This window comes from Equus quagga, unplaced genomic scaffold, assembly GCF_021613505.1.
Source record: "Equus quagga isolate Etosha38 unplaced genomic scaffold, UCLA_HA_Equagga_1.0 270_RagTag, whole genome shotgun sequence".
In the NCBI taxonomy this organism is placed as follows: domain Eukaryota; kingdom Metazoa; phylum Chordata; class Mammalia; order Perissodactyla; family Equidae; genus Equus; species Equus quagga.
This window is the reverse complement of record NW_025799872.1, coordinates 348712-414886: the sequence shown is the minus strand read 5'-3', so window position 1 is coordinate 414886 and position 66175 is coordinate 348712. Positions and strand designations below refer to the sequence as shown.

General features: G+C 55.8%; 1 protein-coding gene across 1 annotated transcript; it reads left to right on the top strand.

The window, feature by feature from the left end:
- The first annotated feature begins 7872 nt into the window (after window positions 1-7872).
- Window positions 7873-36445, top strand: LOC124233910 (lysine-specific demethylase PHF2). The gene is made up of 19 exons (XM_046651200.1): window positions 7873-8055; window positions 10399-10540; window positions 12942-13128; window positions 14321-14483; window positions 15389-15476; window positions 15962-16068; window positions 17152-17243; window positions 18405-18494; window positions 19660-20019; window positions 21046-21165; window positions 21706-21824; window positions 23871-24049; window positions 24188-24258; window positions 25152-25312; window positions 30706-30980; window positions 32412-32507; window positions 33000-33109; window positions 33693-34107; window positions 34819-36445. The coding sequence occupies exons 1-19, from the start codon at window positions 7947-7949 to the stop codon at window positions 34905-34907; spliced, it is 2973 nt and encodes a 990-aa protein (XP_046507156.1). The 5' UTR covers window positions 7873-7946; the 3' UTR covers window positions 34908-36445.
- Window positions 36446-66175: the final 29730 nt, after the last annotated feature.

The following is a 66175-nucleotide window of genomic DNA, read 5'->3' as shown; positions in this document are numbered from 1 at the left end:
CGGCAGGGCCAGGGCAGGGCCAGGGACAGGACAGGGGCAGGGCAGGGACAGGGGCAGGGCAGGGACAGGGTAGGGGAGGGCAGGGCAGGGCTGCGAGCTGGCTTCGGGTGAGGCAGAGGCGCCCACTGGCTGGGGTGGGCGTACAGCTGCTCTGGGCCCCCCTCAGCTCTTCACAGCCAGAAGACAGTAGTTGTTTGTGTGACAAGTGTTTATTTCTCCTTTACTTTTGAAGGATAATTCTCTGGGCACAGAATTCCAAGTTGGTGGGATTGTTTTCTTTTAACACCTAAAGTGTTTCACCCCCTTTTCTTCTTGCGTGGGTGACTTCTGATGGGAAATCCAAGGGGACTCTCATGCTTACTCCCCTGTGGATAAGGTCTTTCCCCCTCTGGCTTCTTCCTTTTTTCTTTTCTGTTTTTTTCCCACCTTTATTAAGATATGATTCATATATCCTCCAAGCACCCATTTAAAGGGTGCAATTCGGTGGTCTTTAGTGTACTCACAGATTCGTGCATCACCACCAGTCAGTTTTAGAACGTTTTCATCTCCCCAGAGGAAACTGATTCCCCCAATCCCCCCTCCCCTAACCCTAAGCAACCACTAGTCTGCTTTCTCTCTCTTGTAGATTTGCCCGTCTGGACATTTCATCTAAATGGAGTCATATAGTATGTGCCCTTTGTGTCTGGCTTCTTTATTTAGTGTAATTTCCTCAAGGTTCATCCATGTTGTAGTATGTGTCAGAGCTTCATTCTTTTTTTATGGCCAAATAATATTCCATTGTGTGGACAGACTACATTTTGTTTATCCATTCATCTGTTGACAACCATTTGAGTTATTTCTGATTTTTGGCTACTGTGAATAATTCTGCTATATAAAAATTTTTATAAAAGGTTTTGTGTGGACATATGTTTTTAATTTTTTAGGGGTAACTCTATATTTAATTGTGTGAGGGACTCTGCCAGACTGTTTTCCAAAGTAGTTGCACCACTTTCCATTCCCACCAGCAGTGTATGCAGGTTCCAGTTTCTCCACGTCCTCACCAGCACTTGTTATCTGACTGCGGTTCTAGTCATCCTTGCTGGTGTGCAGAGGTCTCTGTGATGCTGGGGTTTGCATTCCCTGATGACTAGCGATGGAGAGCGTCTTTTCCTGTGCTTGTTGGTTATTTGTATACCTTCCTTGGAGAAACAGCAATTCAAATCCTTACTCATTTTTAATTGTTTTTTCTTTTTATTGTTGACTTCTAAGTGTTCTTTATATAGTTTAGATACAAGTCCCCTATCAGATATGATTTGTGAATACTTTATCCCATATTGTGGGTTGACATTTCGCTTTCTTGATGGAGTCCTTTGAAGCACAAATGTTTGTAATTTTGATGAAGTCTAATTTAGCTACTTTTTCTTTTGTTGTTTGTGCTTTGCTGTCATATCTAAGAATCCTTTGCCAAATCCAAGGTCATGAAGACTTTTATCCCCGTGTTTTTCTAAGAGTTTTATAGTTTTAGGTCTTACAGTTTGGTGTTTGGTACATTTGGAGTTACTTTTGCGTGTAGCGTGAGGTGAGGCTCTCAGTTCATTTCTTCACGGGTGGCTATTCGTGTGTCCCTGAAGCATTTGTTGAAAGGACAGTTCTTTGTGATTCAATGGTCTTGGCACGCTTGTTGAAAACACTTAGCCGCAGACGTATGCATTTATTTCTGGACACTCAATTGTATTCCACTGATCTGTTTATCCTTAGGCAAGTGTCACACTGTCTTGTTTACTGTAGCTTTGCAGTAAGTTTTGAAATCGGGAAGTGTGAGTCCTCCAACTTTGTTTGTATTTCAAGATTCTTTTGGTCGTTTTGGGTCCCTTGCAGTTCTATATGAATTTTAGGATCAGCTTGTCAGTTTCTCCGTCAGCTGGGACTCTGGGAGGGGTCGTCTTGAATCTGTAGATGAACAGAGTCAGAGTATTTGCCATCTTAACAGTGTTGAGTCTTCTGACTCATGAACATGGGATACTTTCCCATTAATTGAGATTTTTAAAATTTATTTTAACAATGCTTTGTGGTTTTCAGAGCATAGGTTTTGCACTTCCCTTGTTAAATTTATTCCTAAGTAATTTATTCTTTTTGATGCTCTCTAAATGGAATTGCTTTCTTAATTTTATTTTCAGATTGTTCATTGCTACTGTACTGAAATACTTGAATTCGTATGTTGATCTTGTGTCCTGCAGCCTTGCTGAGCTGGTTCATTAGCTCTGTAGGATTTTGGTGGACTCCTTACGGCTTCCTAAGTACGAGATCATGTCATCTGCAGGCAGTCACTTTTACTTCTTCCTTTCCAGTCTGAGTTACCTCCATTTCTTTTTCTTGCCTAATTGCTCTGGCTGGGACTTCCCCTAGAATGGGGAGTATCAGAGGCTGGGCACGGGTGAGCAGGGCCCCATGCTCTCAGGGCGCCACACTCGGGTGGAGTCTCAGTTCCAGGAGTGTGTGCTGGTGGAGGAAGGGAGCCCCCTCCTCTTGGCTGCCCTTGCCAAAGGTTTAGCCTCAGCAACAGACAGTGGGGCAGGAGGGGAAAGACTAAGGTTTTGCCCCTCCAGGAAGAAGGCCTCTGCCACTCAGCATTCCTGTGTCCTTGCTGCAGCCTCTGGAGGAAGTCTCCTCGCTGAGCTGGAAGGGGTGGGGAGGGGGTGGTCTTGTCCAAATAGCACATATTTTTGCCTTTCTTACCAAGTTTTCATAGATTTTTCTTGAATAGATGTTTCTCCATTTTCTGTTTGCTCTTGGGACTATTTCCAGAGACTTTGAATCATTGTTTTTTAAATAATTTTCACCAGTTTCACTGGGGTGTGGTCAGTAGAGCTCTTTACACTGTCCTGCCAGAAATAGATCTTTCTTGTCTGGCTTCTTTCAAGATATCCTCCTTGTCTTAGATCTTCTGCCGTTTCACTATGACATGCTTAGGTATGGATTTTTTGGTGTTTATCCTGCTTGGTGTTGTCTAAGCTTTCTGGATCTGTGATTTCATGCCTGTCATTAGTTTTGGAAAATTCTCAGCCATTATTACTTCAAACACTTCATCTGCTCCTTTCTCTTCTTTTCCTTCTGATATTCTCATCATGCACATGTTACTCTCTTCGTAATTGATCTACGTTTCTTGGTTATTCTGTTCCCCATTTTTAAAAAAATTATTTTTCTTCCTTGCATTTCAAGTTGGGAAGTTTTTGTTGATGTGATTTCAGGCTCACTGATTCTTTCCTCAGCCGTGTCCAGTTTACTGACGTCCATCAAAGGCATTCTTCTGTTACTGTTTTTTTATTTCTAGCATTTCCTTTTGATTCTTAGAGTTTCCACCTCTCTGCTTACACGACCCGTCTGTTCTTGCATGTTGTCCACTTCATCCGTTAGCGCTCCTAACATATGAATCATAATTTTGAGAATTTCCTGTTGGACACCTCCACGTTCTGTGCTGTATCTGAGCCCTGTCCTCGTGTGTGTTCTGTGTCTTCAGACTGTGGCTTTTCTTGCCTTTTAGGCTGCCTTGTGATTTTTTGTTGAAAGCTGGACGTGATGTATTGAGTGATAGGAACTGTGGGAGGTAGTGCTTTCATGTGAGTTTTGCAATGGCCTGACTGGGGACTGGCTGGTTTGCTGTGGCTGAGGGGCCAGACCCATCACGTCCTTCTAGTTTCCTTCCCCTCCTGCTTTCTTTGGGCTTCCCTAAGAACTCCTTCTTAGAGTCTGTCCTGCAGCTCTGTCAGTTATACTCAACTGTTATTATGCAGTTCAGTGGGGTAAGGTTGGGGAGGGGAAGTGTCTGTAATTTAATGGTAAATCTCAGGGTTTAGAGACCCAAGGCTGCACTGCTAACTTTAGAAGCATCTCTTGGCCTTTGCTGTTTCTCTCCTTACCTGAGATGGGAAGCTGGCGGGGCTGGAGCTGGCTGCCTGCCCTGCCCCCTGTCGGATGAGGGTCTGGCACGGTAAGTTCTCCTGGTGGGTAGACGTTCATTATGGAGAACACTCTGAGTGTGTCTAAACATAGTTACTCTCCATTCCCCCTGCCTGAAAAGGAGCAGATCTTCACCAGGAGAAGCTGGTAGAGTTCCTGGAGGTAAAACCTGTGAAAGTGTAGGTCTTCTCTGAGACCGGGCCCCCACGAGCATTTAACTCTTAGACTAGGCCACACTCAGCTTCCACAGTTTGACAAAAATTACCGTTTAAGTACTGCTCCCAGTTACTGCGTCCAGTGGCTTCTGCTTCAGGTAAGGTTATCTCAGCTGTGATTTTCTGTATTTCTTGTCTCCCCAGATTTTGGGGTGGCTGTTTGCCCTATAACCCCAATTTTATGATGATTCTAAGAAAAGTAGTTGATTTTCATTTTGTTCAGATTTTTTCTCATTTTGAGGATGGGAGTAACGATTTCCAAGCTCTTTACATGTTGGAGTTGAAACCAGAAGTTCAGTTCCAGGTTATTTTAAGCCCTTCCTATTAATTGGATTGTGTTTTCATTGTTGAGTTGAAAGAGTCCTTTACATGTTCTGGATACTTGTCACTTATCAGATACTTTCTCCCACTCTACGAGTCGTCTTTTCACCTTCTTGATCGTGTCCTTTGAAGCACAAAAGTTTTGTAATTTTGATGTCTAATTTATGTATTTTTTTTCTTTTGTTGCTTGTGGTTTTGGTGTCTAATCTGAGGAACCATTGCCAAATTCAAGGTCATTAGATTTATTTCTGTATTTTCTTGTAAAAGTTTTATAGTTTTAGCTTTTGTATTTAGGTCTTTGGCTCATTTTGAGTTAATTTGTGTATGTGGTGTGAGGTAGGGCCCAGCTCAATTCTTTTGCACGTGGATATCCAGTTCCCCCTACACCACCACTTATTGACGTGACGATTCTTTCTCCACTGAGTCATCTTGACACCCTTGAGGAAGAGCATTGACCACAGACGTGTGGGTTTATTTCTGGACGCTCAGTTCTGGTCCGTTGATCCGTATGTCTCTTCTAAGGCCAGTGCCACCCAGTCTTCATTACGTAGTTCGTAGTGGATTTCGAAACTGTTTGTTCCTCCAACTTTGTTCTTCTTTTGTGAGACTGTTTTGGTCATCTGGGTGCTTTGCATTTTTGTTCAGCGTTCTAGGTTCAGCTCGTCAGTTTCTGCAAAGAAGTCAGCTGGTATTTTGACAGAGACTGTGTGGAATCTGTAGATCAATTTTCCGTTGTTTCTTGAATCCCACTTTTTCTTTCTATGTTCGATTTCCTTCTTGTTGAGTTACTTCCGTTAGTGGTTCTTTCAGTAAAGGCCTATAGAAAATACTCTCTGTATCCGAAAATGTTTTCATTTCATCTTTATTCTTGAATGTTTCTAATTTTCTAAAATGGATCTCAAATTTTAGGATAAAAGTTACTTTCCTTGAACTCTTTGAAGATATTATTTCGTAGTCTCTTGACATGTCTTGTTGCTGATGAGATGTCTGTTGTCCGCCTGGTTGCTGGGGTTTTGCTCGTTTGTTGTTTTTGGTAAATAATCTGTGTTTTCCTCTGGAACTTTTAGGATTGTCTCCTTGTCTTTGATGTTCTGCAGGTATACTGTGATGCCTCTCGATGTACGTTTTGTTCTTATTTATCCTGCTGAGGACTCAGTGAGATCCTTTAATTTGAGGATTCATAACTCAATTCTGAAAAATGTTCTGTTTTCTCTTTTAATAGCTTTTCTTCCCCATTTTCTCTGTTATTTTTCAAATCTTTCATATTTTTTAAATCTTTCTTTTTTTCAGCCAGCTACCATTTGATACATCCATTGAGTTTTTAAAAATTTAAATCATCATATTTTTCATTTCTGGAATTTCTAAGTTCCTTTTCAGTGTTGCCTGTTCTTTTCTCCTCCTTCCCTCTTCTTTCCCTAATCCTCTCATTATTCCTTTGAATGTGTTTAACATATTTGTCTTAAAATCTCTTTTGCAACCACTCCACTCTCCTCGGTTCTTGGGATCTGCTTTTTTGGCGGACGTGTCTGCTGGCCCACCTCCTGGTGGTTCACCTCCTCTGTGAGCGTCGTCTTCAGAGACGTCGTCTGCGTGGCCGCCAGTCTGCCTGGGCTCTGAGTTGTCCCCACGGGTGGTTTCCTGCTTGCCTTTGTTGGGTCCTCATGGGTTTCACAGTTCCAGACCCGTCCATGGGCGCAGTGACTTTGGATCTCTCACCACTGAGCCAGGAGCTTGGGTTCCAGCTCATCAAGGGTGACCTTCTGCCTCTCGCTGCCTCGCGGCTGCGTGGCTGCCTTTGTGTGGTCCTGACACTCCCAGAGCTGCTGCGAGCGGGTACCACACAGACTCCTCCTCCTGCCTCACCTCCCACTCACTGCTCTGGTTTGTCCCGAGCACCCTGTCACCCTGTGGTCAACCCCAGGGGTCACTCTTTAGTCCTCACCTAGCTGACCTCTTGGCAAGATGTGGCTGTGCGTGCCTCTCTGCCTGAGTTCTGTCCTCGCGGAGACTGTGACCCTGGCTCCCTGGCTGTCCTCTGTCCTCTCCTGCTAACTGCTCTCTCTGAGAGTTTCCAGGACCCTGCTCTCAGCCCACCCTCTGAGTTCGTGGCCGTTCCCTTGGCCTCACAGATTGTCCCTGGGCCAGCGGCTCCTCAGCCCTTCTCCCGCCTCTAGTCCCCCTGAGCTCCTGACGTGTCTGCCCAACAGGTGCATCCACTGGTGAATCCGACACGAACCTCAGACCAGATGTGTCCCGACTCAACTCGGATTTGCCCCCGCCCCACTCCTGTCCCTCTTCCAGCCCTCGGTTGATGGCCTTGCCCCTCCGTCACTTAGGCCCCTCCCTCAGCCATCCACCTTTGCCTCCCCTGTTCTCCCACCCCCGTCTGACCTCCTCAGCCCGCCTTCTCCCTCTCACTGCCGCCTCCTGGTCCAGGCACCACACGCTGAGCCTCCTCCTCCACGGTCGCCCTGCCCACCCCGATCCTGACCCTGTCCACTCTCGTCCACACAGCAGCTAGACACACCTCCTCCTGTCACTGCCCTCTTGGGCTATCTAGTGGCTCCCCAGAGCTCTTGGCACGAGGTGGAAGGCCATAGCCAGCCTTTGCCCCCAGCCACCCCAGCTCCCTCTCGTTCCTCACACGTGCCCCCTTCTCCCCCATCCAAGGCCTTTGCTGGCACATCCCTCCGCCTGGAGCCCTGTGCCTCTCGCTCCTGCTCCTCCGGCCTCGACAGGCCCAGTCTGACACCGTTTCCTCAGTCTCCCCCAGCACTGCTCTCAGCTGTGGCTTTGTGGCCTTGCGTGCTCATCTGACAGCATCCAACTTCCCCCGCTGCCCCGCTTCCAGCATCACCATGCAGGGGCCATTTGGTCCCTGGCACCCAGGGCAGCCCTGGCTCTCAGCAGGGCAGGGAGGATGGGGAGCTGCTGGCCGCAGCAGCCAGGCCGCCCGGGTCCTGTGCTCCACCTGTGCGGGGGGTGACTTCTCCCTGAAAAGGGGTCTGTCCCCACCGGCCGCATCCTCAGGCTCCAGACCCGCCCCGTGTGGGGTCTCAGCCGGGAGGAGTCCTGCTGAGGGGGTCGGTGGAAAGCAAGGCAGGGGCCCTCACTCTCTGCTTCAGTAGGAGAGACGGGGCCATGTGTCCCCATCCCCCACTTACCACGGCCGCGGGCAGATGCCTGGGCCTCCTGGACCTCAAAGTTCCCGTCTGTGATGAGGGACCTGCAGTGTCTGCCCTATGGCTGCCCTGTGACCCCCAGATGTGGCGCTGTGGCGAGCCCTTCTCCTGGGGCTGCAGGAGGCCTGTGGCTGGAGCTCTGCTCCGCGTCTCTGGCCCGGAGGCCCCGTCCGGGCCAGTCTGGGTGTGAGGAGGCAGGGGCTGGGCTTCGTGTGACCTCTGCCCCGCACTTGCCCGCAGCGCGGAGGACGTGGTGGCCCGCGTGCCGGGCAGCCAGCTCACACTGGGCTACATGGAGGAGCACGGCTTCACCGAGCCCATCCTCGTCCCCAAGAAAGACGGGCTGGGCCTGGCAGTCCCGGCCCCCACCTTCTACGTCAGCGACGTCGAGAACTACGTGGGTAAGTGCCCCGCTTCTCGTGGGCGGGGGGCGCTGGGGGAGCCGCGAGGCCGTGTGCATGCCGCCCAGGCACTGGCTGCGTCCAGAGCCAGCTGAGCTCATGAGACTTGGGAGCTCCGGGCTCCCTTCCAGGCGCGCTGCTGCAAAACGGGGGCTGTCTTGGGGATCCCTTGATTCTGCATGAGGACAGTCCTGCCCAGGAGGGCCCCGGCCGTGTCGGCCACTGCCCCTGAGGTCCGTGCTGTGTCTCCCAGCCTCTGCTGGGGCCTGACCTCTCTCTGGATCCCTCTGGGTTCCAGCTGATGCTGTCGCCAGCCCCGTCTCCTGTCCCCCAGCAGCTCCCAGTGCTGTGGACCCTCAGTCAGGACACCGCTGGGTGTAGGAGGTGCCGTGTATGCTGGGACGTTGTCTGGAGAGCTGGCACGGAGAGGCCAGCCCACCCCTGCGGTGACCTTGGTGGGGGGTGGCCACATGGCCCTTGCTCTGACGCCCTCGCGGTTGCTGGGGCTCGCCTTGTTCATGAGGATGCCGGGGTGGGAGGAGGAACAGACCTGAAAAGGCAAATGCCCAGACTGGCCTCGGCCACATGCCAGACAGGAGAGGGCACAGGTGCTGGTACCCCCAGACGAGTTGCTCCATCGCCCAAAGCTTGGCCATCTGCATCTGTAAAGCCTGTGGTGGGGGCGGGTGTGGGACCAAATGTGATCATCTGGGCACGTGGCACCCACACAGGAAGCCATCGCCGTTCCGGACAATCAGGGCAGTCCTCCTCTGGAGCCGGAGCCACCTGGGGTGGCCCTGGGGCTGACTGGCTTGTGACAGGGAGGGAGAGGGGCCCACTTTTCCAGCCTGGCAATGGCCGCTGTCCGGGGCTGCTTCTGCCAGGCCGTGGCACCTGTGTAACAGTATATCCAGGGAGTGCCCACCAGTGGCGGCAGGCATTTTCTAAGCTCTTCCCACATGTGAGCTGGTGTCGTCCCCCTGCAGCTCTGCCGTCTGCGCCCCAGGCTCCCGCTGCACAGGTGGGCCGGGCCTGTCCCCTTGCCCCGACCCCAGCTGTGGCTGCAGGAGCGGGAGGCAGCTTACCTCATGGGGAGGTTAGATGCTTCCATTGTAAATGTCTTTCTTTCTCCTCTTCATTTTTTTATAATGAAACTTTTCACACATACAACATAAGAAGTAAACAGTGAACCCCCACGTGCCCAATACTGGTCACAAAACCCCCTAGTTTGGCTGTTCTTCCGCCCCCCCCCCCCCCCCCCCCCCCGGCTATTTTAAACCAAATCTCTGGTACATCCATCATTTCCCCATGAAAACTCCCGCACGTGCCCCAATGGACAATTTAAAAATATGTATGATCACAGTTCCATTCTTGCACTCGACAAGACTAATGATAATTCCTTAGTGTCATCTAAGACCCACTTTAATTCTCCCCAGTTGCCTCAGAAACACCTTTTGCCTTTGGCTGTTTGAGTCAGAATCCAGACCAGACCCGCAGGCCGCACGGGGTTGAGAGGTCCTTCGGTCTCCTTCTGTACCGCCGCCCCCTTCCCATTCCCGCGTTTGCTGGAGAAGTTCCCACCTCGGAGGTGTGGTGGGCGGCGTCCCGTGGGGTCCCCAGGGTTCCTGCATGAGGTTAGGCCCTTGCTTTGACCTGTGTCCAGGGTGTGGGCAGGACTCCTCCCGGGGGTGGAGCCGTGGTCCAGCCGTGCAGCCGCTTCCGTCCACGGAAAGCCGCGTCCCAGCTCGTGGTCTGACAGCCATGGAGGCTGCTGTGGGGGAGGTTTGCTCGCCCTGCCCTCTCTCCCTCTGTCAATTGTGAGTCTAGAAGTTTCCCTCATCAGTTACCTGCTTACCTGGCACTTGCTTTCCGTCGTCAATGATTTTTACCCTGAGCTTTTCCTCATCAACTACAGAAAACGTAGGAGAAACGTTTTTCCTTTTATTTATCAATTTTCAGAATAATGAGTTGGTGCCCTAGAAAAGAGTTTTTTGACTTTTCATATTTGAAGTGTACATTTGTCCCCACGTTGTTCAGGACGTACTTACACTACAAGTCCTTGTTGTTTACCTGAAGTTGGAGTGTACCTGATGCCCTGCATTTGATTTGCTAGTCTGGACACCCCGGCTGAGGCCCGTGCTCGGCCGGCTCGCTGCTCCGCGGGGTGCTCACGGCGGCCCGAGGGGGCTCAGATGTCAGAGCCCAGTGCCTCAGCGACCAGCCCTGCCCTCGACGGCACCCCTGGGCGAGGGTGGGCGAGCGTCCCCTCGGCGGTCCCGGCCTGGCCTGGGGGGAGGCCGCGCCAGCGTCCCCGGCATGCTCACTGTCCCCGGCTGCCCCCAGGCCCAGAGCGGAGCGTGGACGTGACGGACGTCACCAAGCAGAAGGACTGCAAGATGAAGCTGAAGGAGTTTGTGGACTACTACTACAGTACCAACCGCAAGCGGGTCCTGAACCTCACCAACCTGGAGTTCTCCGACACCAGGTGAGCCGGGCGCGAGCGTCAAGTGTGCACGCGCCACGCCGGGCTGCTGTTTCCCTTCTGAACTATGAAAGTTACTCATTGTGAATGATTCAGGCAGGAAATAAGGAGGAAAAGCCAGGCCCTCCACTGGCCTCCCCACCTGCTCCCCAGAGACCTGCCGTAACAGCGCCCAACCGGCCCAGAACGCACATGCTCATGCACGCACACTCGCACTCACAGCCACGCTGACACACCCACACACAGGTGTCCACGCTCCCACCTGCCCCTGCACTGCACGCACATGCACATGTGCTTACACCCTTACTCACGGTCTGCACACGTACCCACGCACACATTCACTGGCACCTCAGCACAGTGGGGTTGTGCTGTAGCAGCTCTCTGCCTGCCGCAGGTCCCTGCCGTCCCAGCCTGAGCCCCACAGGTCATGTCCCCTCCCGCTGGCCACTCATCTCAGGGACAAGGTCCCGCACAGCGTGCCATGGCTGTCCAGGCCCAGCTAGTTCCAGGTCAGAGGCTGGTCAGCCTCCGGCTCCACCCCTTGACCCTGAGACCTAGTTCTCCCAGGACCACCAGCTCCACCTGCTTTGCCTCCTTATCAAGTCCCGCTGCTCTCCAGCTGGTCCTCTGGGAAAGATCCGGTGTACTCGCTCACCGCTGGGCGTGAGTTGATGATGGTTTAGTTTAAGAACGGCTTCATTTTGGGATCATTTCCACCTTGCCGGCTTCTTAAAAGCACATGAGATAACATGTGCAAAAGGGCAGCTAGGAAAAAATAGTTATCGAGACCCACGCTGAGGACTGGAATACGGACCTATGTCAGGAGCTGTAACAAGATAATGTAATGGGACATTGGGTTTTCTTTGAGCTTCCTGACAGCAAAGGAAAGAGGGAAATAAGGTGGATTATGGTATCTGGAGAAAGCAGCCTCTTCCCTGTGTGTTCACAAGAAGGATGATCTCCAAGGCTGAGTTCTGAGGACTGTGGCTTTGGTGCCAAAGAATACACTGAGTCACAGCACCGCCAGCTTCATCGGCTGCCCTGCCCAGAGGGGTCTTCACAAGGAGATACTGGGGCGAGGAGCTAGGAGGAGAGGGTGCTTTGGCCTCTGGTTTCCCCTTGGGCCTCTTAGGGCCGCCGCTTTGCTGGCAGAGGGTCGTGCACAGATTACACGGGGCCGTTCATGGTCCTGCTGCCAGGGCCTTCAAGCACACTCTGGGGTCCTGTTCTCCATCCGAGAGGGAGGAGGTGTGGTCTCCACTACGTCGGTCTGTCCCCAAAGGTGTCTGCTGGGGCCACAAGGGTCAGGCCTGACCCCATGGGTCATTGGGGCGGCTCTCAAGGGTCCCGCAGTGACGAACATACCCTGTGACCAGGGAGGCACCCACCGTGTGGCGGAGCAAGGGTGATGTTCTTGCTGTCACTGGACACACGTTGTCACCTCTGCACCCTTGCCCACAGAGGCCTCGGGCACCCAACGGGCAGTGGGACACCTCCCCTCACCCCGGGGGCCTCTGGAGGAATCCGGGGAGCAGCAGGCTTGGTGGCAGGAGGACCGGCTGGCTTTGCACCTGAGCGAGGAAAGAGGGACAGTGGGGCTGCGTCAGGAGGCAGAGGCAGCCACCCCCGCCGTGGTGTGTGGTGTGTGGAGGGTGTGAGGGTCCAGGCTGGGGGGCAGGGGCCCCTCTCCTGTGGCAGTGCTGCGCCTGGACTGCAGAGGTCATGATGTGGGGGGCGCAGATATGGCCGGCCAGTGAGAGCCCCTGGGGGACGAGGATGCCTTCCAGTTTGGAATATGCTAGAGACTCAGAGGAGGGCCTGTGGCTGCGGCTGGGGCTGGGTGGCCTGGCCCGTGATTTGGGATGGTCTTGCTGGGTGGGTGCGACCTTGGACAGACGTGTGTGGATCCCCTCCCACCCTAGGCATTGGGACCCCGAGACCTGGCACTGGGCGCGGCTGCAGGGTCACTGCGCGGGTGGCGCGAGCGGGACATCTGGGTTTATGCAGGACAGTGACAAGTAACTGAATCAGAGCCGCTGTACCCGTCTCGCGTCTTCCCTGGGAACGAGTCAGCTGGTCTGGTGGTGGCCCTGGCTGGGAGTCTCGGGCCTGTCCGCCCTGGGGAGCAGCGGTTTCTCACGGGTGCCGGGCGCCTGGACTGTGAGTGGGAGGAACTCACTCTCTGCCTGCGCCCGGCAACACCAGGGTGTCGGGACGTATCCAGTTCTCTTGACGGGGCTGCCTCTAGGGTGGGCGGGTGTCAGGCCTGCTCCACGCCCGTCTTCAGTGAGAGGCCTGCCACGTCCACACCGCAGCTGGGCCCATCCCGCCCTCTGCCACCTCTGTCTGCTCGTGACCAATGTGGGCCCATCACTGCTGACCGCTTCCCTGTCCCTGCTCCCAGAATGTCCAGCTTCGTGGAGCCGCCTGACATCGTGAAGAAACTGTCCTGGGTGGACAACTACTGGCCAGACGACGCGCTGCTGGCCAAGCCCAAGGTGACCAAGTACTGCCTCATCTGCGTGAAGGACAGCTACACCGACTTTCACATCGACTCCGGGGGTGCCTCCGCCTGGTACCACGTGCTCAAGGTGAGCGCTGGCCCCTGTCCTGCCCGTGTGGGCCCCACGTGGGCCTTGGGGGCACACCCCCCCCTTGACCAGGCTGCAGTTGGCATGCAGGACCACCTGCAGTCCCCACCAGCCCTAACAGTGCCAGCACCCGGGGCACGAGGGACCGGACATTTCTGCACAGGAGGGACACAGATGTGTGGCCCTCGGGAGGCGTGGGGGCAGGTGCACCTCGGGCCCAGAGCAGCACCGCTGTGTGGCTTTTTTCTCAAGACTGAGGCTCGTGAAGCAGTCAGGGGGCGCCCACTGGAGTGGTGGCAAAGGGCTCAGTGTCTGCTTGTGTCTGGAAGGGAGAGCAGTGCTGGGGAGACTTCCTGGAAGAGGGCATGAGGGAGCGTGCCCCCCTGGGCTCCGCACTGGAGTGTGAGGGGCGGGCTGGGGGCGGGGGGCAGCGCTGTGGGGCTATCCGAGCGGCAGGGGGCTGTTGGGGGCCCCAGGCTGGGGCAGAGGGAAAGCCAAAGAAAAGGGAGACTTGAAGACAGGCAAGAAAGGGGGCCCACAGGCCTCGGCCCAGCCGCCCCGGCCTCCCCAGACCTGCCGGAGCCAAGTGTGGTGGGCAGCTCGGCTCCTGACCCTGCAAGGCCCTGAGCAAATCCCGCTTGGCCGTCTATCCCTGGGGCGCGAGGGCCTCTGCGGCTCTCTGGTCCAGGGCGGGCCGGGGGCTGGAGGGGACATCGTTCCATCTCTGCCGGGACCAAGCCCTCCCGTGACCAGAGCTTTCCTGTCGCTCCTCAGAGCGGCCACAGCAATCCTCCGTGCTGCAGAGACGTGGCATTTGGGTGGGGGTGGCCCGACCACGCTGGGGTTCCTGTCCCCAGACCTTCCCAACATGCAGACTTCTCGGCTGCAAGGCACAGGTGGCCCCGCTTTGGGGAGGAACGGTGGCCTGGGCGGTATGGTGTTCAAGCCAGAACCCATCACCAGGATCCCCAGTGTCCCTGGGATGTGGTAGGCTCTGTGCCCCTTGGCAACCCCAGGACATGGCCCCTCTGTGCCCCTCAGTGTCCCTGGCACATGATGGGCTCTGTGCCCCTCAGCGTCCCCGGGACGTGGCTGGCTTTGCGCCCCTCATTGTCCCCGGGATGTGGTGGGCTCTGTGCCCTTCGGCGTCCCTGGCACGTGGCGGGCTCTGCCAGTGGCCTCTCGTTGGCAGGGGGAGAAGATCTTTTATCTCATCAAGCCGGCTTCCGCCAACATCTCCCTTTATGAGCGCTGGCAGTCGGCCTCCAACCACAGCGAGATGTTCTTTGCCGACCAGGTGGACAAATGCTACAAGTGTACCCTCAAGCAGGGCCAGACGCTCTTCATCCCCTCCGGTGAGCTCTGTCTCCGACCGCGCCCGCCCCTGGGGTCTCCCGTGTCTGCCCTGGGGTGTGCACCCTGGCTGTCCCTGCTTTGCCCTGGGGCCCATGCTACTCTGCGGTCACCTCTGGGGCCACCTCTGGGTCGTGAGCCCCCATAGCTTCCTGCCTGGCTGTGTTCACGGAGGCCGGGCCGGGGGCGTGGGGTTGCGTGGCCCTGAGAGCAGGTCCTGAGAGCTGGGCCACATGGTCAGGTGGTGTGTGCTGGTCTTGCCATGTCAAGCGTCTGCAGAAGGGGAAGCATGAACAAGCAGACGAACCCCTCACAGACACCACACCCACAGACACTCTGCCACCTCTGGGAGGCTCCCTTTTAAAAATAACACACTCACACCACTGTCGTCACTCCCTAGAAACGCACAGTTAGCCATTCCTTATTGTGAGCAGACGGCCAGTTCTGTTCAGATCTCGTTGTGTGCGGAGGCCCCATGTCCGTCTGTTTGTGCCTCTGAGTCCCTCCCCTGGCCTCCCGAGTCGGTTACTTCTGCAACCTGGCCCAGGCCTGCCTCGGAGGGCGATGAGGGCCGCCTGCCTCTCTGGGGGTGTGCACCTGCATGGGGAGCTCGGGGGGGCTGGGCAAGCTGACCCTGGGATGGGTCTGAGCAAGTCTCCTCAGCCCTGGGGCCTCGGTTTCCCAGTCTGCACTGTGTGGGGCTGCGTTAAACAGACTGGGCCAGCTCGGACCTGGTCTCTCCTCCCTGGAGCGCCCCGCCCCCCCAACACGAGGGCCAGGGCCGAGCTCCTTCCAGGAGCCCCGGGTGGACAGGGGCACTGAGGACTGGCTGGCAGGAGCCAGAGGCCACGTTGGTGGAGAGCGGGATGAGAACCCCATGGAGGCCTAGCCGTGCCGTCTCCCCCAGGCTGGATTTACGCCACACTCACACCCGTGGACTGCCTGGCCTTCGCGGGACATTTCCTCCACAGCCTGAGCGTGGAGATGCAGATGAGGTAGGGCTGCGCCTGAACCCCGGGCTCCACCAGCAGGGTCCCCACCACCACTGTAATGGCACCTCCCCTGAGTCCGGCTGGGCCCAGCCTGTGGGCGGCCCTGGGCATGACTGTTTGCCTGGTCCAGCCCCCATGTGTGTGGGAGGAAGGAGGAAGTGGACTGAGACCTTACCAGGGCCCCCGAGGCGCCTGGTCACTGGACAGCCGCTGCGGCCCGTGGGGGGTTTGGGGTGAATCCAAAGGCTGAGCTGCCTCCTCCTTGGACAGTGACCCAGGGTTCTGGGAGCTGCGGCCCTGGGCTCACCCCACGCAGGGCTCTCGTCCTGATGTGGTCCCCTGGTCTGGAGGCTGAGTGGCTGTGACCTCGCTGCGGCCTGTCGTGGCCTCTGGCTGTGGCATGAACCCACCTGCCTTTGGTTCACCTGCCTTTGGCGTCACCTGCTCAGGGCTCTGTGCCCTGAACAGTTCTTTGCTGTGGCTTCTAGAGCGTACGAGGTGGAAAGAAGGTTGAAACTGGGCAGCCTGACTCAGTTTCCCAACTTCGAAACAGCCTGCTGGTACATGGGGAAGCACCTGCTGGAGGCCTTCAAAGGTACGGCATGCGGAGCTCGGGGACACAGGGTGGGCTCGGCTCTGGGCAGGTGGGTTCCTGCCCTCTGTGGATTCAGCCATCCTCTGTCTCAGGCCCTGCCTTGGGCTCGGCGTGTGGCTCCGGGCGGCCGCCCGCCTGCTCAGGTCAGCGGCAGGAGGGAACTGCGGGGCGCCTGCTTTTGTGGTGTCTCCCTTCTCAGCAATGCTCTTCCGGAAGCCGCTTGTCGTGCTCCAAGCAGAGCTACCAGGGAACGCCTTCTCAGGCCCCTCTGCCCATTGGCTCTAGTTCCAGAGGAGAGGGGGAAACCGTCCATCACCCCAGCCGGCCAAATTTCACTGAAATTCGTCCCTCATTCCCCAGACTCGAGCCTGAGCTCCCCCCTGGCGGAGGGAGGGCCCTGCCCTGGAGGCCTTGTCCTGGGGGCAGCGTGGGCAGAGCCATACCCTGGGGCTGGCTGATGGCTCAAGCTGGGACAACTGCTGACTGATGGGGCTGTGGGGGGCACCCAGCCTCTGCCTCGGACCCTGCTCTGTGGAGGCTGATGGGACGGGCGGGCCACAGGGACCCAGGGAACAGCATGGGCCAGGCAGACAGTTTCCTGGCACGTCAGAGCTGGAGTGAGCTCTCTGGCGGGAAGAGGGGGACGCTCTATCCCTTTTCTGTGGAGTTGGTCCCCACCCCCAAGGGCATGTTTGAGGCGATACCTGCTCTGGGCTGCCCCAGCAGGAACCAGACCCACTGCTGGTGTCCCTGAGCCGTGCAGGGCGACGTGAGGGTGGGTATCAGAAAGCGCTGGGACGCTTGGTGTGGGGTGCAACTGTGGCCTTTTGCCTAGACGGGCAGGGGACCAGGGGAGGGGGCGCTGGGCCGCCTGGGTGAGGGACCTGACGGGTGGACGGTGGGAGGGCCAGTCCTGCCCCTTGCAGGGCGCCCCCCGGGTTCCAAGAGAAACCGTTGGCAGTTGGGCAGGTGGGGCCGGGTGAAGGCTCTGGGAGGTCAGCCCTGATGGCCCCACTGGGCATCTTGGGGGTGGCAGGTGAGGCGGGCGGGCGCCCCCTGAGTGAACCCCTGCGTGTCCCCCAGGTTCTCACAAATCCGGGAAGCAGCTGCCCCCTCACCTAGTCCAGGGAGCGAAAATTCTCAATGGTGCTTTCAGGTCATGGACAAAAAAGCAGGTAGGGGGTGTGCCGGACAGGGTAGGGTAGGGGGGTGGCAGGTGGGGCCATCCGTCCCCAGGGTTCATCCCGCCTTCAGTGGGGAGGAGTGTGAAGAGCGGTGGGTGCACCTGCCCAGGTCAAGAGGGAGCCCTCCACCCGGGGGCCTGGCCTGAGGGGTGGGGGCTGGGAGAGCCAGTGGGAGGAAGGTGGGCGGTGGAGATGGGGCTGCGTCAGCCCAGGAGCACGGGGGCAGGGAGGGCCTGGGGCAGCCACGGCCCAGGTGACCAGGCGCTGGGTCGGACAGGAGAGCTGGCACGCCCTCTCGGCCCTCCAGGTGGCCCAGGTGTCAGCTCAGAGGCTGACTTGGCTCTGTGATGTGGGCGGTCCTTTCCCCTGGCCCCCCGCGCCCCACAGTAGAGTGTTAGCCCCCTCACTGGCGCCCAAACCTCAGCCGCATCTCCTAATGGAGGCCCTGGAGAAGTGACTTCGACTCCCCTGGGCATTTTGTCTAGTTCGTTGTACAGAGAGGAGGGGGTCCTGTCAGTCTCAGGCGCCCTCTGGGGCAGTGTCCCCACCTGGGGGCTCCTCCCAGTCGGGGGAGCCAGCGCAGTCCGAGCAGGCCCCACAGGCTGCGGGAGGCCTTAGCGGGAGGCCAGGAGGGGCCCCTGTGCACTTCCTGCTGCTCTCACAGGCGGGCTGGGCGGGGTGGGCGGCCGGTGCCCTCCGAGGGCCTTCCTGCGGCCTCGTCTCCTCTGGCTCCCAGGCCTGGAGTGGTACGGGGGGTCCCTCTCGCCTCACTTCAGCTGTGTGGCCAGGAAGGACGGACGGCCCACATCCACTCCACAGCTGGTGGTGGCCCCGGGCACCTTGTTCTCTCCAGGACTCGGTTTCTCCACCTGTGGAGTGGGGTCACAGCAGGGCCTCCTCCTTGGGGCTGTGTCTGGCCCGCGTAGACTAACTCCTCCCAGACCCGCGTGACCAGTCCACGCCATGGCGGCCCCTGCCCTCACGCCTGTCTGAGCGGTGATGTGGGAGGTGGGGCACGGCCTGGAGGGACGGACAGTGGGAGTCAGGGGCCCCTGAGGCTGAGCCTGCATGGGGCCCAGTGTGGGCAGGGGTGGAGGCAGGTGTGGCCCACACGCGCGGCTGACCGCTGACCTGTGCCTGGCTGTCCTGCAGGCTTTGGCGGAGCATGAGGACGAGCTTCCGGAGCACTTCAAGCCCTCGCAGCTCATCAAAGACCTCGCCAAGGAGATCCGGCTCAGCGAGGTGGGGCTGGCCCTGGGCCGATGACCCAGGGCCACTGAGCCCAGCCGAGGGAGGCTCTGCCCGTCTTCCCTGGCCCTCCCCAGAGCTGCCCGCCGAGGACAGCCATGTCCCAGATGGCCCAGCCCGTAGGGCAGGCCCGCCTACATGATGGGGCTCTGGTGCCCAGGCCCCTGTGGCCGGCCAGCGGTCTCCTGGCAGGAGCACAGTGGGTGGAGATAGCCGGGGGCTCCTCCGCAGCTGCCCGCGATCAGGGGACTCTGGGGGGAGAGGACTTCAGCCCCTCGAGACGCTGTTTGAGCAAGCCTTTACAGCTCTCAGCCCTCTGTGCCTCAGGGTGGGCCAGCCGTCCCCATCAAGGCGGGGAGGGTCAGGGGCTGATGCTGCCGTGTGACACCGTCACACAGATGGTGTAGATGGATGTGAGCGTGCCCCAGGGACAGTGTGGACAGGTGTGAGCGTGCCCCAGGGACAGTGTGGACAGGTGTGAGCGTGCTCCAGGGACGGTGTGGACAGGTGTGAGCGTGCTCCAGGGACGGTGTGGACAGATGTGAGAGTGTCCCAGGGACGGTGTGGACAGGTGTGAGCATGCTCCAGGGACGGTGTGGATGGATGTGAGAGTGTCCCAGGGGCGGTGTGGATGGGTGTGAGCATGCTCCAGGGACGATGTGGATGGATGTGAGAGTGTCCCAGGGACAGTGTGGACAGGTGTGAGAATGTCCCAGGGACGGTGTGGATGGATGTGAGAATGTCCCAGGGATGGTGTGGATGGATGTGAGAGTGTCCCAGGGACGGTGTGGACGGTGTGAGCATGTCACAGGGATGGTGTGGACAGGTGTGTGTGTGTCCCAGGGACGGTGTGGACGGGTGTGTGCGGGTCACAGGGACGGTGTAGATGGGTATGCCTGTTTCACAGGGATGGTGTGGATGGGTGTGTGAGTGTCACGGACGCTGTGGACGGGTGTGCCTGTGTCACTCGGTGTAGGTGGATGTGCCCGTGTCACTCGGTGTAGAGGGATGTGCCCGTGTCACTCGGTGTAGGTGGATGTGCCCATGTCACATGGTGTAGAGGGACACTGCTTTTCTGCTTGAGAGTCTCCCACAGCCTGGGGCGGTGAGACCCTCCTGGGAGGTGGTGGTTGGTCACGCGTCCCCCTCCTCCCCCCAGACTGCCTCCAAGGCTGCCCGACCTGAAGTGACCACTGCCGTCTCCTCAGATGAGGTCTGTTTTGGGGACCGGGAGAAGGAGGAGCCCCCATCCCCCATTGAGGCCAGCCCTCCTCGGTCCTTCCTGGAGAAAATGTCCAAAAAGAAGACTCCCAAAGCCGTGAAGATGCCCAAGCCATCCAAAGTCCCCAAGCCCCCCAAGCCCCCGAAGCCCCCCAAGTCACTGAAGCTCAAGGACGGGGGCAAGAAGAAAGGGAAGAAGTGCAGGGGGGCCGCCTCCCCCACCATCCCCAACCTGGACCTGCTGGAGGCCCACACCAAGGAGGCACTGACCAAGATCGAGCCGCCCAAGAAGGGCAAGGTGGGTGGCCTTGCCTTCCCTGCCCATGGTTGGGGGCCTGTGGGCGCTGCGGGGGGCTGGGCCTGTGGGGTGGACTGGGGCCGCCATGTCCTCGTCATCCTCGAGACCCAGGGTGGTGTGGTGGGCTCTGCCTCAGCAAGCTCGGCTTGCAGGCAGCTGAGGAGAGACCTTTATGATGAAGGCAGCAGTGAGTCTGTGCTGGAACAGGGTGGCATCACAGAGGGTCACCCAAGGGGAAGAGTTGGCTAAGTCTTCTGGGGCCCAGGCATTGGATGAGACCTGAAGATGGGCCAGTGGAGGGCGGGGGGGTTGGAACAGGAGAGGGGCAGGGCACAGTAGGCTTGCCCAGGGCAGCGCGAGCCCCTAAAGGCAGTGACAGAGGTGGGGCTGGCCCTGAGGACCACCAGTGTGACCTGTGACCACAGGGTCTTAGGTATGGGCTTTAGGGACCACAAGCCCCTGAGACCAGGCTTCCTTAAGTGATTTCCTGCTAGTGGGAGAGGATTACCCACTTTGCAGGGGATTGGCAACTGCTAAGGCCAATGTCACAGGGCTACAGTGGGACACATTGGTTTTCTCTTCCTTAAGGCAAAGAGGGTAGATGAATGAATGAATAGATGGATGAATGGAAGGAAGGAGCCGGGGAGGCAGGGTGGATTGGTGGGGGGATGGATGGGTGTGTGGGTTCATGGATGGGTGGGTGGATATAATGAATGGGTGGTGGATGGATGGGTGGGTGGATGGATGAATGGGTGGTGGATGGGTGGAATGAATGGATGGGTGGATGGATGAGTGATGATGGAAGGATGGGTGGGTAGATGGGTGGGTGATGCATAGATGGATGGATGGGTGATGATGGAAGGATGGAATGGGTGAATGGGTGGTCGGCTGGGTGGATGAGCTTCTGTATGTGGGTCAGCTGGAGGCAGGAGCTCTGTGCTGTGGGCTCTTGCTCTTGTGCTGTAGCCTGAGGGTACCCTGCTGCCCTCCCATTTTTGCTGCTGGGTCACAGCTGCTGTGTTCTAGGCTACAAAGAGCGTCCTGAGTGTGCCCAACAAGGAGGTGATCAGCACACAGAACGACGTGGAGAGGCTAGAAATCCGAGAGCAAACTAAGAGCAAGTCGGAGGCCAAGTGGAAGTACAAGGTGAGATGTGTGCGTGTGCATGTGTGTGCGTGTGTGTGCGTATGTGTGCGTGCGTGAGGTGCATGAACCCACCCTCAGGGAGGGCTGCCTTCATGAGATGAGGTATACTGGGTGCATGTGGGCTTGGTGGCATGAGTGGAGGTGCACACCTGTGTGGCTGCGTGTGCGTGTTTGTGGGGTGTGTGCAGGCGTGTGTCTGCCTGTCCCCAGCTGGGCAGTGCTGTGAAGTTCTGTGAGGGTCTGGTCCTCCACGTGTGGCCTCCGGGGGCCGCCTTCTGAGGGGTTGCCTTGGGTGCACCCCGCCTAAGAGGCTGAGCGCGTTGCCCTCTGAGTTGACGGGTGGCGTTGCTCTTCGTGGCCGGGCCCATGTTGGAGCTCACACTCCCTGGAGCCGGGCACTGTCCCAGGCCGGGCCTGCAGGTCAGGGCTTCAGTGAGCGTGAGTGTCCAGGTGGATGTGGCCAGAGGGGGTCGGTCCTGCCGCCTCTGCCCACTGACCGCCTGCATGGGGCTCAAGGACAGTCCTGGGTTGGCTTTTCAGAACAGCAAACCCGACTCCCTGCTGAAGATGGAGGAAGAGCAGAAGTTGGAGAAGTCTCCTCTGTCAGGGAACAAGGACACCAAGTTCTCGTTTTCCTTCTCCAACAAGAAACTCCTGGGGTACGTGCATGTTCGTGCCAGGAGGGGCTGGTGCTTGCTGGGTTGCTGGCTGAGTCCAGAGTCCGGGATGGGCACCCTGAGGCGGTAAGCAGCATGTCCCAGAGGGAATGGGACTGCCTTTCTGCCATGGGCCTCAGTTTCCTCATCTGCGAGATGGGAGGAGAAGGCCACTTCCAGGTGGTGGAGAAACAGAGCGGACGAGTGTCTGGTGTCCATGCAGAGCCTGACGGGTGGGCGCCTTCCTCCCGAGAGCATGTGCCGAGGCCACTCAGCCAGCCGGGGGATGGGACTGGCCTGCAGCCCCCGGGGTCCTGACTGCATGGCCCTGAGCATGTCCTTGGTTTATCGGGAGCTCAGCGGCTGCGTCCCAGGACCTTTTACACAGCATTAACTCCACGACTGACGTGCTATAGAGAGTCAGACATGGAGGAGAGGAAGGCAGACACGACTCTATAATTGTGTCGCACCTGTGTGTGTGCAGGGCTGTGTGTGTGTGTGTGTGTACATGTGTGCATGAATGTAGTGTGTGTCTGTGTGCATGTACACATGTGTGTCGTGTGCGTGTGTGTACATGTGTGCATGAATGTGGTGTGTGTGCATGTCCACATGTGTGTACATGTGCGCATGAATGTGGTGTGTGTCTGTGTGCATGTACACATGTGTGTCGCGTGCGTGTGTGTACATGTGTGCATGAATGTGGTGTGTGTGCATGTACACATGTGTGTCGTGTGCGTGTGTGTACATGTGTGCATGAATGTGGTGTGTGTGCGTGTACACATGTGTGTGTACATGTGTGCATGAATTTGGTGTGTGTGCATGTACACATGTGTGTCGTGTGCGTGTGTGTACATGTGTGCATGAATGTGTTGTGTGTGTGCATGTACACATGTGTGTCGTGTGCGTGTGTGTGTACATGTGTGCATGAATGTGTTGTGTGTGCATGTACACATGTGTGTCGTGTGCGTGTGTGTACATGTGTGCATGAATGTGTTGTGTGTCTGTGTGCATGTACACATGTGTGTCGTGTGCGTGTGTGTACATGTGTGCATGAATGTGTGTGCATGTACACATGTGTGTCGTCTGCGTGTGTGTGTACATGTGTGCATGAATGTGTGTGTGCATGTACACATGTGTGTCGTCTGCGTGTGTGTACATGTGTGCATGAATGTGGTGTGTCTGTGTGCATGTACACATGTGTGTCGTGTGTGTACATGTGTGCATGAATGTGGTGTGCATGTACACATGTGTGTCGTGTGTATGAATGTGGTGTCTGTGTGCATGTACACATGTGTGTCGCGTGTGTACATGCGTGCATGAATGTGGTGTCTGTGTGCATGTACACATGTGTGTCGCGTGCGTGTGTGTACATGTGTGCATGAATGTGGTGTGTGTGCGTGTACACGTGTGTCGTGTGTGTGTGTGTGCATGAATGTGGTGTGTGTGTGCATGTACACATGTGTGTCGTGTGCGTGAGGCGTGACATAGCTCGTGCCCACACCTGGCAGGGCTGCCCGCGGCCATCCTCTAAGTTTCCGCTGTGACTCGGAGCTGTCCTCCTTGAGAATTGCAGACGTCCCGCCCTGGCCCACTGACCCCTGCCAAGCACCCGGCCTGCGCTGACTGGGGTGTAGGGGGGGTGACGGGGGTGGGGAGGTGGAGCGTGGCGGGCTCTCCCCGTCTGCGGGAGTCCTGCCTGCCCCGGAGGGAGACGAGCTCAATGATGATTTTTAGACCATTGCGTCTACACCAAGGCCCTGAATTTATTTTTCCAGAATAGCTCTGCAGAAAGCCCCGGCTGGTTGGCGCCGGCCCCACCTGGCTCTGAGCTCGTGTGAGGCCCAGAGCAGGCTGTGGGCCGGCCATGCGTGTCCAGGGGCTGGCAGGGGGAGGGCTGAGGCGGCGCTCAGGACGGGCCGGCATCAGGAGGAGGCCCGGGGCGGGGAGGCCTCCAGCTCGGCTGCTGGTCCTTTGAGGCCCATGCGGCGTGCTGGGGCCACTGGCCAGGCCGTGTGGACGCCCACTGACCGGCTGCTTCTGCCGCCCCAGCTCCAAGGCCCTCAAGCCGCAGCCGAGCCCGGGGGTGTTCGGGGCTTTGCAGAACTTCAAGGAGGACAAGCCGCAGCCCGTGCGGGACGAGTACGAGTACGTGTCGGACGACGGGGAGCTCAAGATCGACGAGTTTCCCATCCGGAGGAAGAAGAATGCCCCCAAGAGGGACTTGTCCTGTGAGTGGGGGGACGTGAGAGGGGCAGGCCCAGCCCCAAAAGGGCCATCTTGGGCGTGCGTGGTGGGCATCAGGTGTGGCCGGCCGGGCGCCGCTCCTCCCAAAGCCACTGCGGGACGCCTGTCTGCTCTGCTTCCAGTCTTACTGGACAAGAAGGAGGCGCTGCCCACACCCGTCACGAAGCCGAAGCTGGACTCTGCGCTGTACAAGGTGAGTGCTCTGGGGCGAGCGAGGGTCTGTCCCGGACCCTGGCTGTCCTCAGGGCTGTGGCCGCACGCTGCTTGGTGGAGCGTCTCTGACCGGGCTTTCTGCGTGGGGGGCAGGAGGGGCGTCCTCGTGGCCCACCCTTTCCTTGGGTGTCTTCGTGGGGAGCCAGGCTGGGCTCTGGATGTGGGATCGTGAGCCCTGGTGCTCCGCGCGAGAGGGACGGCAGTTGTGGGTGCATGGAGGGTCTGTGGGTCTCTGCGGGTGGGGGGCCTCTGGAGCTGCTCCTCCTAGCTGGACCTGCTGTGAAGGCTCATCTGATGCCTGATGACAGGGGCATGGGGTTGTGGCCCAGCCTGCTGAGGGTCCTACACTAAGGTGTGGGTGTGAAGTTAGATGACGTCTAAAGCCACATTCAACCCAGGGCGTGGCGGCCGTCACCAAGGAGGCCAGGGTTCCCCTCTGGGTCACACTCTACCTTGGGCGTCCCCATAGAGCTGCCTGTTGGGGCTCCCTGGGGTCCCTCCTGTGTGGGCACACTCTCCTGCCTGCTCCCCATCTGCACACCGGCCCCTCCTGTATCTGCTCAGTGCTGGGTCCTCGTATGCAGTCCTGTGAGCCAGCGCTCCTCTGTGGGACCGTGCAGGGTGTGGGGACAGCTCCGCCCTTGCGACGGGGTCGGGGGGTGCGGTGAGGGTGGCGGGAGTGGCTCCTCCACCCCGGTGGAGAGCTTGGCACCTAGGCCCTGCCGCTGCCGGGTGTGTCTGGCCAGCGGCCCCGAGGCGTGCGCTCCCACCAGGTGAGCTCTTTAAAAGCTTCTGTCACCTTCTCTCTGGGAAGGGAAACGGGAGCCCCTGTGCCCCGGCCACTCCCTGATGGCTGCCCTGTCCCCGCAGCAGAGCGACGACTCCTCTGACGAGGGCTCACTGCGCATCGACACGGACACGAAGCCCGCCCGCAACGCCAAGGTGAAGAAGGACGGTGGGGGCTCGGCCGCGGGCATCCTGGACCTGCTGCAGGCCAGCGAGGAGGTGGGCGCGCTCGACTACAACCCCAGCAGGTAGGCGGGCGCCCGTGGGCTGAGCGAGCGGGTGCTCACGCAGCGGGCACTGTGGCCGTGGTGGTTTGCGCGCAGGGGGCTCCGAGGCCCCACGTCCCAGAGGCTGGGCGGCCAGAGCAGGACCCTTGCCCAGCAGGGCTGGCGCCAGCAGCCAGAGAGCCACGTCAGGGCTGGCCATGCGGGTGCCGTGTGTCAGCGGAGCTCCCGAGCGAGGCACAGCACCCTGAGGACAGGTGCTCCTCCTGGTGCCTGGACAGGGAGGCGGCTGAGGAGCAATTCCAAGGGACACCGTGGCCGGAGGGGCTGCCGCACCTGGGGGCCCTTGCGCAAAACAGTGCTGCATTGGGCACCTGGTGGTGTTGGGGCTGCTTCGGCCTGGGATGTCCAGCATCTGTGTCGTGTCACTTCCCGAATGTCATAAAAGGAGCATAAGAACAATTCCAGGTCCTGTGTCCGGCGTCTGAATCAGGGGCCTTTGACGAGCCTCTCTGGGACCCCAAGGCTGGCTTTCCTGCAGGGACCTCTCCCTGCGGCAAGGGAGGCAGTGGCTTCAGAGCTTGACCAGGTTCCGGATCGCCACACCCACTGGGGGCACGTGGGAACCAAGCTAGACTGTCCTTGTAAAGCCCCAAGTAGCTTTGTGTCAAGACGTGGATTCACAGCCCAACCACAGGAGCCAGCAGCAGCCTGAGAGGGGCACAGACTTCGATTGCTGCAAGCTCAGGGCCCACCCAGTGCAGGGATTGACAGACAGTCCCCATACCCTGTGATTTCACCACAGGTTATATTAATAGAGGTTGTGGGCCCAGTTTGGGGGAGGTGATGGGTCTTGGCCCACCATGAGTCTGTCTGACCACACGTGGACCACTTGGTGTCCAGCTCTGGCCTGACCACGTTCAGGGTGCCTAGAGGGTGGAGAGCACAGCACTGTGACTTTGTGTGACAGATGCGTGGCCTGTCCAGGTGGGTCGGGAGCCCACTCACTGTGGGTGTAGGTGCTGGTCTTTTTCTGGAGGCGCCAGGATTCTAGGTGGGCAGGCAGGTGGCCGAGGACATGTGTCTGCTCGGCTGGGCCTGGCGGCTCTCCCTGCCGGGTCCACCAACCCCAGTTCTCTGACCCGAGAGAGACGGATTCGTCCCCTCTGGGCTTTACGTTGGCTGACGGGCTGGGCCTCATTTCTCCCGTGATGGTCCCACTTAGATTCTCTCTCAATCCCAGTTAAATTTTGGGTTTAAGCATGCGGCCATGTTTTTTCATGTGGAATTTCCACCAGTACCACTGACAGGTAACCAAGGGGTGGGGCCTTTGTGTCCCATGGCCTCCCTGCGCTGGGACCTGAGCCACCAGGGGTGGGCAGGGTGGCTCCCCTCCTGGACCTCAAGACATGAGATTCCCACCATGTGGATGGGGAAACTGAGGCTCAGAGAGCTTGGGCAGCTTGCTCAGGGCCACACTGCAAGGAGGTGGCAGAGGCAGGACTAGACTCTGTCTGCCTAACGGAAGCCGAGCGTGGGGGTCCTGGAAGGGTGACTGTGCTGGATGGTGATGTCCAGGCCGGAGTGGCTTGCCCTGAGGACGACAGGGCCCACCCGGCCTTCTGGCTGCCCACTTGGACCCCAGACCTGCACTCTGCTCGGCCCCCTCTGCCTCCAAGTCTGTGTTTCCAGAATTGAGGTCCCAGGGCTGCGTGGGCCTACAGAGGCCGCATGTCAGGCCGGTCTTGGACAGATGGACAGAGGGCCCCAGAGGCGGGTCCAGGCTTGGTCAGAGGGGGCTCTCGCTGGGCCACACAGCCGTCTTGTCTTCCACGAGTTACCGTCTCGCGTGCAGTGTACTGGTGCGGACGGTGCGGGCGTTTCCTCTCGAGGGTGGAGTGGCTGCAGGGTCCACGACTCTCCGAGGCGCAGACGGCCTGCGGGATCCGGTGTTCTCTCTCAGTACTGGTGCAAACCTAACCCCTCACTGCAGAGATGCCCTGTGGCCTTGGCCTGGTCGGGACCCTGGCCTGAGGCTCCTCCCCTCTGAGGTGCTGATGCCCGGGGCCGGCTCCGCACCCTTGGGGCCAGCGCCTCAGTGACCGGTTGATGCTCAGACCTCGGAGAGGAGCCCGAGACGCCCTGGGACCCCCGCAAGGTCCAGGGAGAGGCACCCCGAGAGGAGGGCAGCCGGGGTGCAGATGCTCTGACCACTCTGAGGCACACGTGTGCCCTTGCACACGCCTGCACACGTGCACGCGTGTCCGCCGGGCCGGCCCCCCAGCCCACCACAGGCGGTTCTTCTCCCAAGTCTCCCATTTGGAGCGTCGGTCAGCTTTTGATGGTCCACTTGCTCTGTTCTAAGTATTCACTGTTTGGGAAAAAACAGCTGAAGAAACGGAGGAAAATATGTTAATTTCTTGTGGATGGTTTACTTGGTGTTTGCCGCTGGGGGGAAAGCAGAGGATTTTGGTATGATAATTGGAGGATTAAGGTATTATTTTCCATGCGCGCTGGTTAGACTTTGCTCCCTAATTTGTCGGCCACACGTGGACAGGCGGGGGGCTGGGGCGGGCGTGTGGCCCTGGGCTCCGCAGCCCTCCTTGGGTTGCAGCCAAGCTGGGCTGGGACCACAAGGTCCCGATGGCCCAGGCGGGTGGGCGTGGCCTCCCGGGGGACACTCGCAGTGGGTGTCCTGGCCCCTGCCCTTCCGGTCCTGTCCCGCCGTGAGGCTGCGTGAGGGGCCACGAGACCTTCAGGGCGGGGACTGGGCTGGGCTGGGCTGGGCTGCATCGGGCCCCAGGGGCCTGTGCAAGGTGGAGGGCCCTCTGTGGGCCTTGCTGGTTCCCCTGCTGGGTCGATTCTGTCCTTGCTCAGGAGCATTGGTGACAACGGTGCAGCCATGACACTGTGGCTGCCAAATGCCATGCACTCTTGGCTGGGTCTGGGCAGCCCTTTGCCCCTGGGCGTGGATAGGGTGGGCCGGGCACTGGGGCGGGCGGAGGGCCCATTATGGGGACCGACTCTCCAGGGTGTCTGACGTACTTGATTTCCCGGTGGTTGCGGCCTTGGAACGGCAGTCCTGTTGTCGGGCTGCAGTGAAACCTCTGAACACAGAGGTCTGGCGTGTCTTGGAGGCAGGGAAGTGGCCCTGTGGATGGCTGCCCAGAGAGGCACCCACTCGTCGACCCCCTCCCCGCCGGCTCAGGGCTGAGCCCCTGCTGGAGCCTAGTGGTGCCCCTTGCAGGATGGCTTTGGTCCAGACTTGCCTCAGTGGCCCCCGGGGCAGCCAGGGGTCCCTCTGAGTCTGCGTCCCCGGGCCAACTCCCGCTCCCCGTCCCGCCCCGGCCACAGTCTTGGGAACCTTGTTTCTGAGCAGGGTCTCGTGCTGCCTTCTCGTGTTAATGATCTTACTAAATGTGCTTCAAACACTCAAGTGGGGCTGGGGGCGGGGGAGGCTGCCTAAGAGCAGAACACAGAGCCCCCGGGGCACTTCCAGGTGTACCTCTGTTACAGCAGCCCCGAGGTCAAGTCCGTCTTCTGGGGGCACACGGGGCAGGCAAGAGGGGCCAACATGTCAGAAGCGCAGGGCCCGACCTCTGCTGCCTCTTCCCGGGTCTCTTGCGTCTGTGATGGGGGAGGTGGGCTAAGCGGGGCCATGCTCCCCCCACCCCACGCCTGGCTCCTGGCCCTGCCCCCCAGGGTCCCAGGGAGTGGAGGGAGGTCAGCCCTGGAGCACTTGATGCAACAGGAGGTGTGGCCGGCTCCCGCAGCCCGGCTGGGCTGTCCTGTCCGGGGTGAGCCGTCCTGTCCCTGGTGGCCCAAAGCCTAGGGTGGTGGGCAAGGGTGAGGACACGAAATGGCCCCCGAAGGGAGACGCAGGCTGAGCAGGCCCACTGGGAGCTGCCGGCCTGGGCGTCAGCTGCCTTGTGAGGAGGGCTGGGGGGACCAGGGTGGGACCCTCCGTTCTGGCCGCACAGGGACACCTGGAGCCAGGCCGGTCCCGAGCTCCAGGCAGGCCTGGGCGTCGGTGTTCCTCAAGCTGCCGTGGTGATTCTGGCGCACGGACAGGTTGATGGGTCTTGGCTGCAGGAGGTGTGGGCTGGGCAGGGGCAGGCTGGGGGCAGGAAAGTGGGCCCAGGGGGCGTGGAACAGAACAGGTCCCCTGAGGACCCTGTGGGAGGATCCACAGGAACAAGGAGGGCACCAGCACTGCTGGAGGAACCCAGAACTCAGCCAGGAGGAGCCTCCCACCCAGCAGCGTCTGGACCCCACTCTGTGTGGGGAGGTGCCACTGCCCACCCTCCCAGAGCCCAGGCTGCGGCACAGAGAACACAGAGTCGGGCAGTGGCACAGGCTGCACTGGGTGTTTTGGAAGCCAGAGCAGGTCCTTGTGGAGGGAGGGGACAGTGTAGCTACGAGGAGGGAGCAGGGGCACAGGTGTAGGGCAGGGGCCAAGGACGTGGCCAGGAAAGCACAGGCCAGGTGCAGGGGTCAGCACTGCCCAGAGCTGGACAGCGGCGGGGTGTGGGGTCAGCGGACCGAAAGGTGGCCTCGACCTCAAGAAGTAGCCTTGTTTCAGCCTGGGTATCAGGGGCTAGGAGGGTCTACACCAGGCTGACCTGAGTGTGTCTGTGGCCACCAGGTGAGTTACAGGTGTAGGTGCAGAGTAGGTGTAGATGTAGATGCAGGTGTATGTGCAAGTGCCGGTATGGGTGCAGGTGTGGGTGCAGGTGTGGGTGCAGGTGTGGGTGCAGATGCGGGCGTGAGTGCAGGTGCAGGTGCAGGTGTAGATGTGGGCGTGAGTGCAGGTGCAGGTGTAGATGTGGGCGTGAGTGCAGGTGCAGGTGTGGGTGTAGATGTGGGCGTGAGTGCAGGTGCAGGTGTGGGTGTAGATGTGGATGTGGGTGTTGGTGCAGATCGAGGTGCAGGTGCAGGTGCAGCCATGGAGAGAAGATGTGGGTCACTGGGGAGAGCATGTGTCGTGGGAGGGAGAGGGCCGTGCTGCCTCCATGTCAGGGTGCCAGATGGGAGGGTGCCCGTGAAGGTTCAGGAGAAGGGGCGCCCAGGGCTGGGGCTGAGGGCAAGGGTTCACAGCAGGAGAGCAGCACAGAGTGGGCTGAGAGGTCCCCTCTCCCTCTGCCCTTCCTCCCTCCCTCCACTTCCCCATCCTAGCGTCCCGTCTGTGTCCCAAGGCCTCCAGCCGTCCCTGTGGAGTGGGGGGGTGGGCAGAAAGTGGGGGAGTGGGCGGCAGGCCATTTCCATGGGGAAGTCATCAGCCACCACCATCCTCCACCCCACCCCCTCTGCTGGGCGCTGGGCGGCAGGATGCCGGGCCGCGAACCCTGGGCTACAGGCTGTGTTGTGAGCTGTGGGCTGTGGGCCGCCGCCTGAGTCCTGTCTCTCTGTGCCTCCAGCCAGCCCCCGGCCTCCCCCAGCACGCAGGAAGCCATTCAGGGGATGCTGTCCATGGCCAACCTGCAGGCCTCCGACTCCTGCCTGCAGACCGCATGGGGCGCCGGCCAGGCCAAGGGCAGCTCCCTGGCGGCCCACGGCGCCCGGAAGAATGGGGCTGGTGGCAAGAGCGCGGGCAAGCGGCTGCTGAAGAGGGCGGCCAAGAGCAGCGTGGACCTGGACGACTATGAGGAGGAACAGGACCACCTGGACGCCTGCTTCAAGGACTCGGACTACGGTGAGCACCGCGGGGACCTCTGCAGCCGAGGGGGGCTCCTCCCCGGCCCCTTTCATGAGATGAGGTTCACAGACATTAAAAGTCACCCTTTAAAAGGATGCAGCTCAGTGGTGCTCTGTGTATTTGAGGGTGTGCACCCCCATCGTCACCTGAGAGGAAGCCCTGCCCACAGCCGCCGGCAGTCCCGTCCTCCCTGGCCGCCATAGCCATGGTCCCTGCTGCCTCCAGATGTCCCCTCCCAGACATGTCGTGTCAAGTATGGAATCGCAGGAGGCTGGTCCTCTTGAGCTCTGTGGGGTCCCCCTGTGGCAGCACCCCTTCCCTTTCTGGCTGAGTGCTGTCCCCCTGGAGTCCACGCCACATCTGCTCATCCAGCCTCCATCCACGACACGGGGGGCTTCTGCCTCTTGGTGCCTGTAACTCGTCTGCTGTGAATGTGGTGTGTGGGCTGTCTTGGCCCATGTGCACACGCCCCGGTGTGTACCTGGGAGGGGCATTGCTTGCTGGAAGGCTGCTGCCTCTTGCTCTCCTGGGACCTGTCTGGCCGTCCTGCATGCAGCAGCACCACTCCACGCTCACAGCCGCGTTCAGACCGCATCCCCCGGCTGTCTCTGTGTGGATGGAGAAACTGAGGCCCAGGGTGGCTGGGGACTGTGTCTGAGGTGGGCAGTGGGTTGGGGGCTAGGCCATGGCTATGACCTCCTCCTAGGGGAAGGGACCCCTCCCACCATAGGCCCTGCACCCGGGCTCCAGGGCTCCGGAGGAGCTGCCTTTGGCCGCATGGGGGGTTCAGAGCGAGGAGCTCCCTCCATGCCTGGCCCACTGCTGGGCATGTCCCCTAGGGTGCAGCCTGCTGGCACCGGCCCGCTGTTCACTCCCAAGTGGGCTGCAGGGTGCTGGCACGGCACCATCCGAGGGTCCGAGGGCCACTTGGTGGGGCTGGCCCTGCCCCGTCTGCTGGACACATTGGGCCTCGCAGTGGAGCCTGCTGGTCTGACAGGCAGACTGACAGCAGAGCGGACTCTGTTCCTGGGCTCCCTCAGGGCATGGAGTGGGTCCTGGGGCTCAGATGCCACCGGCCCTGGAGTGTGAAGGTCACAGCCTGTGGTGGGTGGCACCTGGCACATCCCCTGGCAGCCATGTGGGCTCCCTCCTCCCAAGACTCGCTCAGGCAGCCTGTGGGCCGTCAGAAGTTCTCTTCTCTGCTGGCAGCAGAGAGCCCGACGGTCTGAGAAGAACCGGGCACCAGTGGGGGCTGTGGCCAGGCTGGGCCGGCACCCCGGGGGCTGGATGGGGCCTCTCACCCAGCCGGTCCCTGCCCCTCTCTGCACCTCAGGGGGGCCTGGGCTAGACGATTCTGGGATCACCTGTGCCCGGGGACACCAGTCACCAGTTGGCCAGCGGCTCAGTTCTTCTTCTCTTGTCCCCTAGTTTACCCCTCCCTGGAGTCCGACGAGGACAGCCCCGTCTTCAAGTCTCGGTCCAAAAAGAGGAAAGGCTCGGACGACGCTCCCTACAGCCCGACAGGTAGCAGGGGGGCCAGGAGGGGCTCTGTCCACCATGACGTGAGCCACGTGGGCCCCTGGCTCTGTGTGGGGCTCAGACGGGGTGCCCCCTTCCTGCGGGAGCCTGACTGGGGCTCCCTCCCATGACCCCAGCCTGGGTGCCTGTGCAGCTCACCCGCAGGCATCCTGGCTCCTGCGAGAGGGCCATGCAGGGCCCACGGGGGCAGGCCTCTGCCAGCGGCTCCTCAGTGAGCAGCCCCAGGAGGCCCACCTTCGCACGGGCCCCCTCTTGGCAGCTGGTGGGGTGGGGGCCTTGTCCACCTTCCGCATGACCCCTGCCTGCTGTCTCCCAACTTGCTGGCACGGGGACCCCCCTACCCTTGGTCATTGCGCTGACCCTCCCCGAGTGGTAATGTGTCCCTGGGACTCGAGGACAGACTGCAGTGGAATCGGGGCACCCAGGAGGGTGCAGGGTGGCGCGGCACTCGAGGCAGGCTGGCCTTCTCTCCTACAGCGAGGGTCGGCCCATCGGTGCCAAGGCAGGACAGGCCTGTGCGTGAGGGGACCAGAGTGGCCTCCATCGAGACCGGGCTGGCAGCCGCTGCGGCCAAGCTGTCCCAACAGGTGAGCAGCGGTCCCTGCTTGGGCTCAGGCACCCCAGACGCCTCTGCTCCTTCCCAGCCCTGTGCACAGACCACCCGGGCTGGGGGCTGCCACAAGCTTGGGAACATTTGAGTGTTGCTGACCCCATTCCTCCAGGCCCCCAAGTCCCTCAAATGGGGTGTGAGGAAGCCCAAATGGGGACAGAAGTCCCACGGCAGCTGAGTCGGGTGCCAGGGGGTTGGGGTGATGGGTGGGGGTCCGTCCTACACCCACCACTAGGTAAACTCAGATTGAGCGGGGCCCAACTACGTGGCCAGTGCTGGTGCCGCATTTGTGTGTCCCTGTGTCCAGGACGGCCCACCTCACGGCGGGGTGTGTTGGTCCCTCCACAGGCCCCCACACTGCTCTGGGGGGCTCACGGTGGCCAGATGTGAGGCTCAGGCATAGCCCCGCAGTCCCAGCCCTTCCTGCTCCTGCAGCGCCGGCAAGCTCTGCTTTACCAGAGAGGCCTCCTGCCCGGGGGGCCGAGCCATGCAGGCTGCTCCCCAGCCTCTGAGGCCCAGCCAGCCCTGCCAGGTAACATGCCTGCGTGTTTTGTTCAAAGGAGGAACAGAAAAGCAGGAAGAAAAAAAACACCAAAAGGAAGCTGACTCCCAACACCGCCTCCCCCTCTGCCTCTGCCAGCACCACCTCGGCCTCTACCACCTCGGCCAGCACCACCTCGGCCTCTACCACCTCGGCTTCCACCACCTCGGCCTCCACCACCTCGGCCTCCATCACCCCGGCCTCCACCACCCCGGCCTCCACCAGCACGGCCAGCAGCCAGGCCTCGCAGGAGGGCAGCTCGCCTGAGCCCCTGCCGGAGTCGCACAGCAGCAGCCTGGCTGACCATGAGTACACGGCAGCCGGTGCCTTTGCCGGGGCCCAGGCTGGCCGCACCTCCCAGCCCATGGCCCCCGGGGTCTTCCTCACACAGAGGCGGCCCTCTGCGTCGTCCCCCAACAACACTGCTGCCAAAGGTACCGTGCCCGCCGGCCCTGAGTGGCCTACACTCACAGACTGTCCTCTAGACAGGTCTTCTTTGTCCCCACAAAGCCCTGAGCACGTGTGGCCCCGCTCTCCGTCAGTGTGTGAAAGAAATGGTCCCACTTGGGTAGAGAGCGAGGGTTACCCACCAGGGGGTTCTGGTCACCTCCGAGTGAGGTCCAGCCCCCTCAGGCCCTCAGGGCCTCGGCTTTGGGGCCCGGCTTGGAGTCAGGGTGTGGTCAGCAGTTTGCCGAAAGTTCGCTGGGAGGGGCCCCGGGTGACCCAGGCTCCTCTGTGTGAACTAGGGGTGGGACAGGAGGCGGGGTCCCATGGTGTCCCCACTGTCACCCCCAAGGCGCCTGATCTGTGTGCACCGTGGCCGCGAGACCCAGCTGGCCCTGGACACAGGGCGTGGCTGCAGGTGCCCTGCCGCCAGAAGGTGGGGCGGGGCCCTCACTTTGTAGTACTGTGTCCTCTGCCCGTCCCCACCCACTCAGCACAGCGCAGCCCCTCCACCGCAGCCCCCTAGTCCACGCAGCCTCTGAGCCACTCGCTTTGTCGCCGATTGGTCGTTTCGCAGGGGTGTGGAGACCAGGGCTCGGGCGTCGCAGACCCTCGTACAGAGGAGTTGCAGACCGCCCTGCGCGGGGCTCCTCTTGCCCCTTCGCTCATCGGCCTTTTTGTGTCTCCACCTCTGCTCCCAGGAAAACGTACAAAAAAGGGCATGGCCACCGCCAAGCAGAGGCTTGGGAAAATTTTGAAAATTCATCGGAACGGGAAGCTGCTCCTTTAAAGTTTGGAGAGCCAGGACCCTTCTGCTCCGCTCAGGACCCCGGAGCCCCGCGAGAACATCAGCCCCGAGGAGGGCGGCCACGCTGCCTCACCCCAGGGAGGGCCTGGCCTCCTCCCGGCTACCACGCCCCCCCGCATGAGCACCTGTTGCTTCAGCAGGCGGAGCTCGCTGATACGGACACATGTCCTTTCTCAAGTTGCTTAGAGTGACCAGTTCCCGCAACGCGGCCCTGCCAGTTTGAGGACCATTCCAGTTTCAGGACAGCCTCCAGGCACTCCAGAGTGTGGGTGTGATTGCAGGGCCTCCGCAGCTCTGCTGGGAGCACAAGTCCTTCGAGGAAGGAGTGAGCCAACGCTCACCAGGCTCAGAGTCTGAGCTGGCCATAGGCTGGCAGCCTCCAGAGGCTTAAAAAAAGGCAAAGAAGACTAGAGAGGAAGAGGAGAAAGTGGGGTGTTCATGTGCCCCTCTTCTCTTCCTGAGTAATTCTCAGACAAGTCCAGAGAGCATTTGGCCCAGCCAGGTGAGGGGCTTCTGTGCTCTCTGGCCGGCAGGTGGCAGGCCGAATGGTGGATGTTGTGCCCTGAATGCCTGGGGCATTTCTTGGGACGACTGGGGCCGGCAGCAGGGTCAGAGTGTTAGTGGGCAGGGGAGCCTCCATGGGGTCCCTGGGGAAGGGCTCCAGCCCAGCCACAATGTGGGGCCCAGGGGGCTCCGGCTAAGCCACATGGGTGGGCCTCATCCAGCCCCATCAGCTACACTCCGAGAAGCACTTCTCAGCCAAGGCGCCCTGCCCTGGGCCTGGTGGGGTGGCTGGGCAGCCAAGGATGCAGGGGCAGGCACTTCTGTCTTGTCACCTGTTGGTGTTTGGTGTCGAGTGCATGGTGGCTCCTGGACCATGTGTCCACCCATCGACACGAAGGGGCTGGATTTGTTTCTCAGGCAATCCTGTATTTTAATTTTAGATGTATTTCCTGAAGCATATTTTTCATAGAATGTAGCGTGTAAATAGCTTTTTAAATAACTTTTTTTATAAGAGTAAAAGTATCTTTAGGAATTTCTTTCTATAGAGTCCTTCATTAACATTTCTACAAGTTTTTTGCCGAGTATGATGAACAGTTGGGTTTCTGATGCTTTTCCTTTTCCTTCTTCCTTTCGATTGTTACGGTTATTATTACGATTATTTCTTTTAGGACTAAAGTATTGCCTGAAAAACAAGTGATGTCTGTGCAGCCTTATCTCTGTCTTTACAGAAGCAAGCAGTACACACGAGATCTGTTTCAGACCCGTCTGAAGAGGAATCTTCCACTTGAATACCAGCTCTTTCTTTCCCTCTTGTTGACGAAGGGGTGGGGACAGTAATTTCACTAGCACCTTGTGGAGTGTTCTGTGTTTTGTGATGCTGTAATTTATTAATGTTTGTAGCTTTTTATATTTGTACATTTCTTATGAGCTTTGTTTATATGCCCGTCCCTGGGTGTTCTGTCCATGAGGAGAGGCAGCTTCGCACAGGCCTGGCCACCCTCGTCCTGTCGGGGGGATGCGGCCCTGGGCTGGGAAGGCGAGGCTCCCGGGGCCCCGACCTTCCTGCCCGGCGTTTGAAGGTCTCCCGTCCTTGTTGAACATTTATATGGTCTAACCCGGCCATCAGGCTGTTCTCTCGCTCGCTCTCTCTTTTATTTTTTTAATTTTATTATTATTATTTTGGCAACATGTACATTTCTAACAAAGTTTATTGTGGCTATTAAAGTGTTTTATTTCCCAATTCATATTACTCTTGTATCGAGTCCATGAGGTCTAAGGCAACTTAGACCAAAATTTTAAAAGAGTAAAACTATTTCAGGTTTTGTACAGAACCACGTCTGCGTCATTTCTGCCTCGTCTGCCGTCGTCTCCCCCAGTGGTGAGGGCGGTGGGGTCCTCAGCTGCGGGAGGGAGGCGCTGTGGGCCGGTGGGCGGGGTGTCGGGGGGCAGTTGTGCCAGGCACAGGCCCCGCCACCAGCATGCCCCTCAGAAAGCCCCCGGATTTCCCACAGGGCCCGTGCACTGCCCTGCACCCCAAAGCTGCAGCACCCTGAGCCAGCCTGCAGAAGATGGCAGAAGAGACCCCCAGGTGGGCAGCCTTTGGGACCCCAGTGATACCAGCCCCAGCCCCCGGCGTCCTTGGGAGCCTCTAGAACTTTCTTAGGGCTCACAGGTGTGCAGCTGAGCCGAGTCCAGTGAGCACAGGGCCGCACATGGAGGCACCAGGAATGTGTGCAGGATTTCTGTCTAAATCCGACTTATTCACAACAAATGAAACAAAGCAGACCCCCCCCCCCCCCCCCCCCCCCCCCCCGCAACAGATGTACATCGTAGTGAGCATTGTGGAGTAGGATGATCGCAGAAAGACCAGCCGGCCGGAGGGGCCACCGTGAGGAAAGCCTGGGCCCTGGGACGCAGCATTCTCCCCAGGCACCCACACAGCCTGAGTCCACACCACTGGACCCCACAAGAGGTGGTGGCCTCTGCACACCCCTAGGTCGGGCACTCCCCCTGCCTGCCAGCTGTTCGGTTGCTGCCCAGATCCAGCCAGATTCTGTGGCTCCCTCTGGGGTCCTCACACTCTCACCTCAGGGCCACTGGGGGACCCTGCCTGGTCCTGGGCTGCTCTGTGCAGCCCCTCCAGGCTCAGCTCTGGACCCTCACCACATCCAGGCCAGCCGGTTCTGCCCCCGGGCCCTTGAGGCTGAACTGTCTGGGTGCTCCTTGGGTCCCCCCACCCCAGTGTGGCTGTGGGGACTGGACGTTCAGAGGGCTGCGCAGGAGCTGGGGCCTGGGCCTGGGGAGGGGCTTGCAGAGGGTGCCCAGAGTTTCCAGCCCCCCACCCCGTCTGGAGCTCCACCTGAAAACTCCTGGTGCCCCCATCAGTGGCCCTGGCAGCCCGTGTGCAAGGTGTCTGGGCGTGTGTGTGAGCGAACCTGGGATGTGCATCTCTGGGTGTGCTCGCGTCCCCTCAAGCTTGGCCCTGGCTGCAGCCCTCCTGGGGTCTTCTCCGCCTCTCTGTGCAGGGCAGACAGCCCAGTGACTGACCTGGGAGGGGAGGGACAGGGAGACCTCACGGACCCAGCCCCTCACCTGACAGGTGCATCAACAGCCCAGAGAGAAGCCCTGCGGGGACCAGACTTGAGTGCTGGGGGGCCTCTCTGGCTCACCACCATTTCTCAGCGCCCTGGTGGCAGGTGGCTGTGTGAGTGGAGCACGTGCGTCCTGTTCACGTGGCCCCAGGGGCGGCAGGATGCCAGCAACCTGGAGCTCCCACTCTGGGGACAGCTGCCCCGGAGAGCCCCCTGGCCAGCTACAGACTTGGCAAGAACAAAACACCAAGGGTGGGCGTCAAGCCTCTGAGAGGTGGTGCTGTTTGTTACTGCAGCCTGTGCTCACCTGGTCTGAGCGGGACGCACGCGTGGGGCAGCCTGTGCACGGACACCACTGGGTGGAAATAAACAGACTGCCCCTGGGCTCACCGCTAGAGGCAGCTTGGACTCCAGGGCGGTTTCTGAGCACCTGCTGTGTGCCCCGCTTTGTGTAGAGAACCTTCGGGAGCCCTCACTGGGGCCAGGCACAAGCCCATTTGGTGGAGGAGGACCCAAGCTGGAGCGGGAACCAGCTTCCCGACGCCCCTCGGGGAGCCCAGGCCTTGCCAGCCCTGGGACCCACCCCGGTGTCTGTCCCCTCTGCAGGGAGGACACCCCGTGGGTTTTCTCACATCCTGGGCAGACACGGGTCTGGGAGGGTCCCGCCAGCTGCCCCTGGGAGAGGGGAAGGCCCCAGGGCAGGCGGCCGGCCGTTGGGGTGGTCAGACATACCGGGTGGGGCTGGAGCTGGCTGAGTGCCAGGGGGCATCCAAACGGTTGGGGAACTCCAGGTGATGGGGAGCCCCCTGGGTTACTGAGCAGGCGCAGTGGGCTCTCAGGAGAGTAGCCCGCTGGGGGCCGGCCAGGGACGAGGGGCTTCCCGTCCGCCATGCTCCCCTCCTCCCTCCCGTCTCCCCCCGGGGCTCCCCCTCCCCTGGGGCTCCTCCCCCTTCCCCTCCTCTCTCCTCTCCTCTCCCGCGGGGCTCCCCTCCTCCTCCCCTTCCCCGCAGCTACCCCCTCCCCTCCTTCTCCCCTCCCTCCCAGGCTCCCCCTCCCCCCAGGGTCCCCCGCCTGGGCCCCTCGGGCGCGTGTTCCCATCATCTCCGTGTGGCGGGGAGCTCAGCTTCGCAGGGTCCTACCAGGTGCCCAGAGCCCCTGACCGACCAGCCCGGACCCGCGGGAAGGGTCCCCCCGGGGCAGTGCCGAGAGCGCCCACCAGGGGGCAGGGGCGGGCCGGGAACGGGCGGGCGGCGGCTCCTCAGGGCTCCTGCCGAACGGACCGCGCTGGGGGCTGGGACTGACAGTCAGGTCCGCGTCGTCCTGAGCTGGGCCAGGCCGGGTGCCAGGACCCGTGTCGGCGCATCCGCCCTCACAATTGCCCCCTGGGGAAGGTCCTAGGACTGCTTCTCTCAGACGGGAAACTGAGGCACAGAGTCTCGCAGCTGGTGGAGCTGGGGTTCAAGTCCAGGCAGAGCCTTTGGGCTTATGAGGGAAACTACCCCACAGACGGCGGGCAGCTCCCCAAGGCCCCAGGAGGAGGAGCTGTGCCCAGAGCAGAGAGAAAGAACTGCTGCGCAAAGGCCCTGAGGTGGGGACCAGGTGAGAGGCGGTCTCTGAGGCCCACTGGAGCGAGGGGCTGAGCGCGGGGCAGCAGGCAGGCTGCCCTGTGGCCCTCGGATCTTTCCCAAAGGCACTGTGCCATCCCCTCACCCGGCTCTCCCCTCCATCACGGGGTCTCCCTCCTTCCCAGGCTGCAGAGACCCTGAGCCCCAGCGTCCACCACTCCTCCCCCTCTGGGCCCTGTCCCCACCGCCGTGCACAGCCCTGAGCGAGGAGCCCTCTTTGCAGATGGGGACACTGAGGCAGGTCTCGCGGGCGACGCGTGGCTGCGGGGAGTCTCTGCATGCTTGCCCACGGTGCTGCGAGGCTGGATGGAGAGTCGAGGGGGCCCCCAGGCAGTGTGTAAGAAGGATGCTGCTGCTGTGAAGATGCGGCCGCGGTCTGTTACTGGTGGTTCCCAATAACAGTGCGTAGGCGTCGGATCTGAGACATCAGACCCCAGCGCTAAATCCAGTGGCTTCACATAGAGACGACGCTGCCTGTGGCCACATTCCTGAGCACCTACTGTGTGCCAGGCAAGGTGCTGCTAGCTTTCCCACGGCTCGTCACACAGCCACCCCTGCGCCTCAGCCTGTGGGGAGAGAAGGCCTGGGTCATAGGGCTGAGAGGCTTCTCAGAGGAGGTGACCTATGAACAGAGCCCCAAGGGCCGAGGAGAAGAGTGTTGGCACCAAAGGGACAGCCTATGCAAGGGCCCTGGGGCAGGAGTGAGCTTTATAGGGAACAGTGGGGGGCAGTGTGGGTGGGGAACAGGGAATGGAGAGCTTTGCAGGGTCCCAGCAAGGCCTCATCCCCGCCAGGCCTTGGCCCAGGCTGTGCGCCCTGACAGGAGCAGCTGCATTGCTGGCCCAAGGAGCCCCTGACAGGCCCCAGACCACCTTGGCTGTGGGACCTCAGCCCTCAGCTTCCTCATCAGCAGAGCAGGCGATGCTCTGACCCTACTCAAGGTGCTGCGGGCCGTCTCCTCCCCACAGGCTGCCCTTCCCACTTGCCCTCCGCAGGGGCACTCCCCACTCCCCTGCCCACCTGCCCTGAGGGCCTCTTAGTTGTGTGACCTCTGGCAGGTTGCCTCCCCTCTCTGGGCCTCTTCTTCCATCCACCTTCCTGATGTAGAGGCGAGGGATGGAGGGGAGGCCCCAGCTGGAGCTGAGGAGGCAGTGTCCCCACCCGGCCTGCCCTACATCCTCTGTCCGCCATGCCCTGCAGAGGCCTGCCCACGCGGGAGGCCGGTCACAGCAGGACACAGCTGGGCCCCAGCAGCCAGCCTGGCCTGGGAGCATCTGCTGAGGGAGGCGCCACACGGACCTGCGGGGTGTGCAGTGTGGGCTGGAGGCGGCTGGGCAGGGCGTGAACCCAGGCGCTGGCCCTTGGTGGCCGTCCAGTCCTGGGGCTGTCCCATTAGACCCCACTCACCTCCAGGCTGCTGTCTCCTGCTCATATTTTGGAGTGGATCCTTACTTTTGAGGACTCACAGTGTGCGTTTCCCGAGTCCAGTGGACCGGGTAGGGTGGGAGACGCTGGGGGCAGAGGTGGCCGGGCTGCAGAGGGGTGGCCATGGGAGGGGAGCGCGGCCGGCTGTCGGCGGCCTGACAGATGGGCTCCCTCCTCCACCGCCCGCCTTTCCCAGGCTGAGTCCGGCCGGCCTTCTCATCCAAACATCCAGGGGATGCCACCGCGGCAGAAAAATGATGCTGTTCCATTAACATCTGACACGGATTTGCAGGCCCCAAACAGACGGGCGCGCGTGTAAACACCGGCCTGGCTGGGCCCCCGCCCGCCCGGCTCAAAGCGGGATCCTCGTAATTAATTGTCCGCCCGCTGGCCCCCCGCCCCGCCACCCCGGCCAGTGTGGTTTTGAGATTGCAGCCCTCCAGGCCCCCCGCAAACTGCATTTCCCAAACAGCGGATGTGCCCTAGCTGCCGGAAGGAGCAGAGGGAAGCGCCCGGCTAGCGGGCGGGGCCCAGCTCCCCCCAGGAGCCCGGGGGGTCAGGTGCCGAGAGGGCGCAGCCCCGGGCCCAGGGGCCTCCAGCCCACTGAGCGCCTGGCACGGCCAGCCGCAGTTTCTCATTCCACTCGATTCGGCTGACTTTGTGAGGGTGTAAGCCACCTCGACATTGTTACAACATGTGTCTTTTTACCTCGAAGAGAGAGGATGCTAGAATGCTATTCTAGAACATTCAGCATCAGTGACACCTCGCGCACGCGCACGTGTGTGTGTGTTTGCACCACCAATACCTTCTCTGCTTGTCAAAGGGAAGCTTAAATAAACAGCAGCAATTCTCCCCCATGTGTAGACTAAGCTTTGATCTGCGGCAGCCCCACATTTCTATTTCCTCTCTTCCCTGCTTTTTGGGTTCATTTCTTTTAGAGTTTAGGAAAACTGCCTGACGTTGCCAGTGGGGGCTATCAAAGGTCTTGCTGCTCGGCACCCCAGCTGGTGGGGTACCCCACTGTGAGCTGTGATATGGGCACAGTCATCTTACCTTCGATGGGCTCATGGACGGCCCACGGTGTGTACTGGGATCGGATATTTGCTCATTTATCCCACCTTTAAACCTGGGAAAGAACGTGGTCCTGCTTCCTTCTTCTTGAGTTTTAAACCGTCTGACGGGTCCCCTGGGGTGCCTGGGGTCCCCAGCTTCTCCGTGAACATCCGGCGTCTGTGGCCCGAGTCGCAAGGATGTTTGTTGGTGGCTCCTCCTAGACCGTGTGTCAGCTCCAGCAGAGTTTCTCAGTGTCTGTGCTCTGCTCCTCCCAGGGTCCCTGGGGCAGTCGGGCCAGGGTCCGTGAGAAGGAGGGGTCTGGGGCCCGAGGCAGATGTGAATAGGACGCCTTCTGGGGAACGTTTTCCGTTTGTTTCTGTTTTTCTGCTCTAGACTCAGCACCATATAGTTTTCACGTCTGGGGCTTTAGAGTATGTTTCTAGCAGATCCTCCATGCTCTTCCAGACCTGGTGCACTGTGACCTGTGACGCGGTCCCCAGGCGCGTGGACGGTTCGGCTCCGTCTCGGTCTCTGTTCAGGGAGGAGGCCCTCCCCACCTTCAGACCCTCCCTGCTCCTCGCCCTGGAGGCAGACATTCTGGGAGCTCCCCACCCCACCTCACAGTCTCCGGGGACCCCAGAGCTCTGGACCTTCACCCAGGGGGCCCCTTGGAGCACGCACCCAGCTCCTCCAAGCCCTCACTCCTCGGTGCCTTGGGCCTCGGGGACCCCTCTCGCCACACCCCCACACTGGCTGGGTTCTGGCTGCGTTGGATCTCACCGTCCTGCCTGCCTGCCTGAGGCTTCCCCAGGACCCCTGTCTGTCCCCCAGCTCCCTTCTCATGATCTCTAGTTCAGCTCGGAACACCGTCTGCTCTGGTCACTCTCTGCCCGGCCACCTTCCGTGGCTCTCCGCTAACTGCTTGTGGGATCCCCACAGTCCAGCCCTCTTTCTCTCTGCCCCCCCCTCCTGCGGCCCCAGCAGGGCATCCTCTGGGTGGTCAAATGCACCGTGTCCTGGCCCATTCACCCCTGAGAAAGTTTCTGTCTTGGACCTGGGTGCTGGGGCCACCAAGAGCCTCTGGCTCAGGGCAGGGAAGGGCATCAGTGACCGGCGGGTGGTGGGATGGTGAGGTGAACTGAAGGACCAGGGGCCCCGGAGGAGGGAGGGAGCAGGAAAGTGGGGGGAACAAATGGGGGCTTTGAGGAGGGGGATGGCAAAGTGGAGAGAGGGCGTGCGAGGAAGGGGGCTCAGGCTGAAGGATGCCCGGCATGTGGGGTGGGGCTGGGAGGCTGTGTCGAGCCCTGCCCTGCAGGGCTGGATTAGGACAGAGGAGTGTCCGGTGCGGCCTTTCTGGAGCCTGGGGTTATCACTGCTTCCTCTTGTGAGGCCGCTGGTGATTCATGGCCCAAGGGCTGACGGCCAGGCAGGCGGTCAGGGGCATGGCTAGGCCAGCAAGGAGGGGGGCCGGCCACTCCCACCATGGGGGGCTGGGCTGACCTGTGTGGCAGGCCTGGGCTCCTGGAAGCCCAGGTGGCCGAGTGCAGGACTCCCATCCCCCAGGCACAGCCTTGGAACCCATGGCAGACAAGTGCCCTGGGCCTCAAGCCCACATGCCCCTGTGGGGTGCTCATGGCCCCCTGGGTGCTCTGTCTCAGCCCCAGGCTTGGCTGGGCTCAGAACTGGAGCCTGCCTTCTGGGACTGGCTCTGGGCGGCCTGGAGAGGAGGGTCCCCGGCCTTGGCCCTGGAGCTTAGGCCATAAACCAGGCCTCAGAGAAGGGGCCACACAGCTCTGGGGCTGCTGGCAATTGTCCCTGTCTCCCACCCTCTGGCAGTCCAGTGGGAGACTGAGGCCAAGGGACCCAAGTGACACAAATGTTCTCAGTGGCCCGTCTCGAAGTGGGGGCTGCTCCTAGCAGCCACGGCTCAGGCTTGTGGGCAAGACAGATCACACCCCACTGGGAAGTGGGGCCCAGGTGAGGGGGGCATTGGGATTTGAACAGGGCGATGCACGGCAGACGGCTGTGTGGATGCTCCTCCTGGAAGCAAAGATGAGGAACAGACAGTCGGGGCTGAGTGGAGGCAGAGGGCCCAGGAAGAAGGGAGGCGGCCAAGAGGCCTGAGCTGGGCCAAGGCCAGGGTCATCAAGAGGACAGGATGGATTTGAGAGCCACCTGGCCCTCCCATGACCCCGAGAAGCTTAGAGAAAATGCCTAGCTAAGAGAGATGGGACCTCGAGAAACAGAAACAGGGCCATCCGATGGACTATTTGCAGTGACGGAAATGTTTATGTAGTGCAGCCGAGCACTTGAAATGTGGCCGGTATAACTCAGTTCGCAGTTCTTAATTTTGTTTACTTTTAATTATTTTGAGTTTAAATTTAAATAGCCACATGAAAAAAATCAGTGAAATAGAAAAACAATAATGAAAATCAATGAACCCCAAAATTGATTCTTTGAAAAGATCAATAACATTGATAAACCTCTAGCTAGACAGATCAAGACAAAAATTCCCAATGTCACAAATGAAAGAGTGATCATTACTGAAGATCCTGCAGACATTAAACGGATAACAAAAGAATATTATGATCGACTTTATGCAAATAAGTTTGACAACTGAGATAACATGGACAATTCCTTGAAAGACACAAATAACCAAAACCGATGCAAGAAGAAATAGAAAATCTGATTAGCCTTCTATGCATTAAAAACCTTGAATTCATAATTTAAAGGTTTTCACACACACACACACAAAATCCAAGTCCAAATGGCTTTATTGGTGAATTCTAGCAAACATTTTATAAAGATATTATATAGAACTCTTTCAGAAAATGGAGGATGAGGTAACACTTCTTACCTCATTTTGTAAGGCCAGCATTACCCTGACATCAAAACTAGAGATGTTACAAAGAAATTACAAAACAAACTAAAGCCTGTATCCCTTATGAATGTAAACATAAGATTCTCCATAAAATATTAGCAATAAAATCCAGCAATACAAAAAAAGATCATCATGTTTAACTGGGGTTTATCTTAGGAAGGCAAGGTTGGCTTAACATTCTCAAATCAATAAACGTTGTTCACCATATTAAGAGAACAAAGAAGAAAACTGTGATCACTTCAATAGACTGAAAAAAAAAAGATAATATTGAGCACCCATTCAAGTCAAAAACTTTCAGGAAACTGGAAATAGAAGGGAATTTCTTCAACCTCACACAGGGCATCTATTTATAGTGAGAAAATTCAATACTTTTCCCCCCAAAATAGAATTGAGGTAAGGCTATCCCCTCTTAGCACTTCATAGTGTACTGAGCCATTGTGGTAACGCAAGAAAGAGAAATGAAGGGCCTATGGATTAGACGACATTCACAGATGGCATTACTGTGCCCCCATGAATTCCTCAGGAATCCATGGAAGAGCTATTGGAGCTGATTTGAGCAAAGACCTGGAGCATAAATCAGTTTTGTGTGTAATGGCCAAAGAAGGAGAGAAAGAGGAAAAACTGGTAAGACTGAAGACATTGGCAAAGGCCAGTTTATCAAGGTCACAGAATATAAGATCAGTATTAAAAAATAAATTTTATTTCTATATGCTAGCAATTTACAACTGGGAAATAAAATTACAAAGCAATACTTTTCACAATAGCATAAAACCATGAAAAACTTAAGGATAAATTTAACAAAAATATTTGTAAGACTCATACACTAAAAACTACAAAAGCTCTGGGAACACATTAGAGACTTAAACACATGGAGAGAGAAACTGTGTTCATAGATTGGGAGAATCAGTATTTTTTAAATGTCAATTTCCCCCAAACCAATCTATACATTTATTGCAATTTCAATCTTAGCGAGTTTTTTGGTAGAAATTAACATGGAAATGCAAAGGACCTAGAACATCCAAAACCAGCAAAGTTTTAAAAAGAAGAACAGAGGCTGGCCCCGTGGCCAAGTGGTTGGGTTGACGTGCTCCACTTCAGCGGCCCAGGGTTTCACCGATTCAGATCCTGGGTGCAGACATGGCACCACTCATCAGGCCACACTGAGGCGGCATCCCACATAGCACAACCAGAGGCACTCACTGCTAGAATACACAGCTATGTCCTGGGGGGCTTTGGGGAGAAGAAGAAGAAGAAGAAAAGAAGAAGAAGAAGAAAAGAAGATTGGCAGCAGATGTTAGCTCAGGTGCCAATCTAAAAAAAAAAAGAAAAAGAAGAACAAAATTGGATTTACACTGGTTGCTTTCAAGACTTGACATAAAGTTATAAAGACTTGTTATTAAGCTAAGTAAGTAAAACAGTGTAGTAAAAGTAGAAGAAAAGAACTGGATGGAATATCCAGAAATTAATGTGCATGTGTATGGTCAATTGGTTTTCAACAAAGGTACCAAGGCATCCCAATATGGACATGAAAGTCTTTTCAACAAATGGTGCTAGAAAAACTAGGTATCTGCCCAGGGAAAAAAAAGAACCTCATTTATGAGGCATTTACCTCATTCATACACAAAAACTGAGGCTGCAGGGATCAGAGGCCTTAACTTAAAGCTAACATGATGCCTATTCTGGAAGAAAACAAAGGAGAAAATCTTCACAAACTCGTGCAGACAAAGATTTTTTAGACTGAACACAAAAAGAATGAAACATAAAGTTAAAAACTGACAAATTGAACTTCATCAAAGTAAAAATATTTTGCTTTTTCTAAGTTTTTGACAAGAAAATTTTTTTTTAAAGCCACGTGAAAGACATAAGCCTGCAGATTAAAGAAGCCGAGTGAATTCCAAAGAAGACAAACACAAGAAAATCCACACCAACCAAGACACATCAGAGATAAACTTGTGAAAACTAAAGACAAAGAAGAAGTATTTTTAAAAAGTCAGAGAGAAAAGGCATATTACCTACAAAGGAAGTACCAACCCAAGTGACAGCAGATGCCTCATCTGAAACCATGGAGTTCAGAAAGAAGTGATGCAAGGACTTTCAAGTGCTGAAAGAAAAGAACTGTCAACCTCACATCCTATATTCAGCAAAACTATCCTTTATAACCGAAGGGGAAATAGATATATTCCAAGCATTAATTTATAAAAAAGATAAATAGCTATGTTAATATCACATAAGTAGAATTTAGAGCAAAGAAAATTACTAGGGACAGAGAGGGACATTATATAGTGATAGAAGCATCAATCAACCAAGAAGATAATAGCAATACTAAATGTTTATGCACTAAACAACAGATCTTTCAAGTACATGAAGCAAACACTGATAGAGCTGAAAGGAGAAATAGATAAAGCCACAGTTATGGTTGGGACTTCAGCACCTCACTCTCAGCAACTGAGAGAACACAGAACACTCCGCTGAGCAGCAGCAGAATGCACATTCTTTCCAAACAGCCACGGGAAACTTACCTAGATTGGCTATATCCTGAGCCGTAAAGCAAACCTCAACAAATTTAAAAGAATTGAAATCATGTGTAGAATGTTCTCTGACCATAATTGCTTTACCTTAGAAATCAATAAGTTAAAGACAAAAGGAACACCTCAAAACACTTGGGAAGAAAACAACTCATTTCTAAATAATCCATGGGACAAAAAAATCTTCAGGGTAAAATGATTTCACTGGAAAATTCTAGCAAACACTTAAAGAAGAATTAGCACCATTTCTGCTCAATCTTTCAGGAAGTACAAGAGGAGAAAACACTTCCCAACTTATTTTATGAGACTAGTATTACCCTGATACCAAAACGAGACAGAGGAAGTACCAAAAAAAGACAACTAAAGACTAATATCTCTCATGAACTTAGAAGAACAAATCCTCAACAAAATGTGAGCAAATCAAATCCAGCAGTATAAAACAAAAAGTTTACATGCATAGTGGGATTCATTCCGGGAATGCAAGGCTGGCTCAATATTTTAAAATCAAGCGGGGCTGGCCCCATGGCCGAGTGGTTAAGTTCGTGCGCTCCGCTTTGGCAGCCCAGGGTTCCACCAGTTTGCATCCTGGGGGCAGACATGGCATCGCTTGTCAGGCCATGGTGAGGCAGCATCCCACATGCCACAACCGGAGGCACTCACAACTAGAATGTACAACTATGTCCTGGGGGACTTTGGGGAGAAGAAGAAGAAAAAAACAGAGATTGGAAACAGATGTTAGCTCAGGTGCCAATCTTTAAAAAATAAAAAAGAATAGTAAAATCAAGCAATACAATCCACATCAACTGGTCAGAGAAGAGAAATGTGATCATATGATTGATGTAGAAAATGGATTTGACAAAATCCAACAACCACTCGTGATTAAAAAAAAAACTTCAGCCAACTAGGAATAGAGAGGTGAACTCCCTGTATTTGCTAAAGAAAATCTACAGAAAGTCTGCAGCTCACGTCATACTTAATGGTGAAGCTCCGAGTTCTTTGCCTGTAAGTTTGGGAATAAGGAAATACTGTCCCCTCTCATCACTGTTACTCCACATGGTCCTGGAGGTTATAGCCACTGTAACAAGGCAAGGAAAAAAAGGCACATGGATCATAAAGGAAGAAATTAAACTGCCTCTATTTGCAGATGACACGATTGTCTAGGTAGAAAATCCAAAGGAATCTACAAACAAGCTCTTAGAAGCAATAAGTAAGCTCAGTAAGGTTGACAGATAAAAGATCAAAGTACAAAAGTCAATTGCATCTCTATACACTACCAGCAAACATGTGAAAACTGAAATGAAAAATACAATACGATGTACACCAAAGAAAATGAAACACTTAGGCCCAAGTGTAACAAAACATGTACAGGGTCTGAAGTGCTGGCGATTATGAAATGCCAATGAAAGAAATCAAAGAAGCCCTAAATGATGGAGGACCACACCGTGTTCATGGTGAAGAGGTCAGCTCTCCCCACACGGATCTACGGGGTTAAGCAAGTCCTATCAAAACCCCAAGAATCTCTTAGGTGGACAGAGACCAGCTCATTCTAAAATCTATATGGAAAAGCACAGGCCTCACAGTAGGGTCTTTACAGAGGTGACCACATTAAAATGAGGTGATGAGGGTGGGCCCTGATCCAATATGACTTATAGAAAGGTGAAACTTGAAGACAGACACACTTACGGGGAGAACGCTGTGTGATGATGAAGATAGCCATCTGCAAGCCAGCGGAAAGAGCTGGAAGGGAGTCTCCCTCACAGCCTCCGAAGGAACCTACCCAGCCAACACCTGAATCTTGGACTCCAACCTCCAGAACTGTGAGACAATAGATTCCTGTTGTTGAAACCTCCAGTTTGTGGTACTTTGTCACAGCAGCCTGACTTAACTAAGAGCTACTGTGAGAAGGAAGGAGGAAGTGGGCAGAGTCACTCTCCTGATATTAAGGCTTCCTCCGTGGCCACAGGGAAGAAGACAGTGTGGTGCTGGTGGTGGAGACACAGATCAGTAGGACAGAACGGAGAACCCAGAAAGAGACCCAGCAAGTACGACCAACTGGTTTTGACCAAGGCACAAGAGCAACTCAGTGGAGAAGGACAGCCTTTAACAAGTGATGCTGGAGCGACGGGACATCCACAGGTGAAACAGCGAGCCTCGAGCCAAAGCTCACGCCTCATCCAGGAATCAACTCCAGCGGATCACAGACTTAAATGTAAAACTAAATGAATTTTGGAAAAAAATAAGACAAAATCTTTGGGATCTAGACTGGTCAAAGGGTTCTTAGATCCTATATCTAAAGAACGATCCATAAAAGGAAAATCAATTAAAAATAAAAACTTTGCTCCTCTGTGAAAGTCCCTACTAAGAGGCTGAAAAGATAAGCTACAGTCTGGGAGAAAATGTTTGCAAGCCACATGTACGACAAAAGACGAGTGTGTACAATATATAAAGACATAGCCAAATCTAATAGGAAAAAATGGACAGTTCCATTAAGAAATCAGCAAAATGCATGAACAGACATTTCACCAAAGATGATACAGGATAGTAAATAAGCTCATGCAAAGATGCTCGCCAGTAGCCATAAGGGAAATTACAATGTGATATTACACATCAACCAGAACAGCTAAAATGAAAAAGTGTGACAACACCAAAACCTGTGAAATGCAGAGAAAGGGGGTCCCTTGTACATTCCAGGTCGAGTGTAGAATGGTGCAGCCATTCTGCAAACTTCTTGGGAAGGTTTTCTTAAATGTGCTAATGGAATTACTAGAAGATCCAGCAATTGCACACTTGGACGTTTATCCAAGAAAATGAAAAGTTATCTTCATGCAGAAATGTGGACAGGAATGTCCTCATCAACTTATCTGTGATAGCTGAAATCTGGAAAGAGCCCAGTGACCTTCACCGAGTGAATGTGGAAACACGGCGGTGCATCCACACCATGGAACGCCGCTCGGCAAGAAAAGGGACTGAGTGTGGCGCACTCAGACACGTGGATGGGTCTCCAGGGAGCTGTGCTGAGGGAAAAGTCAGCGTCCAAAGGGTGCCTACTGCGCACTTGCTTTGCCAGAACATTTAGTAAGTGACAAAATTATGGAGCTGGAGAGCAGATCGGTGGTTGCAGGGGTTCGGATGGGGTGGAGCGGTTGTGAAGGGGCAGCGTGAGGGGGTCTTGTGGAGACTGAGTGTGTGGATCCTGGTGGCAGTTGTCTGGAGCCACACGTGATAAAACTGCATAGAGTTGTGCACACACGCGTGCACATGTGTGCATCGACACCCAGAGGACTCTGAGTGACTCCCTGGGCTGTGGCCATGTGACCCTGCGTTTCCCCGTCGCACCATCGTTGTGCAATGTGTTAGGCTTGGGGGTGTTGGGGGGCTGTAGAAGACCTCACACAGTTTTTACAACTTTCTTTGAATCTACTATTATTTCAAAATAAGAAGTTAAAAAAGAAAGGCAAGCAAAAGTTCAGATCGGAAAACATCTAAATAGGACTTGTATATCCAAAACACATAAAGAACTCTTCAACTCAATAATGAGACGAACACAGCAAAAACGGGCAGAAGAGTTGAAAGACCTTTCTCCAAAGAAGATATCTGAACGGCCACCAGCGCGTGGAAAGCTGCTCAGCATCGTCGTCAGGGAAACGCAGGCTCAGCTGTCATGAGACTCGCTTACTAGGACCTGTCAGCACGCCCAGATCACGCTGATGACGGCAGCTGGCGGGGAAGAAGCCGCGGGTGCCTGGACTCGTGCACGCTGTAGGCAGCAGGGTAACACAGCTCCCCTGGGAGACTCGTCTGGGTAGTTTCTGATTAAGCTGGACACAGTTACGGTCTCCTGGTGTCCCCGTGGTGTCACAGTGCCGACCTGCCGCATTGTCCTCTCCCCCTGTAGGATCTCCTCCAGCCCGGGCCTCCAGCCCCAGCTGGCACAGGGTCCTCGCACCCTCACTGCCGCGCTGGGCCTGCCTCCTTCCCCAGGCCCATCCCGAGGATGCAGGGGACGGAAGCCTGCATCCAATCTCCCTAGCGAGTGAGCAGCCATACCTGTTTGGAAATGCAAGCCTGACAGGTGGGGTGGGCCTGGCTGGGGTGCCGGGCTGATTCGTTAAAAGGTTTTATGAAAGCATGCTAAATAGACCGTGCAATTGTGAGAGTGAGTCCTTCTCTGGTGGAAATTACTCAGCCATTTGGTTTTTATTTTTGCAAACGCGTTTCGGCCCTTTTGAACACTCACTGGATCTGCCTTCGCTGCCAAAGCAACAGGAAGATATGCTTTGAATTCTCTGTAAAACCCCCATGTAAACACCAGGCTTACGGGTAATTGCCGCGAGCCCCGGCCCCGCGCCGGGACCCTCCCCGTGGCCTTCCCGCCCCGACTACTGCGGGACACACACTGCCCAGGAGCCCCTGCCGCCCCCTAGCACCCCCAAAACTTCCAGGCTAAGATGGGCCAGTTGGGCACCCCCCCCCCCCCAGACAGAGAGGCGGGGCTTCTGGAAGGGTTTACTCTGTGGGGAAAGGGAGCTCCCAGCTTCCAGGGCATCCGGCCTTTGGAGGCACTGCCCTCCTGGTTAGCTCTATCACCCCTTGGCTCTTACCCACCAAGTCCCGTCCTGGAGGCTTCCCTGACTCGCCTGGGTCTGAGCAGGCCCTGCCCGCCAGCTCCCAACCGTCTCCAGCCTCCAGACCCATTCCCGATGGCCCGCCCGTCCTGCCACACCCCCAGCCTCGGCTCTGAGGACCCTTGGCCAGTGCTCCCCCCAGGCCCTAGGCTAGCCTTGTCCCCGCTCCTGGGGAGGCCCTCACCTGGGACTCACAGTTTGCATTCCTCCTGGGTGCTCAGGCTCAAAGCAGCCTTTCCAGAGCCCTCAGCGGGACCACTTTCTCTTGCTTCACAATCTTCCTAAATCTTTGGGGAGTGATGCCTGTGGCTGTCCTCCACACCTGAGTGGACCATTTCCTGGCTCCAGCTTGGAGCCCCGCCTGCCTGGGAAGCACTGGCCTGGGGGCAGAACGTTTATATGGACATTGACGGGGTTCCAAATGTGGATTTGGAATTCACTCAACTCGGCCGGCAAGGCCCAGGGAAAGGAGCTGGGGCTCCTGTGGGATCCACAGGGGCTTGTCTCTGCCGCTGGAGACCTGGAGGAACAGAGGGGGTCTCCAGGGACTGCTGGACAGATCCCCATCTCCAGGCCTAGGGTGGCGGCCGGCTGGGGGACCCCACTCAGTCTCCCGCAGCCCGCACGCCCGTCGCTGGACGCAGCCTCAAGTGCCCGAGTGGAAGCTGGAGTGACCGTAGGATGGCTCCCCCACTTGGGGACGAGGAGGAGCACGGACGGGCCGTGCCGTCCCAGGCGGGCCTGCGGCCCTGAGTGCGTCTGATGGTCAAGGGCAGGTGTGTCACACGCTCCGGGAGCCGCACGCTCACGTCCCGGACACGCCGCGAGGGTCGACACTGGATGGAGGAGGCCGTGTGCAGCCCATCAGCCACTCCTTCACTCACTCGCTCATTCATCGCTGTCTCTCCTGCAGCCACCCAGTCGGGCGTCACTCTGACCTGGAGTAAGTCCTCGAGGGGCCCGGGCTGGTGGGGAGGCCGACGAGGAGCCACACAGGACCAGGGGGGCTGCCCCGGGTGCCAGGCCCTGATCAGCGGGGGGCGCAGGGGTGGGGCCGGCCGGGCGGGTGTTGGGGGGATGGGTGACCACGTGCTCTGGGGGCAACACAATGCCCGGTGCGGCAGCGGTGCCAGTGGGGGCTTCCTGCAGCCCACAGGCCCACGGGACCTGGGCGGTGGGCTTTGAGACCCCTGGTCCGGGCTCCACTCAAGCCTGGGAGCTTCTGTCCAGCCCGGGGGCTCCGCCCTTGCTCTCACGCTCAGCCACGGGCCCTCCTCCTCCTCCGCCAGGGCGTCTCCCTCCGCCCCGCTGAGCTCCCACCAGGAGGACGCACCGCGAGCCACCGGAGTCTGAACTGGGCAGACGGGGGTCAGGGTGGGGGGTATTTGTGGGGCAGAAACGGAGCCGCCAGCAGGGGGGGGGGGGGGGGTCAGGCTGCTCTGTGGCCTTGAGGGTTACAATGGACACGACCGCTTTGTGCCTCAGTTTCCTCATCTGTAAAAAGATGGGGCTGTTCTCAAACTTTCCGGGCGTGGTGAGCGTAATAGAATAACGCGTGTGAAACCCTGAGCCCTGCTGGGGGCGTGATGGACGCGAGCTTTTGCCACAATTGTTGGCTCCAGAAATGCCCTCTGTGCTCTCCAGCCAGGGCCCTGCCCCTCAGGTCGGCCCTGGGGGGTCTTCTGCCCACTTGAAGCCCCGGGCTCCGCGGCCGTGAGCGCGGGTCGGCGGCACCCGGTCTGAGACGCGGGGTTCACCCGCTCGCCCCAGACACGTGCCCTGGCGAGCCCCTCCCGGGGGCCGGGGGCTCTGTGCTCGGGGGTCATCGCAGCCCAGGGCGGCCGGGGCCTTGGGGAGCGGCCTCGGGGAGCGGCCTCGCCGCCACCGTCGGGACCCCGGTCACCCCACTCTCCTTATAAATGCTGCCGAGAGCCGAAGACAGCGGGCTGGCCCCGCGCTGGGGAGGGACGGCTGTGGCTGTCCCCGCCTTCGCCTCCGCCAGCAGACGTCCCGCCGTCTGTCACCTGAGCGTCCCGGTGGCCCTGGAGGCAGCAGGACTGTAGCAGTTGTCCCTCGTCCCATGAGAAGGTGGCGGCAAAGAGGGCCGGGTCCCTGGAGCGCAGCTGAGGCGGCTGCGGAGGAGCCCGAGGCCGCGGGGCGGGGACGCAGGACGCGGCCGGGAGGAAGGAGCCGACACCTCGGCGGGCGCCCGTGAGAGCTTGAAACTCAGTTTCCCCACCTCAGTGAGCGGGGCAGTGCCCACCACTCCTGTCAGCTACCAGCTAAGGACCGGTCCCCAAGGCACTTCATCCTCACACATGCCACTGCCCGGCGGAGGCCGGGGCTCTGCGAGGGGCCGGTCAGACAGGATCGGCCAGGGCCAGAGGGCAAGGGGTGTGGGTGGGCAGTGGCTGGAGCCCTGTAAGGACACGGGGTGGGGCATCCTCTGGAGGACACAGAATCTGGTTCCCTGTCCCTCCTGTCTCCTCCCCCAGCACTCAGCTCTGCCCAGAGAGGGTGTCCATATGTTCCAAGTGGGGCCTGACTTGGGAGACTCCAAGGGCTGTGGACTTACAGAACCATCCGGAAGCTTCTTTGTCACAGTTCTGGTGCCTGGTTGGGATGACCAAGGTCGCGTTCTCCAGGTGGCCTCAGTTTCCTTGCAGCGTGTGGCCTCGGGGTGGTGGGGCTTGTACGTGGAGGCCAGGGCCACGAGTACCCGCCATGGCCACCAAGCTGTGTGTGGCCCCTGTTTCCTGGAGCTCATGAATGCGGCTTGAGAGGCAAGAAGCCAACAAGGACAGGCCAGCCTTGGGGGTGCAGCAAGGAGGGTCCTGTGACAGGAGAGGGAGGGAGGGAGACTCTGAGAATGTGACCTGCCATCAGAGGCAGCGAGCGGTGAAGAGAAAGCTTGAGGAGAGCACAGACCTGGGCAAGGGCCCTGCAGGCATTGGGAACAGCTGATGCAAAGGCTCTGGGGTGCCACTGAGCTGGGAGTGTCCGAGGGCCGAAAGGAGCAGAGGGACGGGGTGTGAGTGCAGAGGTCACCCGGAGCTGTCACAAGGGCCTTGAGAGTCATGGAGAGGGAACGGCACAGAGGAATCAATGAATGTCCCATGAGGCCACCTCAAACCCAACTGTCCCCTCCCTCCTCACCGTGGGCCACATGCGAGTCTCTCCCAGAGAGCTGGGGCCGGTCAGTGCCAAGGCCAGCCCGTGGTGGCAGCCAGCCCTCCTCCGGGCCCCCCCTGCTCTCGGTCCCCTTGGTCAGGGAGCAGGGCGGCTGGCGGGCGGATCAAAAGGCCCCCTGGGGCTCGGCCTTGCCCATCAGGGAAACATCACATTGCTCTGGAATGAGGTGATTTCGAGCAGCCGATGCGAGGAAATGGCTATTTATGTAACGGTGGGCATGGTTTTTATTTTCCCTAATTTTCAGATTACTTTCGATTAGGCCTCTTCGGAGTAGAAAAGGCTTGAAGTGAAATGGATCCTGCCTAAATCATTACTGCCCGGCCGGCCCGGCCGCCTCTGCAGACAATTACCCGGGCCGGGGTTAGGGGGCAGACTGCAGGCAGGGGCACTTCCTCGGGAGGGAGAGCCCGGGGCGGCCCACGGCCTTTTGTGCTCGGACACACAGCGGCCATTGATTCCGCCGTCCTCTGGCCAGAGGGCCTCGGGGGAGGGAGAGGAGAGGCCTTCCCACCAACATCTGGACTCTATCTCTTCTCCCCGCCCCCAACTGGGACAAGGCGAGGGAGGGGAGAGGGAGAGAGGGGGAAAATGCCCAGGCCAAATTCAAATGCTTTCATAAATTCTGCACCAGAAATGTTTTGACGTGAATATTTTTGTCAGTCTCCAGCGTTTGCCAAAAGAAACTCAACTCCACACGACAGCTCGAATATATTCTCTAGATGACTCTGGAGCCGCTGGGAGGCTGCAGGCTGGGCCCCAGCACCTGTGAGGCACACGGAGCCTGGCGCCTCGCCTGGGGTGGGCAGAGGGGAGGCGCCGGGGACCCGGGCCCTGTGGGCAGGCCACCTCTTGGAGGCTGGGTGCCGTCCAGGGAAGGCCAGGGCGCTCTCCCCGGCGTCCACCCACAGGGCAGGTCCATCACTGGTCCCGTAAAGCCTGGGGCAGTAGCTGCGAAGGATGGCCGACGGGAGGGAGAACAGAGGGATGGATGGAGAAGAAGTGTGTTGACACCTCCAGAGGGAACCACACACGTGTTAATAGTGGGTTTCTTCTGCAAAGTTGAAAAAACAGTCATTTTTGGTTTTCTTTTTCTCTTGACTCTATTTTTCCGCTTTCCTGCAATCAATATGAATTACTAAAAGTGTCATTTAAAAAAATATGTATCTCTTCCTCTAAAAAATATAGAATTGTGATATGATTCCATAATTCCACTTCTGGGTAAATACTCTAAAGAATTGGGACAAGGTCTCCAAGAGATATTTGCACCCCCATGTTCACAGCAGCGTTATTCACAGTAGCCTCAAGGTGGCAGCCACCCAAGTGTCCATCATTGATTGAATGGATAAACAACATGTGGTCCATCCATACAATAGGATGCTAGTCAGACTTTAAAGAGGAAATTCTGACATGTTACAACACAGATGAACCTTGAGGACATTATACTCAGTGGGGTAAGCCAGTCACACAAGGACAAATACTGTGTGATTCCACTCATACAAGGACATAGAGGAGTCAAACCATAGAGATAGAAAGTAGGATGTGGGTACCCTGGGCTGGGGTAGGGGGATGGGGGTGAGTGTTTAGTGGGGACAGAGTTTCAGTTTGGGAGGATGAGAAAGTGCTGGAGACGGAGGGTGGTGATGGTTGCACTGCAATGCGAACGGACTTAATTCCACTGGACTGTCCACCAAAAATGGTTCAAATGCTAAATTTGATGTTATGTCTGTTTCATCACAATAAGAAAAAATCTAAGGGACGTGTGTCCTTCTCCTTGCCAAATCAGTTGTCCCCTCTGGTGCAATGGCCCTGCCCAAAGGCGTCCCCTGGAGGCTGTGGTCTGGCGGGACGTAGCTCCCCGCTTGTGGGCCCTGTGGCCTTGGATTTTCTCATCTGAAGAAAAGGGAGCTGCCTCTCCTCAGCAGGACGCTATGGAGAGGCGACTGTCCCCCAGGAGGTATCGGGAGCAGCGTAGGGGGCCCGAGGGGCCAAGCCAGGTGTAGACACTCAGGAGCTTTCAAGCGGGGCGAAGGAGACCAAACCCCAGGTGGAGTCTGAGCCCGGAGGTGGGAGGGGCATGGCCCCCAGGGGTGGACACAGCCCGCAGTGGGGCAGATGTGGCAAGCCCTGAACTCCCTCTGGGCCCTTGGGTGGCTGTGGGAGATGTTCGAGGCGGGGGCTGAGGGCAAGCTCGTAACTCCTCTGTGCCTCAGTCTCTCCATCTACACACTGGGACGCCGATGCCACACTGCTGCCCTCAGGAGCTGCCACGGGGCGGACCTGGCCTGGCAGTGGGTTATCAAGCCAGTACCGGCTGTGGTGCAAATGGACAACGATGTTGCTCAAATAATTTTTGACTGAAAAACGGGATCTCAGGTGGTCATTCACTGTTTCTTCCAAAATACTCTACTGAGTACCTATCCAGTGAGCCTGGAGGGGGGGACCATTGGCAATGGGACATCCCAGATAGAAAGGTCAAAAGGCAGGAGTGAGGCGGCTGAGAGCATGTGCTGCTGGCTGGGGGTGGAGGCTGCAGGAGAGGCACCATCTCCAGGAAGAGGGAGCTGGTGTGGGCAGTGTGGCGATGGCACCCGCCAGCCCCTGCACCGCCGGATGGGCTGGTTCTGCTTCTGCCTGTCACGTCTGCTGTCGGCTCCTCGCCTTACTGCTCGCAGTAGGAGACCCAATCCTGGGGCCTGGGCCACATTCCACCTGCACCCTCTGGGGCCTGCACGCTGATTAAAAACGGTTTAACGTCAGCTGCCAACATTGATCGGTCAGGAGATGGTGCTTGGCTGAGACTTCCTCCCTCTGAAGGCCGTGGCTGGCTTGTGCCTTGGGCCACGTGGGCCTGCGTGGGGCGAGTGTGTGGCTCTGGCTGACGAGGTGAGCAGGGGTGACATGTCCCCTCTGCGTCTGAGCATCTGCCTGAAGGGGAGGCCCTTCAGAGCTCTCTCCTCGGTGTGGAGACACCTGGGACGGGGGAGTTGAATGGGGTCAACCCCTGTAAGTCCCCCCAATGAGTACATAGGACAAAAATCACAGTAGGGATGACGATGATCAGGAGTCACAGAGTACGAATGAGCAAGAAAAACATCTCTCTTGTTTCCAGCACTGGGATCTGGGATTGTTTGTTACCGCGGCAGAACCGAGATGATCCAGGTGCTGCGGACATTTCAGAGAAGCATGCAGATTCCCCTCCCTGCCTCCTTTCCTTTCTTTTTCTGATTATTTTTATTGTGGCAAAACGTGCATGACATGAAATTTACCATTTTAACCATGTTTAAGTGTACAGTTCAGCGATGGCATTAAGTACATTCACAATGTTGTGTATCTATCAGCACCTTCCATCTCCAGAATTTTTTCGTCACCCTAAAAAGAAACTGTAACCTTTAAGCAATAACTCTCCATTCCACCCCCTCCAGTCCTTGGCAAGCACTATCATACTCTGTCTGAATTTACCAATTCTAGGAACTTCATACGAGTAGAATCTACAATATGTGCCCTTTTGTGCCTGAGTTATTTCACTTAGCATAACGTCTTTCAGGTTCATCCATGGCAGCATGTGTCGGAATTTCATTCCTTTCAATGGCTGAATAATAGCCCATCGTATGTATAGATGGTGTTTTGGTTATCCTTGCATCTGTTGGTGAACACTTGGGTTGTTTCCCCTTTTGGCTACTGTGAATAATGCTTCTATGAACATTGGTGTGCACGTATCTGTTGGAGTCCCTGCTTTCAGTTCTTTTGGGTGTATGCTTAGGAGAGGATTGCTGAATCACATGGTGATTCTATGTTTAGGTTTTGGAGGAACTGCCATCTTGTTCCCCATAGTGACTAGACCGTTTTACATTCCCATCAGTAATGTGTGAGGGTTCTAACTTCTTCACATCCTTACCAACACTTGTTATTTTCCTTTTTTTTTACAACGACCCTCGTAGTAGGTATGAGGTGGTGTCTAACTGGGGTTTTGACTTGCATTTCCCTAATGACTGATGAAATTGAGCACTTTTTCTTGTGCTTATTGGCCATTTGTATATCTTTGAAAAATATATCTATTCAATCCTTTGTCCATTTTTAAATTGGGATTGTTTGATTTTTGTTATTGAGTGGCAGGAGTTCTTTATATACTTTGGATATTAATCCTAATCAGTTATAGGATTTGCAATTATTTTCTCCCATCCTGTAGGTTGTCTTTTCACTCTCCTGATTGTGTCTTTTGATGTGCAAAAGTTCAATTTTGATGAACGCACTTTATCTATTTTTTCTTTTGTTGCCTGTGCTTTTGATGTCATATCCAAGAAATCATCACCAAATCCAATGTCGTGAAGATTACCCCCATGTTTCCTTCTAAGAGCTTTATAGTTTTAGCTCTTACATTTAGGTCTTGACCCATTTTGAGGTAAATTTTGTATGTGGTGTGAGGTAAGGGTCCAACTTCATTCTTTTGCATGTGGATATCCGGTTTTCCCAGCACCATGTGTTGAAAAGACTGTCCTTTGTCCGTTGAATGGTCTTGGCACTCTTGTTGAAAATCATTTGGCCATATATGCAAGGGCTTGTTTCTGGATTCTCTTTTCTATTCCATAGGTCTATATGTCTGTCCTTAAGCCAGGTCACATTGTTCTGATTGCTATAGTTTTTAAGTAAGTTTTGAAATTAGGAAATGTGAGTTTTTCAACTTTGCTCTTCTTTTTCAGGATTCTCTTGGTTATTTGGGCTTACTTGAGACTCCATAGGAATTTGAGGTGGTCTTTTTCTATTTCTGCAAAAGTGCTTAGAGATTTTGACAGAGATTGCACTGAGTCTGTAGATTCCTTTCAGTAGTATTGTCATCTTGACAATGCCAAGTTTCCAAACCGTGAATCTAGGACATCCTTACTTTCATGTCTTCTTTAATTCCTTTCAGCACTGTTATGTAGTTTTCAGTATACAAGTCTTTTGTATAGTTTGTTAAATTTATTCCTAAGTCTTTTATTCTTTTTGATGCTATTGTAAATAGAATTGCTTTCTTAATTTCTTTTTTATTGTTAGTTTATAGAAATGCAACTGTTTTTGGCCTGTTGATTTGGTATCCTGCAACTTTGCTGAATTCATTTATTAGCTCTGACAGCTTTGTTTGCACATAGATTTTTAGTGTTTTCTCCATATAATATGTCATATTCAAACAGAAATAATTTTACTTCTTCCTTTCCAATTTGAATAGCTTTTATTTCTTTTTCTTGCCTAATTGCTCTGGCTAGAGTTATCAGTACTATGTTGAATAAAGTGGTGAGAGTGGGCATCCTTGCCCTATTCCTGATTTTAGAGAAAACATTTTCAATCTTTTACCATTGAGTATGATGAAAGCTGCGTGTTTTTCATACATGGTATTTCATGTTGAGGAAGTTCCATTCTGTTCCTAATTTATTGACTGTTTTTATCATAAGGAATATTGGATTTTTCTGCATTGATTGAGATGACCATGTGGTTTTTTCCTTCATTCTATTAAGGTGGTGTATTTTGTTGATCGATTTTCATATGTTGAACTTCCCTTGCCTTCCTGGGATAAATCCCACTTGGTCATGGTAATAATTATTTTAATATGCTTCTGAATTTGGTTTGCTAGTATTTTGTTGAGGATTCTTGCATCTATATTCATAAGGGATATTGGTCGGTAGTTTTATTTTCCTATAGTGTCTGTCTGTCTTTGTTATTAGGGTAATGCAGGCTCATGGAATGAGTTAGGAAGTGTTCCCTCGTCTTCAATTTTTGAAAAAGTTTGAGAAGGATTGATATTAATTCCTCTTTAAATAGTTGTTAGAATTCACTGGGGAAGCCATCTGGTCCTGGGCATTTTTCTGTTGGGAGATTTTTAAATTACTGATTCAGCCTTCTTACTAGTTATGAATCTATACAGATTTTCTCTCTCTTCACGATTCACCTTTGGCACATTGTGTGTTTCTAGGAATCTGTCCATTTCTTCCAGGTTTTCCTCCTGATGTGTTGATGTACAATTGCTCATAGTATTCTTTTATAATCTTTTTTTGTTTCTGTAAAATCAGTCATAGTGTCCTCTCTTCCATTTCTGAATTAGGAATTTGCATCTTCAGTCTTCTCTGTCGGCTTCAGGTTCTTTGTCGGGCTAGCCAAAGGTTTGTTAATTTTGTTGATCCTTTCAAAGAACCAACTTTTGGTTCTTAATTTTTAGTACTTCCTTCTTTCTTCTAGCTTTGGGCTTAATTTGTTCTTCTTTTTCTAGTTCCTTGAGGTATACAGCTTGGTTATTGATTTGAGATTATTTATTTATTTATTTGTTAATTTTATTTTATTTATTTATTTTTTTTTGAGGAAGATTAGCCCTGAGCTAACATCTGTGCCCATCCTCCTCTATTTTATATGTAGGATGCCGCCGCAGCAGGGCTTGATAAGTGGTGTGCAGGTCCAGACCTGGGATCCAAACCGATGAACCCTAGGCCACTGAAGCAGAGTGCATGAACTTAACCACTGCACTACTGGACTGGCCCCAGATCATTTGTTCAAATGTATGTGTTTACTGCTATAAATTTTCCTCTTAGTCTTACTTTCTCTGTATCCCATAAATTTTGGTATGTTGCCTTTTTGTTTTCATTCATCTCAAAGTATTTTCCCATTTTCCTTGTTATTTTTTCTTTGATGATTGATTTGTTTGAGTGTGTTGTTTAATTTTCACATATTTGTGAATTTTTCAATTTTCCTTTGGTTATTGATTTCTAGTTTCATTCCTTGTGATCAGAAAAGATACTTTGTATGCTTTCAGTCTTTTAAAATATATTGGGACTTGTTTTGTGGCATAACGTATATTCTATCCTGGAGAACAGTCCATGTCTACTTGAGAAGAATATGTTTTTCTGTTGTTGAGTGGAGTGTTCTGTATACGTCTCTTAGGTCTAATTGGTTTTTGGTGGTGTTCAACTCTTCTATTTCCTTCTTGATCTTCTGTCTAGTTGTTCCATCCATTACTGAGAGTTGGGTATTGAAGTCTCCAACTGTTATTGTTGAACTGTCTATTTTTCTTTCTAATTCTGTCAATGTTTGTTTCGTATCTTTTGGGGCTCTGTTATTTTGTGCATGTATATTTATAATTGTTGTATATTCTTGATGAATTGACTGTTTCATCGATATATCATGTCCTTCTTTGTCTCTTGTAACAGTTTTTGACTTAGAGTCTGTTTGTGTGATGTTAGTATAGCCACTTCTGCTCTCTTTTCTTTACTATTTGTGTGGAATGTCTTTCATTCTATCACTTTTGATCTATTTGTGTCTTTAGATCTAGACTGAGTCTCTTGTAGACAGTATATAGTTGAATCATTTTTTTAAATTTGTTCTGTCAATTTTTCCTTTGATTGGAGAGTTTAACCCATGTATATTTAAAGTAATTACTGATAAAGAAGGACTTGCTTTTGCTATTTTGCTTTTGTTTTCTGTATGTCTTATAGCTTTTTGTCTCTCATACCCTCATTACTGCCTTCTTGGGGTTTAATTTTTTTGAAGTGAACATTTTGATTATATTCTCATTGCCTTTTGTACATACTCTACACATATTTTCTTTGTGGTTACCATGGGGCTTACATTTAACATCCGAAAGTTATAACAACATAATTTGAGTCAATATCAATTAACTTCCATAGTGTACAAATCTTTGCTTCTATATAGCTCTGTCCCCCTATTATGTCATTGATGTCACAAATTACATCTTTAAATATTGTGTATGCAATAGCATAGATTTATAATTTTTATGCATTTGTCATTTAAATCCTCTGTAAAATAAAAGTTGAGTTGCAAACTAAAACTAAAAAAATACTGGCATTTATGTATATTCCCATGTATTTTCCTTTACTGGGGATCTTTATTTCTTTATATGGCTTCAAGTTACTGTTTAGTGTTTCAACCTGAAGAACTCCTGTTAGCCTTTCCTGTAGGGCTGGTCTAATGGTAACAAACTCCCTCAACTTTTGCTTACCTGGGAATATCTTAATTTCTTTCTCATTTGGAAGGACAGTTTTGCTGAATATAGATGTCTTGGTTAATACTGTTTTTCATTCAGCACTTTAAATATATCATCCCACTGTCTTCTAGCCTCCAAGGTTTCTGATGAAAAATCAGTAGATAATTTTATTGTGGATCCTTTGTATGTGACAAGTTGCTTCTCTCTTGATGCTTTCAAGATTTTCTGTTTGTCTTTAGCTTTTGACAGGTTAAGTATAATGTGTCTAGGTGTGGATGTCTCTAAGTTTTCCTACAAAACATTGGAATCCCCACAATGCATGTGTTTATCCGTTTGATGGTGTCACGTAGGTCCTTTAGGCTCTGTTCACTTTTTGTGACTTTTCTTTCTGTTTCTCAGACACAATGATTTCAACTGCCTTATCTTCAAGTCCACTGATCCTTTGCTTTGGCTGCTCAAGTCTTCAGTGAAATGCTCTAGTGAATTTTTCAAATTTCAGTTATTGTGTGTACTAGTCCAGGTTTCTCTCTATCTATTTATCAATTGATCTATCAATAGAGAGAGAGAGAAAGAGAGAGAGACTGATTCATTATGAGAAATTGGCTCATGTGCTTATGGAGGCTGAGAAGTCCCGTGGTCCGCCGTCAGCCAGCTGGAGGCCGAGGAAAGCTGCTGCTGTAATTCAGTCCGAGTGTCAAGGCCTAAGAGCCAGGGGAGCTGATGCTGTAACCCCAGTCTGAGGGCTGGAGAAGATGAGATGAGATGTCCCAGTTCCATGGTGAGGCAGAAAGGAGCCTTCTGGGCTGCACCTATGCACCAGGCTCAGGCAGTGTAGTGAGTGCACTTGGTCACTGTGAAAACTCTAGGAGTGGGTGTCATGGCCCCACTGAGGGCAAATCCAAGTGATGTCTGTGCTTGCCAAGAGGGCTACCTGGAGGATATTGAGGATGAGCGTGAGGAGCAATGTTGTGCTTGATTAGCAATGTCTGCCCATGGAGGGGCCAGGAAGGGGTACAGGGCCCTATATTTGTCATCCATATTCTGTGACCAACTTAGATCCTTTTACATCTGGGCATATAAAACAGAGAGAGTCACACATATGGTGCATGGCAGAGTTGGGCCTTGGACCCAGAACCCAGTGCCCAATGATCCTATATTCTAATGATCTATTTGCCTCATCGCAAACCACTCCAAAACTTTGTGGTCTAAAACAATAGCAGTTTTATTATCCTCACAATTCTGTGGGTCAGAAGTTCAAACAGGGCACAGTGGGGACAGTCTGTCTCTGCACTGCAGTGTCTAGTGCTTCAGCTGGGAAGATCCGAAGGGTTTTATGTGACTCAAACAGCTAGGAGCTGGAATAGCTGGGGCGGGAGGGTCCACTTAAGGGTGATGTTGTTGCTCTGCCAGCAGTGTCGGGGTGGCTGGTGCTCGTGCTCCGTGGGGACTGTTGACAGGGCAGTTACACAGGGCTCTCTGCCTGGCTTGAGATTCCTCACGGCAGGTGGCCTCGGGACGGGACAGAGTCTGGGATATGTGAGTGCTCACTGTTAGTGGTATTTCATGGCATTTCATTCTTTCTTCATATTCTGAACAGAAAAAGCAAAGGGTGTGGTCCAAGATGTTTCGGGCGTGCAGTGTTCCCGTACCCACTGCACGTGGCCACATTAGGGCCACTGCACCTCTTCTCGTGGGTCAGTTGCTGCAATGACCAGCTCCAGCTTTCTACAGCTCCTCTCTGGGCCTCAGTCTCTCTGGCTCTGGGCCCTCAAGTAGTCCTGCCAGCTCTGGCCGCCTATGACCGGGCTGCCTCCAGAGCTGGGGGGCACTGGGAGGGGAGGTGGGCTTGCCTCCACTCTGCTGGTAAACCTGAAATTTGGGGATTTCCACGTGTCTTCCAGCTGGAAACCAGATGCTGCTGCCGCCTCCACCCCCTGACCTCGCCAGCCTCCGAGACAGCGCTGGGTAATTGTTTTGGAGTTTCTCTCTCTCTGTCGTCTGACGAGGCGTGCTGGGAAGTCTAAGAGCAGAATCCAGTCGGGCTGTAGCTGCAGCAGGCCTGAAACTGGATGCAGTCACAGTCGAGAGCCACCTGACTACACCCAACAGACCAGACCCGGACCGAGGCCAGGACCCGCGGGCACGCTTCTCATCCTCATTGCTGCCCCGCCAGCCCCTCAGCCCCTTCTGACTGAAAACCAGGGCATCAGGGAGATGTTTTGGGCCCCAGTGAGGACGGGACCAGAAGCATCTGTGCTTATTGTTGCCTCTGGGCCCTGAGGGTCAGGACCGGGACCACGGAGGAGGAGGCCACCTGGAAAGGAGGAACCCCTGCCCTGGGGTGTGGAGCCGGGCTTGTCAGCGGCCTCTGCGTGAGCTTCAGTGGGTCATCTGTGTATGTGTCTATCTACCTATCACCTATCTATCTATCATCTGTCTATCTATCGTCTATATTCATCTATATACCTGTCATCTGTCTGTCTATCTATCGTCTATTATTTATCTATCATCTGTATTTATCTGTCATCTACCCATCTATCTATCATCTATATTTATCTGTATATCTATCATCTACCTGTCGTCTATATGTCTATCTATCATCTATTATTTACCCATCTATCTGACCATGATCTGTCTATCTATCTAACCATCATCTGTTTATTTATCTATGTATCTATCTGCCTATGCACCCATCTGTGTGATCGTGACTAGCCCCACCCCGATACGCTGCTCTGACAGGTCTGGGTGGGGCCTGTTGTCTGTTATTTGTTTCTCCCCTAAAGTTCCCGGTGACCTGGCGTCCACACAGGTTGAAGAGAGCCGTGCAGCTCTCAGAGATTCCAGGGTGGTTTCCACCCCTGACTAC

Coding starts and splice junctions, on each gene's coding strand:
- LOC124233910 (XM_046651200.1), top strand. CDS start 7,947: ATGGAGGAGCACGGCTTCACCGAGCCCATCCTCGTCCCCAAGAAAGAC. Junction 17,244..18,404: donor GGTCATGGACAAAAAAGCAG/GTAGGGGGTGTG, acceptor GCTGTCCTGCAG/GCTTTGGCGGAGCATGAGGA. Junction 32,508..32,999: donor CGCTCCCTACAGCCCGACAG/GTAGCAGGGGGG, acceptor TCTCTCCTACAG/CGAGGGTCGGCCCATCGGTG.